At 36.8% G+C, this 72,089-nt stretch overlaps 2 protein-coding genes and 1 non-coding gene across 3 annotated transcripts; all 3 read left to right on the top strand.

Annotated features, from left to right (window-relative positions):
• The first annotated feature begins 18,122 nt into the window (after positions 1-18,122).
• On the top strand, positions 18,123-32,542 carry AADAC (arylacetamide deacetylase). The gene is made up of 5 exons (XM_026665132.2): positions 18,123-18,709; positions 27,168-27,390; positions 28,536-28,605; positions 29,571-29,742; positions 31,679-32,542. Exons 1-5 carry the CDS (start codon positions 18,572-18,574, stop codon positions 32,285-32,287), a joined length of 1,212 nt encoding a protein of 403 aa, XP_026520917.1. The 5' UTR covers positions 18,123-18,571; the 3' UTR covers positions 32,288-32,542.
• On the top strand, positions 19,799-19,926 carry LOC113414088 (U6atac minor spliceosomal RNA). The gene has a single exon (XR_003371136.1). It is a non-coding gene; the product is annotated as a U6atac minor spliceosomal RNA (small nuclear RNA).
• Positions 32,543-61,424: 28,882 nt separating the features above from the next.
• SUCNR1 (succinate receptor 1) lies at positions 61,425-66,001 on the top strand. Its single transcript, XM_026668155.2, has 2 exons — positions 61,425-61,661; positions 63,822-66,001. Exons 1-2 carry the CDS (start codon positions 61,659-61,661, stop codon positions 64,767-64,769), a joined length of 951 nt encoding a protein of 316 aa, XP_026523940.1. The 5' UTR covers positions 61,425-61,658; the 3' UTR covers positions 64,770-66,001.
• Positions 66,002-72,089: the final 6,088 nt, after the last annotated feature.

The raw sequence follows: 72,089 nt of genomic DNA on the forward strand, positions 1-72,089 counted from the left end.
GAATATTTGCTCATTTGATGAATATTTGTAATTCATTCATATTGTAATTAATATTGAAATAATCTCCTTGTAGGCAATGGCAGATCCTCCCTTTGCAGCCTGATATAATATTGTTTGTACTGTTCTTGACATTCTTTATTCTTCTGATGTCTGATGTCTCAATCCTAAACACAGTTATCAGATGTACCAAAGTTGGAATCACAGCATGAAATGCAGACACATACTGTATATAATAACATGTAATCAGCACATAACATGAATATTATTCAAAAGAATTATATAAGACACAAGTATTACAATATCTTCTAAAAGCACAAGCCAGAATTTCCAAACAAATAGCAAAAATCTTCGACTACAACTTTTGTAACATGGAAAAGCAGATGAAAGCATACTGTTAATTTTCACTTTCTATGCAGGAGACATATGTAAATGTGGACTGGATATATTCATTCTTTAGGAACACCAATTTTAGCTAGAATACTAAACATAAGTTGCATATAATTTTTGTCAGACTTTTTCAATATCCCAAGATATAACTGCAACATTATCATCTTTCTTGTGATTTGCAGTTATTGTGTTGTGGTCATTTTGTTTTGTACCCTGTCTTGGCAAAAAGATTATAATCTCTGACATTATCATTATCATAGCCATCATCGTTGCAGCTAAGTTGGCTGAAGAACTGCTTTTATCCACTGGGATTCTACATTCTCTTTAATATGTAAAATGGATGCTCTTATTTCCTCTGAGAAAACCTGTATTGGTGATTGTTAGATAGACTTCTCTTTACTTTCTAGAGTTGTAGCAATGCATCTCGGTAAATCCAATGTAAATATGTCAAGATATTTTCCCCTGCAGTCTATGTACAGTTTTACTGCATTAGATATATAATTTTTGATATTTTAGGGCAGAATGCTTATTTTATCACTGCAACTGATTTTTATTAATCCTGGTGTTTAATGTGAAATGCTTTTATTCTATGAACCACTTAAAAGGAACTTTATTTCCTAAAAGGCTGCATAAAGATACCTAGATATTAATAAATCTCTCATTGCATTTCTATTGTCTATTTATACCCTCAAGTTAGCCTGAATGTTCATTATAATGCAACAATTTTTGAATCAATGTATCTAAACTCCACTAATTTAAAGGGTTTGTAAAATATCCAGGACCCATTATTCCTGTGCAATTGAAGTTTTCACAATATTTAGACCACTTTTATTTGCAAAGTTGTAGTATCCCCATGGTAATGTGATAGTGATTTCCAATGTTCCCTCATAGATTTTTACAAGCAAAGTCAATGGGAAAGTTTGCAGGAAGTTTATTTATTTATTTATTATTAAATTTATTTGTCACCTGTCTCACTGCAAGGGAGAGTTAGAAGTCATTCTCACTCTCGCTCCTCTTTTATCTGGCCATGGTGTTTCTTTTTATTTTTTTAGTAAATAAATGTTGAACTTTTTTTGATACTACAATTATTTTACTATTTATGATATTCATTCTTCTTAGATGATCGTTGGACTGTCTAATTAGGATAAAAAATATGGTCAGCCTAAAATTTAATATTTATTTTGGTCACATCAGAGTGAACCTTTTTCTCAAATGATGACCCAATGGGTCACAGGGTTTCTTGATTTTAAATGAAAATGACTCCTTGTGTAATGTATGAGCTAAGCTGCATTATCTGACACACTATCTGCCAAAGATAACACAGTTTTAATAAAAAGCAAATAAACCAAGATGTTTGGGACTATCCTAGTCATTATAAATAATGATAATGCACTCCATGTGGCTTTTTCTGGACCTTTCATCATGCAGTTCTTGCACTTTCCTTAAAATAGCTTGAACATCCTTAAAAATCAATCCACTCATCAGTGGATTGTACAAGAAAAGTGTTGATGGCTTTAAGTCGTTTTATTTGAATCATTTTCTACTTCTGAATCATGTGGCAATTGAAGTTATTTATCATTGTAAGAATTAATAATTCCATAACTTTCCACATATTGCTGGGAAATGTATAGGCGGACAAATCATAGAAGCAAAAAAATTCTCATGAAATTAAGCACTAAGTTCACCTTAGAGTTATTTCCCAATAAAATGAAATAAGTCATTTCAAATGTATGGAAAGATCATATAGGGTCACTAAAGGTTCTGTATTAATATAATCTGTATGCAACATACACAAACATGTTCTTTTTGATCCTTAAGAATTGCAAAGTTAGCAGATGTTTATAATTTAAAGGGAATGTGACATTCCTTTATATTATATGAGTTGCATAATTATGGCTTATACCTAAAAACAAGGCATACTTTCATTGCCTTTTGGAATAATGATGCTCAGTTCTTTTAAAGGCCAGTGCACAAATGAGTTAAGAGGAGTACATAGACTGTAGTGGATCTATATACATAAATTCTGCTTTTTATTGTGGTAGGAAGAGAGGTGATTAGCACACTAGGCTATAAGTCTACATACAGGCTCCCTTTTTACAACCCTGTGTAATCACTTAATTTGGGGTAAAATCAGGGTGACGGGATGAAGCTGAAGGTTTACTGGCTGGGTGCCCTTCCTGATGCCATGCAGAGTTCACAGCAGATTTTTTTTTCTTTGCGTCCTAGGGAAAAAACATCTGCCACCACGTAGGATTGAATTCTTGACCTACATTTACATTTTATTTCCACAAATATGATGACTTTTTTTTAAAAAAAAGAAATTAAGTTTGAGAAAAAGAAAATGATAGGTTTACTCATTCCTACCAAACAGAACCTGCGAATAATGCTGTATGTATTATTTTACTACTATAAAAGTAAAAATCAGGCTACCTGCATGCTTATTGGCAATCAAAATACTGTATTATTGTGAAGAAGGGCGTAGGCAGTAATTGCTTTTTCTGTTATACATTTTCCCATCACACTGAAACATCCTTGATTGCCCATATTTCCTTGTGTGGAAAGCATGGTGGTAGTAGTTCTTCCCTGGGGATTTAACATAGAATGCCATGGAGAATGCCAGCAGAGTCTCGCTTTTTTTTTTTCTTGGACCTCTTAGAACTTAGAATTTCAATATCACTTCTTGATAGTTTAATTGAAGAAAGTGACAGGATTGGCAAAGAGCTTCATAGTCTCACTCCATAAATGATTATGATGTTTCCAAACCATTCAGGCTTCTTTTCTTTTTTCCATTTCTGTGTTCTTCAAAGGGTGAGAATTTGCTGATACTATTGATCATCTATTCCATTCTTTGAAATATAAGCTGATAAACAATAACTAGTCCTCCACACAGATGTCACAGTTGCCTTTAAACCATGAAGACTTCTTGCTAAAATGTGTTATTGGGAAAAAAAGAAAGAAGTTATTTAGATCAACCAAGGACAAATATTCCTTTCTGGATTTTTTACAAGCAATGTGCAGATGAGTAATAGGCTCAATGCCACCAGGGTCCCTTGGCGTATTCAGTATATATTTCTTTTGGATACTGTTTTATCAGAAATATTGCCTCAGATGGATTCCAAAAATCAAGCTCTGACACCAGGATGAATCATTTCAGGGGAAGATAAATTTTCTTCATACAAATTAGGTTTCTCAGTGGAGAAATCTTTTCTTGTATTCTGGTGAAAAGAACTGCATCAGAGACAAACAAGAAATTTAATTTTTTTAAACGTCAATTTAGCTGTACAGTCTGAATAAAAACATACATGATAAAATTCAAAATAAATTCACCATTTAAATTAGACAACAGCATGGTAGTCACTCAAAAAACTAAAAATTGAAAAAAAGGACAATTAAAAAAAACAGTTCAAGGCAAAAAACCCAAAAAGCATCAAAATGATGCTAATGGGGGCGGTAAGTGTAGAAAAAAATATTTTATATAGTCCACCTCACTCCTTTGATGAGGTGATCTGAAAGAGGCCCCCATTAGGTCTTCACTTAAGAAATTCCCATGTAAGACACATTGAATGGAAGGAAGGATGGAAGGGCAGAAAGAAGGATATTAAATACTACATGAGTTTTGTCTGTTGAATTTACCCAACTAGTAAGTTTGTGATAGATTCAGATATTTAGATAATGAGTTAAATAATTTCTGTATAAAATCTTGTGTTTTAAGAATCATAACCTGAAGTCTATAATAGGGTGGTACCATCTAGTTTGAGATAATATTCTTTACTAACATAACATATCAACACAGCATCTTCACCAAATTCTCTGTAGCAGGATGAAATACAACAAAGGAGTTGATTTGTTTTTCTGGTTTCTGTCTGTATAGCAAAAATTCAGTTCTGGAATCATAAACTTGTTTTGCTAATTACAAGCTTCATTCAACCTTTTACATTTTTAAAAATAGTTCCACAATTCAATATTTGGATTCAATCAAAGTTCCTAAGTCTTTGAGAAATTGTTAGAATAGAAACAGGAATTTCTACATGATCCAAATTCATCTTAATTTAATTGAGCAGATTTGCTCACATTAAGAAGAATATAATCAACCCTTACATAACATTCCCTGGACAACATCAGCAACCTGAAACAGTTGGAGCAAAAATATCCACACTGATCTACAAGTGTGTAGTATAGAGAGAGAAAAAATGGTTCTTGGTTAAATTTCAGTGGTTCTTTGCAAATAATTATTCTGTTAAAAGTAATATCTCTTCCTCACATCCTACTATGTAAAGAGAAATAACTATTTAAAAAACAGCATCAGAAAGAGAGAGAACATAAAGGAAAAATAATGTGTTCCCATTCATTTTTGGAGCTGAACCTATCAACTTGAACTAAGTCTAACATATAGGGTTCATGTAGTAATAGCTTCTATATGGTATTCGATGTGAATTATATGTTTATGAGAAAAGTTTGTTTATAATAGTCTTTTTTGTTCTACCTAGATCAATTAAGAATTTTTGATAGTTTACTGCTATTCAATCAATGTGATTAAGATTAGGTAGACAAGATTAGATTATCTCAAAACCATTACGACAAACAAAGTTAATTTTGTTCATACAGAGTTTCAGTGAATAGCATGTGTTTGAGGAAGAAGTTTATTATGTTTAGCTAAAGTAATTTGCTACATACATTTAAAGAGTTGTCGCTTCTTAGATTTGAAATGTATCTTTAGTGAAAGGTGCATATAATGATTACATTCACTGTTCCAAACAAGTTAGCTGTCACTAAATACTACTGAATGATAATAACTTTAGTAGGTTTCAGGTTTTGCATCACCCAAAGTCACCAGAAATGGAGCAACACATAAATTAAATAAATTATTATATACACAGCAATGTGAAAGTAAGCCTTCATAGTATATTCACATCACTTTCACTGTCCTTCAGATATTCTTCCAATACTATTTTTTCATCTTCAAATGTCTGTTAAACTTTCAACATTCCATGCTCACTTATATTCATTGGTATGTATAGTTTGTCAACATCACTGTATAGATGAAGAACTTGTTTTCAACTGTAGTCAATTAACTGTTGGACTAACATCAGCTACCATGCTGGTTAGAATTTGAAAGTTGTTACTAAGCAAGTAATTAGCATTTAGTTGCCTAGTGTTTTTCTTGGGTCTTTCCTTATCAGGTAGGTTTGGTCAGATTTTAACCAATCTTCAGTTTCTCATCCCTGCAGTATGTTCTTAAACTTCTTTCCAATGAATGCCAGCCTATTCCATCTCCTTTAATCAGGTATTCTTTGGTCTTCTTCTTTAGCTTATTTTCTTCCACCTGATCTAGCTTTCTTGCATCTAATCTTAGCGTGCAGATTTTATTTTCCTTACAGCATACAAGCCCTATAAGATAATGCCTCACTGGGGGTCAAAATATTGCTACTATCTATTTACAACAACCACAGCTGCCAGCCCTTTAATTGGTGTTGGCTTTTATACACAGTTTTTCCAAGAACCGAGGATGTCATAATATATATCATAGTATATGTGTGGATCCAAGGAGTGTGGTCTTCTACAATTTGGCAGCTGAACATTTTATTAATATGCAGATTTGCTGTTTAAGAAGTTTTGGTATGGCACACAGTTGCAATTAACTTGTTAACATGTTTCAGTGGGAGACAATTGCAAGGTCTGTGACTAATATCAGTTGTAGTAGAGTTGACATTTCAGCAAACAATAAATTGTACTTCTCTGATCTTGTTCATATTTCCTATCTGTATTTTGCTTGTTTGTTCCCTTTACAGAAAAATGATTACAATTAAAAAATATTTGCTTAAATCATCCACTGATTTTTTTCCTCTTGAGGATTACAGTATATCATATGAAATACCCTTCCTAGTCCAAGAATAAGTATATTGTAGAATTCCTTGTGTGTTGATATGAATGGGATGGGAGCTGGAAGAAATCAGTAAAACCAATTATGGGTAATTAATGATTTCACGAGAAATATGTTTGCATAAGAGCCGATAATAATAGTGAAAGCAAGACTTTTGAAAGTAACCCAAGACCAGATATAGCAAGAGTTCGCTTTCTTATTCTTTCTCTTTCATTCTCTTGTTCTTTCCCATTTCACCAATGTCAAAATTTGTATAGGTGTATACAAATCTACCTGAAAATCTGGTTAAGGATTTGATTTGGCCATATGGGGAAAATCTCCTGGGAAAGGCCTCCTTTCATGGTTAAAGAATTCATAAGGGATACATTTAAGCAGCTACCATATGGGAGGATCCTGCTAAATTCTCTGCAAAAATTCTTCACAGACAATACTGCTACTCTTCAAAAAGATCTTGACTATGTATCAGAATGGTCAAACAAATGGCAACTTCAAATCTCAACAAATAAATGCTCTGTCTTACATATTGGCAAAAAAAAAATCAGAAAATAAAATAAAATAAAATAGTCAAGACCTTGTTGATGATCCAAACTCTGTCAAGGATCTTGGAGTACTCATCTCTAATGACCTAAGTGCTAGAGCCCACTGTAACTACAGCCAAAAAGGCGTTAAGAGTTGTTAACCTAACCTTACGTAGCTTTTTCTCTGGTAATATTACACTAATAACTAGAGCATACAAAACATTCACTAGACCAATACTTGAATACAGCTCATCAGTCTGGAACCCACATTACGTATCTGATATTAACACAGTTGAGAAAGTCCAGAAATATTTCACAAGAAGAATTCTCCACTCCTCTACTCGTTGTAGAATACCTTATGCCACCAGACTTGAAATTCTAGACCTAGAAAACCTAGAATTATGCCACCTTCGGTCCAATCTAAGTATAGCATATAAAATCATACATTGCAATGTCCTACCTGTCAATGAATACTTCAGCTTCAACCATAACAACACAAGAGCACACAATAGATACAAACTCAAGGTAAACTGCACCAAACTTGATTACAGGAAATATGATTTCAGCAACAGAGTGGTCAATGTCTGGAATACTCTCCCTGACTCTGTGGTTTCTTCCCCAAACCCCAAAAACTTTAACCTTAGACTTTCTACTATTGACCTCACCCCTTTCCTGAGAGGTCTGTAGGGAGTGTGCATAAGCACATCAACATACCTACTGTCCCTGTCCTATTGTTTCTTTTTCTTATATGTATCCATGTATTCATAACTATGTTTTTACTTATACCTATTATCTTGTAAGCAATTGAAAAAATAAAAAAATAAAAAATAAAAAAAATTCAGGAAGAGTTAGGATTGGTTGAAGTTATGATGGATCATCATCAGCATATGATATTTGGTTTGCTAGCTTAGTGGAATATAAATCATTATTAGATACTGATGATATTTTATGCCTTATTCATCAGTAACAATGTTATTTATTTTAAAAAATTGGACATGTACACCACCAACAAATTTCCAGAACTTTCTATTCATTGGAATAAGTAATATAATATATTTCCTGTGGGTTCCAAAGTTTCCATGGATATTTTTAAAGAATAGATTTTATATGGATTCACCCACACCCACACAGACACTTGAAAAGATTTCTTTATTGACAGAGGTTAATGTATGTAATTTTAAAATCTCAGATTAATATTGATATGATTGGATGTGACTAGTTGGTTAAAAATCTACTTGAGAGAATCCAGTAGAATAGAACAGAACAGAACAGAATATAATAGAATAGAATAGAATTCTTTATTGGCCAAGTGTGATTGAACACACAAGGAATTTGTCTTGGTGAAAATGCTCTCAGTATACATAAAAGAAAAGATACATTCACCAAGAGTCAAGAATCATAAGGTACAACACTTAATAATAGTCACAGGGTACAATAAGCAATCAAATCATACTAGGAAGCAGTCAATATAGATCATAAGGATACAAGCGACAAAGTTACAGTCATACAGTCACAAATGGGAGGGGATGGGTGATAAGGAGTGATGAGAAGGTTAATAGTAATAGTAGTGCAGGATTTGTAAATAGTTGGACAGTGTTGAGGGAATTATTTGTGTAACAGAGTGATGGCATTTGGGGAAAAATTGTTCTTGTGTCTAGTTGTTCTGATGTGCAGAGCTCTATAGCGTAGTTTTGAGGGTAGGAGTTGAAACACTTTATGTCCGGAATGTGAGGGGTCTGTAAATATTTTCACAGCCCTCTTTTTGACTCGTGCAGTATACAGTTCCTCGATGGAAGGCAGGTTGGTAGTAATTGTTTTTTCTGAAGTCCTAATTATCCTTTGGAATCTGTGTCTGTCCTGTTGGGTTGCAGAACCAAACCAGACAGTTATAGAGGTGCAGATGACAGACTCAATAATTCCTTTGTAGAACTGTATCAGCAACTCCTTGGGCAGTTAGAGCTTTCTGAGTTGGCACAGAAAGAACATTCTTTGTTGTGCTTTTTTGATGATGTTTTTGATGTTAGGTGTCCATTTTAGGCCATGTGATGTAAAAGAACCTAGAAATTTGAAAGTCTCTACTGTTGATACTGTGTTGTCTAGTATTGTAAGAGGTGGTAGTAGGGTTTCTTCTAAAGTTTACCACCATTTCTACTTGAAAGAGTAAATGTTACTTCAAGTCTCATCTGTCAGAAGAGGGGAAGCTATTTTTTTTGTATTAGCTGTACATTGTGACCTGTTTCTATGTCCATCCTTTCAGGGGCATGCAATCCAGATTGTAATAGTCAAAATGCGCATGATAAGGTTATGAGTATCTATTAGAGTCTTCCACTCAAATAAAGGCTGCCACTACACCTCAACTGAATCTGAACAAAGAGTTTCCTAGCCTTAATTTCTGTCTGCTGATCCATTCCAAACCACAAATTCAAGAGAAAATAAAGTGAGTGGGATCTGTACAATGACATACTTACAGGCTTCTGTTGAAGAAACTGCTTGCTTCACCTGCCTTACAGTATCTCATGAACCTACACTGAAATAATCATTCCTTATTGGGGGGTAGGGGGAATATGTCAGAATAGGGAATCTATTCTTCATCCCTAATGTGGTTTGTAATTGTTCATGTTTTCATATTTCATTTATTTTTTTCATAGTGCAGGTTGTAGTGATGGAAGAAATAATATTTACCATGGCAAGTTTCATCTATTATTTAGACATATTTTTCTCCCTTAGATAAAACATGGTAATGGAAAATTTGAAGTCTACTAAAAATAAATTAAATTCTGCACCCTGTATGCAAATATTTTATTGAAAAATACACTTTAAAAGAAAAATGTGCATTTTGGTAAGTCTATTTTTTAAAATATTTTATTACTTTATTCAATCAGTGAAACTATTCCTGCCTGAAGAAGATCCTATGGTATCGATCTGCTATGTAGTTGTTAATTATGATAAGCCTGTCAAAGAACAAAATGCTGAATGCCTCATTCGAATCTGAATTATTTCTGGCTGGGAATTTAAGGAAATTATAGATTTAAAGTGTATACGTCATTTGGAATGTGAATCCCAGAAATGTCAGGCCATTTGATAGAATACATTTATTTTACCTGCCACTTCTCCAATTCCCATAATGTCCTATGTAGTTGGAAGCTATTCTTCTTGGAAACAATATGACTATATGCATACTTTATCCTTAAATTTCATTGTAGCAAATTAGTTATATTTCATTAAGCCTCGTTTCTTCAAATATGACTCGCTCAGACTTAACAGATATATCAGAACAAAGCTTTCACAGATCATAAATGCAAAAAAAGTGCCAAGTACTTAGAAAAGTCTTTTTAAAAGGGCCTTTTGAAACTAGCTAATCTTAGTGTTTGTACATCGATTATAATTTATTACACTGGTTTCCCTATTTCATGAATTGGGCTGAAGATGCATCTTTTTTTTCACAAATGACTTTAGCCAGGTTTGAAAAATGTTCTTAAGGTTTCCTTTATATTTCATTTTATATTTTATTTTCAACACTGGGTGTACAACAACAGTAACACTTCAAACAAATTGAAACTTCACACTTAAAACACAAATAAATAAATATAGAGGATATGTGTTAGCTGAGTGAGAAATTAGCTAAGCTATTTTTCCTGACTTGACCGCGCAGGACTTATTCATATTTGAGAAATATATTTGGAAGGAGGAGGAAGCAAGGAAAATGGCTTACTGAAATAAAAAAAGACTCTCAATGATAGCATTGAATACTAGTTTATTTAACCTAGTTCTTAAAAACCTTTGAATTACCCCGAGGCCTTTGTGCTCATACTTCAGCATGCACAAACAACTTACATAATCTTGTAGGCTTTACATGAAGAAATGTCACATGCTAACTGAATGCTTATTTATCTTTAGTTCTGCAACATATTACCGTTTGCAGATAGAAACTGAGGGCAGCACCGGGGAGGACATTTGTTTCCATTTATATAGCTCATAATTCAATAATGAAAAACAGATGGAGGACCAGGATCCAGAATGGCTTTATAACAGAAACTCTTGTGAAAGCCACCTCTTTTTATTTGATTGAAATTAGAGTAATACACTGACCCATGACAAAGAAGTAGCATAATTTGTTCCAAGTTTGTGTAGAGATAGATAACTATCTATCTTTAAGAATGGTCTATACTTTAACTTAATAGAACTCTATTAGGGTTCTTAAACTGAAACAGAAATTGCATGTTTGCTTTTGTTGTCGGTTCTTTACTTGAGTGTGTGTGTGTGTGTGTGTGTGTGTGTGTGTTTTCTTAAGTTTTTGCGGGTACTTACATGTATGGTATTCAGCTGTTCCATAGGTCTGTTCATCTTCTAGGTCTCCATTATGTCTCAGTGTGTTTTTGTGGATCAAGCCGGTGATATTTTGTGGATCACCGGCTTCATCAACAAAAACACACTAAGACAAAATGGAGACCTAGAAGATGAACAGACCTATGGAACAGCTGTCTTGCCCTACATAAGAGGTACTACAGACAAAATCAGTAAGATACTACACAGGCATCACATCAAGACTGCCTTCAAAACAGACAGCCATCCTTAGAAACCCCAAAGATAAAATTGACCTGGAAAACCAAGGCCTATATGAAGTCCCCTGTGCATCATGCCCGGCCACATACATTGGACAGACCAATAGAAGAATAAGTACCCACCTGGATGAACACAAAAATGCAGTAAAAAAGCTGGAACACACTTCCTTACTAGTCCAACACATGAAAGCCACAGGTCATAGCATCAACTTCAATGGCACCAAAACCCTAGCCACTGTAGAAAACCCCAGCCACAGAATTATCAGAGAAGCCATAGAGATTGAAAAAGACCTGAAACCATGAATAGAAGAGATGATTCCACCAATTCACAATTAAAGAAGCCATAGATAAAAGACCTGAAACCATGAATAGAAGAGATGATTCCACCAGACTGTCAATTATTTGGAAGCCTGCACTCACAAACAAAAAAATCTCTACACCACAATCCAGGCAAACACCTGGGCACAAACAGATCCCCACTGATACCTCCAGCTCAAACACACCCCAACCAGGCACCCAGATGAAACCTAGCTTCCTAACTAATGATAGCCGTACATTTACTCGGAGCCAAGCTGCACTAAAAGCCTCCAATACAGGAACACAATGTTGCCAGCCAATCAAGATACAAAAAGAGCCACAAAACAGACAGAAGATATTAGAAACACCAATCAAGCAGAACACAGCAAACTCCAAGACCAATAAACACAGACCAAGACTCCCAACCAATCAGGATGAAGAAAAAAAACCATTCTGGCACAGCAGTAGGCTAGCCCCAAATTTAAAACTGAAACAACTGTAAAAGTCTGACTCACAGACGAACACAATACAGAAGCCTGATGATGGCAGATGAGATTCTGCCGAAACATTGCTACAACTTTAAAAGCACAACTATAATGACGTGGGAAAATACCCGAACAAAGCTGAATACCATACAAACACACACACACACACACACACACACACACACGGTATTCAACTTTGTTCGGGTATTTTCCCATGTCTTTATCATTGTGCTTTTAAAATTGTAGATATATATATAAAATGTAATAATGTGAATTATCACCTTTTCATTTCCCCTTTTCCCACTCTGTTCATTGAAAAATAACTGTGTAGGGATATAGAACATTCAGATATCTATCAAATTTGTATTTGTTTTGTTATATAAAATACAAAGAACAGAAAATAAAATAGGAAATTAAGAGAAGGAAAAGGGGGTGTGATTTACCAGCAGGGAAAAGAAAGAAAGGGGCATTTTTTCAGGTATCTAAAGTATCATAGAAGGTCAAGATAACTTGTCTATCATCTCAGAACACAGGCCATAGTATAATTTGGAGAAACTCAAATTCTGATTAAATGTTAGAGAAAAAAAATTCTTAATATAAAAGCAGTTCAGCAATGGAACCAACTGCAATGCAAAGTGTGGATTGTCTTTCATTGGGTATGTTCAGGAAGAAGTCATAATGCTCTCTCTTGAGAATGCCTTAATTTGAACTCCTGCACTCAGCGGTAGACTCAGTTCTATAACCTAAGTATTCTTCTACAACTCTATGCTTGTATGATGAATGAATATAAGCACAAATATTTAATTGTACTCTATCCTGCTCAGTGAAATTCAGCCCCTGGGCTCCAACACTCCACATACTTCTTCCCTGTCCGTGTATTGCCAATCCTGGCACACTTTATTAATTTACAAATGAGATAACTATCAAATATGATAGATTGTACTAGCTTTATCCCTGGAAAATTAGTTTTTCCATATGCATATATTCTGTAGAAAATTCAAATGCTCATCATCATCTATTGTCTGTTCTAGAACATGGAATTTGGGTATGTGCTGCAGACCAATGTTCACAAAGAGTTTGGCTTGGCAAACACTCTGCATTTATCATCATTTATATTTTATAGCATCCCAGGCTGCATGATCATGATTTACAATGTTTTATTTTTGCTGACAATTGGTGTTTATTTCAAAAACAAAAACTACCCATTCCCGGCAAAGGCTTTGCTTAATAACCATAGCATTCACTTAAAAACCATGGTGATTTGCTTAATGACCACATCAAAAAATATCATAAAATCAGGTCAGGCGTGTGATGACCCTCTTAATGACTGGCATGAATTGCAACCATAATACTGGTCTTAATTATGATTGTAAGTTGAAAACTATCTGTATGGAGATGGGTTTGTGGGTCATCTTAGATATCTGAATTAAATGATTAAATGAGATCCAGAATGAACTATTTTAATGCCAGCTACTGTAATGGGTAGTGAGAATAATATTGGGGAGCAGGAGGAACAGCCAAAACCAAGACCAAGAAATCTAAGTTTGAAGCAAAAAGGTAATTTGCAGACTTGACCCTCCCAAGTTCTCATATAAAGGAAGACAATGAGGGGGCAGGTACTTGCAGACTTGCATGATTGATGTCAATATTTTAAGACAGAACCAATCTGGAAACCAAAGTGATGAATGCTAAAACTACTCTTCGTATAGGGTTATAATAACAGAATCTTGTCTTTATTGCTGGTAGTATAAGGTAATGGAATTTTGAAAGCTTGCCAAAGTTAATCCAGCTCAATCAATCCCTATTGTAACTAATGTGTGGGATTATTCCAAGTTTCTTTTTCAGCTTTTCCCCTCTTCCCTGGTGTCAGGGAAACTTTTCTGTAACAGTCCTGCTTCCTTCTGAAATGGTCATGCTTTGGTGTCCATGTTCACAGAATCTGTTAGACATCCTATCACAACCTTCTCTGGATTATCCTGTTCCTTAGAAAGACTCTGCTATTCCTCTGCTATTCCACCTACCAGAAGGAAATCCTCTGAACTGGAGGTGGTGTGTGCTGTCTTGGACATGAAAGGGAATGGAATATTGTAGACTTTTCTGGACGTTTAATGTAGTGGTTAAGGTGCTGGACTAGAAACTGTGAGTTCTAATCTCACTTTAGGCATGAAAGCTGAAATTACTTATACAATATTAAAGGTGAGATAAATCAAATAAACACTCCACTCCTGAATCAGTGAGCTTTCATATTCTTGAGAGCAAGATCAAAAGAAGGTTAAAAGCCTTTGCCTTTTTTTGGGTGAGAAACACAGGAATGCCTGCCAGTCAATCTAGAGATCTAGGCATTTTAATGTGTTATCAGAGTTCAAGTGCCAAGACATAGGGGGAACAGCTATGGGAGTCCCTCATAACTGGGGACAGCTGCTGCTTAGCATGGCAGAGTGCAGGTGAGTTATTGGCTTTGCCTGTAGGAAGATAGCAGGAAAGTTGCAAATGGCGATTGTCACCATGGGACTGCTGGAACAGTCAGAACTTTAGGACCAGTCATAAGTAGCACTCGTTCAACACTGTTGCAACTTCAAACTGTTGTTGAAGAAGTGGTCATTAAATGACGATTATCTATAATTTTAGACTTCATTAAGAACTAACATATAATAGCATAGAATAAAATGGATGGACACTAGACTGAAAAGAAAAGAAGTGCAATAAAGGAACAATAGGTATGCCATCTAAAATTGAGAGTGAAGCCAGTTTGCTACCAAAGCAAGATTTCTTTGCTTCCAAAGTAAGGGAAAACCTTGCTTTGGAAGAAAACTGGGCAATAAAATAAAATCAAAAACTCTTCCTCTTTCCCTCTTAAGTCTCCCTCTGTGTTTGATTGCTTCCTGCTTCCTTAAAGATTTCCTATTACAACTTGGGGGCAGATGTTCATATTTCATTCTTTTCTTCTCCACAGCCACTGCTGTTCAAAGGTAGCTTCAAAATATATGCTCAGGGATTTAGCCAGCTATCTAAAACAATCAAGGTTGTTGACAGGTTTTTTTAATGAAATATTAATACACTTTAAAAATGCCTTTACTTCAGTTAAGGGCAACTGGTTATTTCTGATATTATGCTGCCTCTTGGTGGTTGAGAGAGAATTTTTATTAAATTAGGGACAATAAGTTTTTAGAATTTTTTGAGCATGAAGGAAGCATTTCCCATTATAAATTCTTCCAACACCTACAGATATGTGTTTGTGTCTTAGTGCATTTCAACAGCTTGGGTGTATCTATTTTTTTAAAAAAAGTAGAGTATTAAAAAAAACCCTTTTTTGCATAGAAATAGCAACCAGGGCAACAGCATCAACACAAGGCAAATATCAGTAAGATTAATGTTTTATTTATTATCTGGCCGGCTGTACAGCAAATGTACTCTTTTTGAAATCAATGGCTTTCATCCAAAAACTCACTGGAAGAGCACCAAATCCTTTTGATCCTGTGTGAGTTTGGGAAATGTTAATGTTATCTGCATATTTAATTTTAATATTTTCATTTATGATTCATTGCCAAGAAGAAATGATCTTGCTAACATTATTTCATTTCTCACCAATGAATCTACCCTTGCCTTAAAAAAAACCCTTTCATTTAACTATTACTCCCACAATTCATGGGATCATTATGAGCAGGTATTCTTACTATATTGATTATAAGATCTCTTATGAATGTCTGTGGAGTTTGCTTGGAAGAAATTCCTCCCATTTGCCAATTTAAGGCAATCTTTTAATTTTAATCTACAAAGGTACAATTAAAAATGAAATACAGAAATGTCAATGGCTCAAAATTTTCTTTAGGAAATGGGCATATCAATATTGTATACTGACACCTTATTTAATTAAGGAATTTGCAGAATGACTCATTAGGAATGACATTGTGAAAATCCAAGCTTAAATCCAAGTGGTTAAGTTTTGAAGTGTTGTGCAAATGCAGGAAATTGCATTCATTGCATATAATCAATAACTGTCAGCATACCATACAATCTTCCTCTTCAAAAAAGGCTCTGGATTGGGCAAGTTGTCAATAATTTTTTTCTGTTTTAGTTATCAGTCACAAGCTAATAGTCCTTTCCAATGGAATTTGTCCTTTTATAAATAATACAGGATGTCTTAGCTAAACTGAAAATTGGGTTAACTGAGTAAAGTTCACTATAGCTAAATGTTTTCTGCTAATATAGCTGGCATGAATAAGCAACCAAATAATGTCACTATCAAGGTGGGAAGCTACTTTATAACTATTTGCAAAGCATCAAAATTGCTGTCAGCAAAGACCTCTCCCACAAAAATCTGCTTTAATTTGTCTGTATTTTATGTTTTCTCATTATGCTTTTATTAAAACTCATAGTGTAATAAGATTGGGACTGGGTTAGGGACTTCTGTCTTCACTGTGAGTTGTTTTGGGGAGGGATGCATGAAAGGACGCTCAGCCAATCTCATTGTACACATGTTGTACTCTGACAATAAAGGTAGTAATAAATTAAAAAGCTTTTTATCAGAGAAGAACAAAACATTCTGGCCTATGTTTAAATTCTTCTTTGTTAAATTATTTGAAATACATGAGGAAAAATTACACAATTTTTACTTTTGTATATGTGTGCATGTGTGTGTGTTTGGTTGCAGTTGTGTTTTTAATAGGTGAGGGAAAAGAGAAATCAGATAACCCATCCAAGGTGTGCAATTTCAGGATCTCCCTGGAATCAAAGCTTCTGCTTAAGGAGCAGATGCCAGGAGTGGTTAAATTAATTTCAACAGAATAGTGGCCAATAATGAAAAAATACAGAAAGTCAATCTAGAAATACAAGTTACAATAATTTTGACAAAGATAGGAACTGAATGAAATTATTAATATAGCATTGAATTGTCCCATGATGAGTTGCCCCACGGTGAGTTGGCCAGGATGAGTTGTCCTAGACTTGGCCAGAAAAGCCTTTGTAGACTTCATTTGGTGTGCTAGTTTCTTTCCTAGATTAAGCAATACCTCATACAATCACTCATATCCTTTCTGGTTTGACTGCTTCAATGTGGCTGCCCTTGAAGACTACTTACAAGATTCAACTGGTCCAGAATGCAGTAGCATAGACATGCCTCAGTATGCCCATATAACGCCCCTGCTTTGTGAGCTTCACTAATTATCAGCTTGCTTCCTAGTGTGACTCAAAGCCCTACATGTCATAGAAGTACTACTTGCCTCCCATAGAAACTGCCCAATCCTGTCTGGCAGGTTTGGTACACTCCAGGTTCCTTTGACTAAACAATACCATATTTCCAGAATCCAGAATTCTGCCTTCTCTGTTGCAATGACTAGAGTTCACATTCATCCTGAGGTTTGAACACCTCCCATTCTACTGGGGTTTCAAAGGTCTTTGAGGATTTGGCTCTTTGGGAAAGCTGACTGAATCCCCTTTAGAGTTTTCTTTGTTTTCATTGGATTTTGTTATTCTTGGCATCTTTTAACATTTTTTAAAAATTTGTAAACCACTCAGAGTAACGGAATTGGGCAAACTAATAATAATGTTAATCAAGATTCAATCAAATCAAAGTTTATCAATATGTGGATTTTTTAAAGTGCCATACCAGAAAGCCATGGGTGGCACTTAGAAAATCTATACAGTTACAAAATTTATGTCAATCACAAAGAGCACTTTACTTAAATTGATGTATATACTATGCCAATATATATTGACATCCTAGGTTCTTGGGAAGAATTCAATATGAATAAAGATCAACTCCAGCTAAAGAACTATTAGTGGTGATTTCACATAATTTTGAATCATCATCATCATTCAACCAAAGTAAATTTGCTCTTAACTAGTTCTGCTTAGCTAGCAGAATGCAAAGGATATCCGAAAACATATTATTAAATATATTTGAATAACTAATTTATTTTAATGATATGTTTTCATTAAATATTACACATTATTTATTAAAAACAAGAGAACAGCCAGTAGAAGGCAGTAACTAATCATTATAACCAAGAAAACTGCTAAGTGTGATGGCATCTTTATTTTATTAATCTGAATCATATGATTTTTCTATTGATTTCTTCTCTGTAAATCCAGCAATTCTATTTTCTCTCCAGCAACTTTGCAACTTATAATTTCAGTTATGCAATTCAAAGGCAATTTCCAGAGTAAAGTGAAGAAAGTGTGTTGGAATCCTTAAATTTAATATAGAAACAGTTACCCTAAAAAATGAAGATTTTTAATAATCAAGAACTGTCTCATCCTGGAATCACCAAAGCAAAATGTTTTTATCAACTGAAGATTGGTAAATATTTATTGAAGTGCCACTGGCACTAACTTTACTATTCAGATCAAGTGAAATACTTGATCAGCTGACTTGTCAGTATTGCAATCCTTCTGAGATTAGTCAGTGAGAGCGAGGGTTGAATAAAGTAGACGGGGTAAAAGATGAGAGGAAAATTCTTCTACCTTCTAGTAGCTTCAACTTTGATAGCCTACTACATCTACACACCTTTACCAGAGAATGTGGAAGAACCCTGGAAGGTGTTGCTTTTGGATGCCGCCATTAGAAGCCTAAGGCATGTGGTAAGTCGAGACATTTATTTCCTGTGCTTATGCCTGAGAATGCCTGAAGATAAAAGTTGTGCTTCTAGGGAAATAAGATAATGCCGGAGAAAACAACAAGCAAGAATGAAGAACATGTAAAAGAAGTATAGAATGAAGTATATGTAAAATGAAGACTTATCATATTGAAAGCAGATACTGAATATTATTGGGGCGGGGGAGAGAGAAGGGGAAAATAGACATGGAATGTATGCATTTTTCTACTCCTTTTCTGGATATAATTATCTCATATATTAATAGTATAATAAAAACAGGAGCAACTTCTTTTCTATATTTTAGAAACTTATCCTTTTACAAAACATTTTCTTCTAGAACATTAGACTCTGAGCAGGATGCCTTTTTTATATTGGAGATATTGTATATTTCAGACACTCAAGAAAGCCAGTTTGGTCTAATGGTTAAGACACTAGGCTAAAAACCTGGAGACTGAATTGTAGACCAGTCTTAGACATGAAAGTCAGCTGTGTGATCAATTCCTGCTGTAACTAAATGGAGCAATTCTTGGATGATCAGGAATAAATCAGACAGTGCACTTGGGGGAAAATGCTAGGGGAAAAAAGAAAGAAAAATACTTCTTTCACTGCTTATCTTATGGAACTGTTTGCTGAACTGAGTAAATTCTTGCACTTTTTTTTTACCATCTCATTATTTCCAGATTGCAATGCTTAATTGGTAATGCATGAAATGTATTTTGTCTATTTTATTTTGTGCCTGCATACAGAATGGGAAGCCCTTACTTTCATTTCATTGGCCTCCACAAGTCATCTCAAATGGAGAAATGTCCCCTCCCTCATTTTTTAATTTTTTTTTATAACATATAAAAATTCAATTTCCATTAAACAGTCTGGGTACAATTGTTTTTAGGCAACCATAATCAAAGTGTTTACAATAGTGTTCATCACAATAATATTAATACTATAATAACAATAATATTTAACTCTATTTTAACTTACCCTTTTAACATTTATCCTTTTTATGTCCCCACATTTCTAACTTCTGTTTCTTTTATCTAACCATTGGTAAAATAGATGCCATATCAACAAATATTCAGTGTTGTATGAAAGGAGAGAAGGTTAGCACTCCCCTTGATAAGGATGGAAGAGGCCCTTGTGGTCTTTGCAACACGCATATGGTTAAGGCGCTGCCACTTACGTCATGGCATCTAACCAGTTTTTCCTGGCAAACAGACAACCCTGGCAAACAGACAACAAATGGTCAAAATTGGGAGCGTCCTATCAAATTCTGTACCTGTCAATAGTGGTGTCCCCCAAGGCAGTGTTCTAGGACCAACTCTCTTCATACTCTACATAAATGACCTCTGTGATCATATTAAGAGCAATTGCATTCTTTTCGCTGATGATGTAAAGCTGTTCAATACCACAGACAATACTGCTACCCTACAAAAAGATCTTGACTATGTATCAGAATGGTCAATCAAATGGCAACTTCAAATCTCAACAAATAAATGCTCTGTCTTACATATTGGCAAAAAAAATCAGAAAATAAAATACAAGCTGAATAGTCAAGATCTTGTTGATGACCCAAGCTCTGTAAAGGACCTTGGAATACTCACCTCTAATGATCTAAGTGCTAGAGCCCACTGCAACTACATAGCCAAAAAGGCATTAAGAGTTGTTAACCTAATCCTACGTAGCTTTTTCTCTGGTAATATCACACTACTAACCAGAGCATACAAAACATTTGCTAGACCAATACTCGAATACAGTTCATCAGTCTGGAACCCACATTACGTATCTGATATTAGCACAATTGAGAAAGTCCAGAAATATTTCACAAGAAGAGTTCTCCACTCCTCTACTTGTTGTAGAATACCTTATGCCACCAGACTTGAAATTCTAGAACTAGAAAACCTTGAATTACGCCGTCTTCGGTCTGATTTAAGCATGGTATATAAAATCATACATTGCAATGTCCTACCTGTCAATGAATACTTCACCTTCAACCATAACAACACAAGAGCACACAATAGATACAAACTCAAAGTTAACCGCAGCAAACTTGATTGCAGGAAATACGACTTCAGCAATAGAGTGATCAATGTCTGGAATACTCTACCCGACTCTGTAGTTTCTTCCCCAAACCCCAAAAACTTTAACCTTAGACTGTCTACTATTGACCTCACCCCTTTCCTAAGAGGTCTGTAGGGGGCGTGCATAAGCGCACCAACGTGCCTACCGTCCCTGTCCTATTGTTTCTCTTATTCTTCTTTTATTTTTCTTATATGTACCCATTTTATGTATTCACAACTATGTATACACTTATACTTATTATCTTGTAAACAATTGGCAAATAAATAAATAAATAAATAAATAAATAAATAAATAAATAAATAAATAAATAAATAAATAAAAATAAGTTTCTTCTTTGTCCTTCATAGTAAGCGTTAGCCTATCCATTTCTGCACATTCTAATATTTTCTTAATTACACTCTTATCTGTAGGGAAATCTTAACAGTCATTGCTTAATATACATTGTTTCTGCATTTCAGCTGTTCATGTCCACCAATACTGAAACGGATTAGTGTTTTTGCATGCTGCGGCATGAGCAGCCTTATTTATTTATTTATTTATTTATTTGATTTGCCAATTGTTTACAAGATAATAAGTATAAGCGTATACATAGTTGTGAATACATGAAATGGGTACATATAAGAAAAATAAAAGAATAAGAGAAACAATAGGACAGGGACGGTAGGCACGTTGGTGCGCTTTATGCACGCCCCTACAGACCTCTTAGGTAGGGGTGAGGTCAATAGTAGACAATCTAAGGTTAAAGTTTTTGGGGTTTGGGGAAGAGACTACAGAGTCGGTTAGAGTATTCCAGATGTTGACCACTCTGTTGCTGAAGTCGTATTTCCTGCAATCAAGTTTGGTGCGGTTTACTTTGAGTTTGTATCTATTGTGTGCTCTTGTGTTGTTATGGTTGAAGCTGAAGTATTCATTGACAGGTAGGACATTGCAATGTATGATTTTATATACCATGCTTAAGTCAGACCAAAGACGGCGTAATTCAAGGTTTTCTAGTTCTAGAATTTCAAGTCTGGTGGCATAAGGTATTCTACAACGAGTAGAAGAGTGGAGAACTCTTCTTGTGAAATATTTCTGGACTTTCTCAATTGTGCTAATATCAGATACGTAATAAGGGTTCCAGACTGATGAACTGTATTCGAGTATTGGTCTAGCAAATGTTTTGTATGCTCTGGTTAGTAGTGTGATATTACCAGAGAAAAAGCTACGTAGGTTTCTGTTGAGGTGTGCAAAAACCTTTGCTGGGATTGCATCTGCAGCATATCAGTTTTCAGCTGCTGGTAGGTGCCTGCAAAGGGAAAGAAAACAAATACCTTACCCTTTTCAGGAAGTGGAGTTTATTCTGACTGCTTGAGGGACAACACACAATTCTACCTGTTTGGCAAGTGCAGTTTGTAGAGTAATGTTACAAGTGTAGTCAAATAACTATTGTCGTTTCCGTCGCAGGGAAAGAAGACTCGGGAGCCAGTGACTTAGTTCAACTCTTTATTAAGTCCCGAGATCGGCTCGGGCTCCAGTAGAAAAGCGGCGGCTTTTATTCCCAGGCCGCGGCGGCCGCGGCCAATGGCACCGCTTCGAATCTCCCGCGATTAGTTTCCACCAATCGTGGGGATTCGTGGTGGGCCAATCAGTGCGGCTCGCTCAGCCAATCAAGTCGCCGTGCGCTCTGGCCAATCACGGTGCGGTGTTTGCAAGTATGTTAATGGATCGTACAGAACAACTATGTCCCATAGCAACAATACCCTCCCCTTGGTCGTACCTAGAATACTATTTGCCTTATCTAATAGTAGCAAATATAGTAATCATTAGTCCTGAAGGGCTTCTTCCACATTTCACAATTTTTCTTAGATTTCATTTCTGCTTTATGTAACTGCAAAACCTTTTCCTACATTTGTGCTTTTTTCAGACCAGGTCAGTGTTTTTTAAGTACAAGCTGAAGCCATTTTACTAGGCCAAACTACCTCTCAGGTCACCTGAAATACCTGTCATGTTTCAGGAGGTCATGATAATAAGGCATAAAAGGAAGCCAGGATAAAAACTAGAATAGAGTCATTTGGCAGACCAGGGAAGAAAAATACAATTCAAAGTAAGACTAAGTGGGAATAGAGTTAAGTAAAGCAGTTTGTGTCAAGAAATTTACACAAAGGCTTGATCTGCATCCATGGGCCAGTTTTTTGAGCAGTGTGTGTGTGTGTGTGTGTGTGTGTGTTCCAGATTTTTGACTGCATTTTTCCTCACTTCCTCACTAGTCCAACACATGAAAGCCACAGGTCATAGCATCAACTTCAATGGCACCAAAACCCTAGCCACTATAGAAAACCCCAGCCACAGAATTATCAGAGAAGCCATAGAGATTGAAAAAAGACCTGAAAGCATGAATAGAAGAGATGATTCCACCAGACTGTCAATAATTTGGAAGCCTGCACTCACAAACAAAAAAATCTCCACATCACTAGCCAGGCAAACACCTGGACACAAACAGATCCCCCCTGATACTTCCAGATCAAACACACCCCAACCAGGCACCCAGGTGAAACCTAGCTTCCTAACAAATGATATCCATCCATTTACCTGGAGCCAAGCTGCACAAAAGGCCTCCAATAAAGGAACACACTGTTGCCAGCCAATCAAGATACAAAAAGAGCCACAAAACAGACAGAAGATATTAGAAACACCAATCAAGCAGAACACAGCAAACTCCAAGACCAATAAACACAGACCAAGATTCCCAACCAATCAGGATGAAGAAAAAACCATTCTGGCACAGCAGTAGGCTAGCCCCAAATTTAAAACTGAAACAACTGTAAAAGTCTGACTCACAGACGAACACAATACAGAAGCCTGATGATGGCAGATGAGATTCTGCTGAAACGTTGCTACAACTTTAAAAGCACAACTACAATGACGTGGGAAAATACCCGAACAAAGCTGAATGCTATATATATATATATATATGTGTGTGTGTGTGTGTGTGTGTGTGTGTGTGTGTGTGTGTGTGTGTATGTATGTATGTATGTATGTATGTATGTATGTATGTATGTTGTGACTGGAAGGATTGACCCTGCTGGGAGTTTTGACTCTGATACCTCTGAAGGTTTGAGCTTGCTGTGAATGTGGAGTCTGAATTATCAGAGGACACAGATGTGAGCCAGGAGGATGAGAGATTGTCAGAGAGACAATCCTCTCCAGAACCTTCGACTTCGTTCATGCAAACAGCTGATCCACAAAATGAGCCAGAGGCTTCTAGCGAGGAGGAGGACACTGACCGATGTTGGCTTGACGCTAGAACTAGGAGAAGATTGAAACGTCAATCACAATCTGAAAGGAGGTGTCAAGCCAGACATTGATTAGAGAGACTGACACGCCCATCCAGGTGATTTAAGGAGGCGTGCTGACTCTCAATCTTTGCTTGGAAGCAAAGTGCTTCGTGGGTTCGAAAGGATACGTTTGAAGCGGCCGTTGTGATTTATGAACAATTCTGAATTGCCAGACAGATTCGGGAAGACTGCCAAGGAAAGGAAAACAGTACTGTTAACCCTTTTGAGTCTGGTTTTGTTCTTGTTTGAATATTTTGAACTCTGGAACTTTGTAGTCTCATCTCAGGTGAGACATAACATATACACACACACACACACACTGCTCAAAAAAATAAAGGGAACACAAAAATAAGACATCCTAGATCTGAATGAATTGAATATTCTTATTAAGTACTTTGTTCATTACATAGTTGAATGTGCTGACAACAAAATCACACAAAAATTATCAATGAAAATCAAATTTAGCAACCCATGGAGATCTGGATTTGGAGTTACACTCAAAATTAAAGTGGAAAAAAAAAACACTGATCCAACTTTGATGTAATGTCCTTAAAAGAAGTCAAAATGAGGCTCAGTAGTGTGTGTGGCCTCCACATGCCTGTATGACCTCCCTACAACGCCTGAGCATGCTCCTGATGAGGTGGCGGATGGTCTCCTGAGGGATCTCCTCCCACACTGGACTAAAGCATCCCCCAACTCATGGACAGTCTGTGGTGCAATGTGGTGTTGGTGGATGGAGCGAGACATGATGTCCCAGATGTGCTCAATTGGATTCAGGTCTGGGGAATGGGTGGGCCAGTCCATAGCATCAATGCCTTCGTCTTGCAGGAATTGCTGACACACTCCAGCCACATGAGGTCCCAGGGCCAATCGCACCAGCATATGGTCTCACAAGGGGTCTGAGGATCTCATCTCAGTACCTAATGGCAGTCAGGTTACCTCTGGCGAGCACATGGAGGGCTGTGCAGCCCCCAAAAGAAATGCCACCCCACACCATTACCGACCCACTGCCAAACCGGTCATGCTGGAGGATATTGCAGGCAGCAGAACGTTCTCCACGGTGTCTCCAGACCCTGTCACGTCTGTCACATGTTCTCAGTGTGAATGTGCTTTCATCTGTGAAGAGCATGGGGCGCCAGTGGCAAATTTGGCAATCTTGGTGTTCTCTGGCAAATGCCAAACATCCTGCATGGTTTTGGGCTGTAAGCACAACCCCCACCTGTGGACATCGGGCCCTCATACCACCCTCATGGAGTCTGTTTCTGACCGTTTGAGCAGCCACAGGCACATTTGTGGCCCGCTGGAGGTCATTTTGCAGGGCTCTGGCAGTGCTCCTCCTGTCTCTTCTTGCACAAAGGCGGAGGTAGTGGTTCTGATGCTGGGTTGTTGCCCTCCTACAGCCTCCTCCACGTCTCCTGATGTACTGGCCTGTCTCCTGGTAGCGCCTCCATGCTCTGGACACTATGCTGACAGACACAGCAAACCTTCTTGCCACAGCTCGCATTGATGTGCCATCCTGGATGAACTGCACTACCTGAGCCACTTGTGTGTGTGGTAGACTCCGTCTCATGCTACCACTAGAGTGAAAGCACCACCAGCATTCAAAAGTGACCAAACCATCAGCCAGAAAGCATAGGGACTGAGAAGTGGTCTGTGGTCACCACCTGCAGAACTACTCCTTTATTGGGGATGTCTTGCTAACTGCCTATGCTTTCCATCTGTTGTCTATTACATTTGCACAACAGCATGTGAAATTGATTGTCAATCAGTGTTGCTACCTAAGTGGACAGTTTGATTTCACAGAAGTGTGATTGACTTGGAGTTACATTGTGTTGTTTAAGTGTTCCCTTTATTTTTTTGAGCAGCATATATGGTATTCAGCTTTGTTCGGGTATTTTCCCACGTCATTATAGTTGTGCTTTTAAAGTTGTAGCAACGTTTCAGCAGAATCTTATCTACCATCATCAGGCTTCTGTATAGTGTTTGTCTGTGAGTCAGACTTTCACAGCCGTTTCTGTTTTAAATTTGGTGCTAGCCTACTGCTGTGCCAGAATGGTTCTTTCTTCATCCTGATTGGTTGGGAGTCTTGGTCTGTGTTTATTGGTCTTGGAGTTTGCTGTGTTCTGCTTGATTGGTGTTTCTAATATCTGTTTTGTAATGTCTGTTTTGTAGCTTTTTTTTTTTTTTTTTGTCTTGATTGGCTGGCAACATTGTGTTTCCTGTATTGGAGGTTTTTAGTGCGGCTTGGCTCCGAGTAAACAGATGGTTATCATTTATTAGGAAGCTAGGTTTCATCTGGGTGCCTGGTTGGGGTTTGTTTGAGCTGGAGGTATCGGGGGTCTGTTTGTGCCCAGGTGTTTGCCTGGCTTGTGGTGTGGAGATTTGTTTGTTTGTGAGTGTAGGCTTTATTATTTTATTACTTCCCTGTTTTCTCTCTCTCTTGCTTGCTATTTCTAGTATCTGCAGGTACCTGAAATGATGGGCTCCATTGCCATGAATTCCCTTCAAAATCTCCTTGGAGTATCTCATGGTGTCCTTTCCAGGCCAACAGATACTGTTCTTTCTTTGAAGCAAAAATAATTCTTTTTCTTGCATGATACTTTTCTCCAAAGCTTTTGTGGATATTTTCTTCCGTCACATCTGGTGTCTGGTGCATCAGTGGTGAGATTCAGCAAATTCTGCACCAGTTCAGGAGAATCAGTTGGTAACTTCCTGAGAAGTTTGGTGAACTGGTTGTTGGAAGAAATCATGAGGGCAGAGAACCAGTTGTTAAATTATTTGAATCCCACCACTGTGGTGTATATCAGTCTTTTTCAGTATATTTACTGAATGGGTGCTAGATTATCTCATGAACTGTCTTCTGGTCCTTGTTGATTCCAATCAGGTGCTTTCTTGTTGTTCCCTGAGCCCCTTCTGATGGATCGCCTGTTTGGCTCCTAGCAATTGCTGGCCAGATGATGGCCAAACACTGGTTTATGGAAAAAGAAATGGAGTTTATAGTATTATGAAGCCCTTGCTTACCACAAGGATGTTAACATTTCTTTCGCTTTGCAGGCCACAATTGTTGAGAAGTTGGATCTTGCACACTATATGGATGTTATAAATCTGCACACAATTGCTGAATATACGGCACCTACATCTGATGAAAAAGTTATTGTAACAGAAACAAACTTTAGCCATGTTCCAGTACGTCTTTACATTCCTATAAAGAAGTCAAATGTCTTGAAAAGAGCAGTGATTTTTATCCATGGAGGTGGATGGTGTATAGGATCAGCAAGTAAGCATAAGTATTTTATTCCACTAATGTGGAATATTTGACTAATGTCTAAAATAAAAAATGTATCTATTTATTCTGATGTCCCAGGGACATCAGTGTTCATTGAGGTATAATAGAAATATCCAACCTTCTTGAGTCAGTGGTTAATTAATTAATTTTTAAAAAAAACATCCTGATGATTCTTCCAAAATGAATCACATAGAAGGTACAAGATTTACAATTGTCAAAAGGTAAATTGAAGAGGTTGGTCCTCCCAACCTCTCTAGCTCTTGCCAGTTTATCTGCTTGCCAATTTTAATTTACAATGTAATTTGAGAGAAGGGGGAAATAAAGTACTAACTTGCTGCCATCCCATTATTTTAATTTCCTAGAGATATTTATGGGATGTAACAACAAGCAGCATTCTCAAACATAAAGGAGGCTGTTACCTTGTTGTAGCATGTTAATTTTTCCATTAGAAAAAAACAAAAAAATCCCACTCCTTTCAAATCAGATAGAACACTGAGCTTCACAAAGATAAAGGAAGATATCCCCAGGCACACTAAAACTGTGCTTAATCAATGAAAAAGTATTCCTACTCCAATGTAAAGATGGGAATGTTAAAAACCCATTTAAAAAGATCTTCACATCCTGTTGACTACTTGCTTCTTTACTTTGATAGTTTTTCTTGGCAGCCTCAGCAGGAGGAGTGTCATTCCAAGGAATCACTGAATGTTAAAAGATTAGAACCATTTATCTCTGCCATGCAATTTTATGGTGCTCCCAAAATTAATTTCCACTCCCAGAATTGCTCAGCCAGTAGAATTTGGGGAATTGGCACCCACAAATCTTGAAGTTGCCAAGATTGGGAAACATTGGATTAGAGGTTCATGGAAAACTTTCAGAAAGTCCCTTCCAAAAGAAACACAAAACAGCTCCTTAGAACTGTGTAGGCTTAGGACTTCAGATCTCCCATGAACATGAGGCAGGAATATTTTTGCTATTCATAAAAGGAGCTTGATGTTTCTTAGTTTTCTAGGGTGACATGCTAGGCTCACTTTTCTGCTAGTCTACTAAAGCCCTTGTTCCATATTGGTTTTGAAGCATGTACTGTGTATTGGTATTGCAAGAGTAATAAAACATGCTTTGCCACTTATTTTTCACAGCCATGAAATCCTATGACCTTTTATCAAGATGGACGTCAGAAAGACTAAGTGCTGTTGTGGTGTCAGTTGAGTAAGAATAGTGTTTGAAGTATACATTTTTGTTCATTAATATTTTCCTAATCTTTTTCTACAAACAAAAAAAATAATGATTAGTAATAGCACAAACTGGCATGAAGCCCCATTTATATTGTTATTGATTTCTAAATTATACTTCCTTGGATATGCTTTGCTCTAAGTATTGTTTCATATTTATAAAGGATAATTAATGTAGTTTTACATTTACTGTCTTTTATCTTTTTACAAAGAGTAAACAAACAGAATATGATTGGAAGATGGTACAAAATACTTAAATACATAAAGTGAAATGCACAAATAATTTCAACAGACTAAAATCACCATTTCACCATATAAAAATATAACTATCCCAATTGTCAGCCTTTTGTGGTAATTCAACAAGAAACCAACACTATGAGTAGTAACACTACCTTTATTGCAAGGTTATAGTAGCATAAACTTGCATTTTGCCCATTGTTGCCTTTACTTTCAAAGGAACCAGGATGGTCCTTTCTGAGATGCTTTCCACATCCCATCCCTTCTCTCTTATCTCTTATCTGTGGGCTGTGGTTCTTCTTTCTCTTTCTTAAGGGTATTTCCACAGATTATTACATCAATCTTGCTTAGCAGCTCCTTTAAAAAAAAGCTAATGGTATTTTTCAAAGTTAAAGATTATTCTCTCAGATTATTCCATATAATTTATAGCTTCCATTAAGCATAACTTCCTATGAAGCTATTGATAAAACAGACCAGATTAGAGTTAGTCAGTAAAAGGGAAAGAAATTTTATTGATCATTTAGCACACAAATAAGTCAGGAGTTCAAAAAAAAATAAAAATGAAGCGATTTCTATATTGAAGGAAATCACCTTTTAAAAACTAATATCAATAGTATAAATCTAGTGATAAATTAATTTTGTTTTACCAACACAGGAAATTTATCTATTTTTTGTCATTGTCTTTTTTTAATCAATTCCAAAAAGTTATAGACTAGCTCCAAAATATCGATTCCCAGTTGCATTTGAAGATGTGTACTCGGTAGCAAAATACTTTCTACAAAGCAGCATTCTGGAGAAATATACTGTAGACCCAAGCCGTATCGGCATTGCAGGAGACAGTGCAGGAGGTAACTTAGCTGCAGCTGTAACCCAGCAGGTAAGAATTACCCATTTGAAAGTAATAAATCCAAAATGGAATTATACATGTCATTAACCTCTGTTATCTGAAGCTATCCAGATACTAGGTACCTTGGGGCTTTTCACGCTGGATACCTAAGATTAGGAAGCCACAATTTTCAGTTACCCCAAAAGATTCAGGGTCTTCTAAGGAGTCCAAAATGGAGGATCATAGAATTATGCATGTTAATTTAACCCCAACTGTCTGAAATTATCATGTAACCTAATACCTTGGGATATAAATAAGAACTAACTGCAGCAATTAACAATCAGGGCAACTGCTGGGACTTTTCACATTAGAAGGGTAAAGAAAGTCCTAGATTTTTAGTTTGTTGATTGCCCCAGAGCAAGAAATGGCATGCAGGCCATCTACCATGGCTGCAACGAAGCCCAATAAGAAAACTGATTCAGGAGGAAATCCACTAGATAGCACCTTGTCAATGGTTATTTCATTGTGAAAAATGTAACTTCAGCCCCATTTCAAGAATAAAGCAAGCTCAACAACACCATCAAAGTAAATTTAACATGTTCATGTGAGCTGTGAATGACATGACAAACAAACAATTCCGATTCTTACATTTTATTTGATATAGTTGCTCATTACGTGTTTGATTTATTACATTTATTCAAGCATTAAAAAGATGAAATTTCAATAAGAATTGAAATGGAAGTGACTTTGTACTTATAAAGAAGTAGGATCTGACATATATTTTATAAATTAATGCTGAGCAAAAATTTCATCTGCATATTTTTGAATTTTCTTAGGGGGAAAAAGGAGAAATTGTTATCTGCTGTTCTTTTGTTCTTTTATGTACCTTAATTATGAAGTGATTTGAGGGAGGTTGTGTCCAGGAGATTGAAATCTGGGTTTGTCTCCAGTCTTAAATCTCAAGAGAAGTACGGGTAGTCCTCAACTTACGATCACAGTTGAGCCCAAAATTTCTATTCCTAAGCAAGACAATTGTTAAATGAATTTTGCCCCATTTTATAACTTTTCTTGCCACAGTTGTCAAGTGAATCACTTCAGTTGTTAAATTAGTAACACAGTTATTAAGTGAATCTGGCTTCCCCATTGACTTTGCTTGTCAGAAGGTTGCAAAAAGTGATCACATTATCCTGACACAACAGTCATATGTGTAAAAAACAGTTATAAGTCACTTTTTTCAGTGCCATTGTAACTTTTAGCAGTCACTAAACAAACTGTTGTAAGTTGAGGACTGCCAGTATACTTTACCATGGAGCATTTCCATATTAAGAAGCTATAGAGGCCTAAATATAAAGGAAAGATGTAACTTCAGTCCCATTGTAAGAATAAAGCAAGTTCAACAACACCATCAAAGTAAATTTAACATGTTCATATAAGCAGTGAGTGACATAAGACAAACCAACAAAAATTTATCAAGAGGAAATAATTTTGGGGGAATAAGAAGACACTTTTTGGGACAATATTTGTATACCGAGTCGGACATGACTTGTACTTTACAAGGATGAGAGTTTTAATTGATTGCTAAATTACCCAGCCTATTTTGACTATGAAAAAGAACTGAAAAAGAATCAGATAACTCCTAAAACATCTAAACTCCACAGAGTAATAATAAAGAATATTTAAATTATAGTCATTGATGAATAATATTGGAACATACTGAAGTTCTCAAGATATGTTTGAATAGCAAGTGTAATAAAATATCTTCTAGTATTTTATTTGCAATTTTATTGCAAAGTCATTGCTGTAGAAAATTGGCAGATTACAAATACTGTGAAAAACATATCAGTAATGGTTTTGAATAAAAGAGATAGAAAATGTATAAGCTTTGACATTTTAATGACTGCTTTGCTTACGTTATGAAATATGAAACATATTAAGTAGTCCATCTTTCATAGGAAAAATATTTCTAATAAATACTTTTCTTTTCTAGCTTCTAGATGACCCTGACGTCAACGCTAAATTCAAGGTTCAAGCTTTATTATACCCTGGTCTTCAAATTATTGATGTGGAATTGCCATCCTATCAAGATAATAAAAACATGCCAATTCTGCCAAAAGCCTTAATAATCAGATTCTTCAGTGAATATATTAAAACAGATGACTCTTTTCTCAAAGCTTTAGAGACCAACCAACATGTTCCTGTAGAGTACAACCATTTGTTTACATTTGTAAACTGGAGTAACTGGCTACCTGAAAGATTTAAAAAAGGTCATGTTTATACTGACCCATCACATAGAAATTCCAAAATTGGGCTCAAATATCAAGATTTTGTGGATCCAAGGGTAGCACCACTTTTAGTTGAGGACATCAAGCTTCGGGGCTTACCACTTACATATATCCTCACTTGTCAATATGATATCTTGAGGGATGATGGAATCATTTATGCTTCCCGTCTTAGGGAAGCAGGAGTTCAAGTAGCACATGAACATGCTGACAATGCTTTTCACGGTAGCATGACATTTCTTTCAGGTCCTTTTGCCTTAAATACAGGACACAGAATGGCTAACAACTACATTGAGTGGCTAAATAAGAATCTCTGAAAACACACATATACCACCAGAAAATGTTGCCTTGGATTCATTCAATTTATAATATTTTTTTCAGGGTCATTATCCTTTTGGTCTATAAATTTGACACTGTAATTCTGCAGTTATTATACTTAATATAGAATCACTTGATTCCTGCTGTTTGAATAAGCATGAGAAGCTTGGTAGAATATGTGGTGAACTTGTATAACCATTAAATGATTCATAATTTAAAATGAAAATAAAGCTTTTGACAATTTCATGTGTGAAATTATAGGCTTGTGTCTTGATGTTATTCAGGATTGCTTTAAAAGTCATGATTTATTTCTATAGTCTTTTGGCATCAGCAAAATGTGTTCCACTGGGCTTTTTAAGATAACCAGTGTGAACATCTGGCTCAGAGATGGTATTCAGCAGCTTCTGACCAATTCTGGAGAACCAGTAGCAGAAATTTTGAGTAGTTCAGAGAACCAGCAAATACCACCTCTGACTAGAGATTTTACAGCATCCTTCCCCTGTCACGCCCAGCAAGCCATACCACAGAATCGTTAGTAAAAAAAATTGAATCCCACCACTGATTTGGTTGTACCACAATTGTAAGCTCTTGTGTAGCATTTTATGAATAAAACCTCTTTTTGATTGGATTTTGTTGGATGGTGTCAAAGGAAATGGGTGTGATAGTGCCCATAAATTTATCTGGGATTCAAGTTGGCTTGTTGATTCTGAAAAAATGACAAAAATGTTCTATGAGATATATTATGCCACCAATGTATGTATTCTATACTAGTCCCTATGGTGAGCTGTTGGATCAGTTAGGTAGATGTATTCCTGAGGAGCCTTCCTTAAATCCAGCTTATTTAATAATCTCCAATTTTCTCTTTTTAGGGGAGACAATCTGTTTCTGACTTGGGAAAGTGATGCATTTTTTTTAAACCATATCCAATTAGATTGACCCAGACTCAAGAGAGACACAACAGCTCTGGTCTTTGGATGTGTAAGACTTACAAATATATGTGTAATTGCTTCCTATTACCTCTATTCCATATTCTTATCTACTGCTATTGTTTCTATATTATTACCATGTATTATTCTATATTATTACAATTATATCTATACAGTTTCTACTTCTATTACCTCTATACTATTACTATTACAATTGTCTCTGCACTTTATTACTATTACTTCTGTACTATTCACTGTTACTAATGCATAGCAATGTTTTCCTCTTACAGAACCTGTTCTCTGTCTTAATTTCTCTGTGGTTTTTTCTTCTTCTCTGTTGTTACTGCTAACAAGTATGTTGTTACTGCTGGCACCTTGCCAAGTTGTGCTTTTTCTTGCTGGATCTCTATACTTTTGTTTGTTTGCTCCACTCCCTCTGAAGGAAAATTTCACGTCTTTTTGCTGCTGCACTTCTCTGTTCAATGATGTCTTTAGAAATTCAAAAAGTTGCACAGCATCTCATCTTTTCTCCTCCTACACCTTTCAAGGTTGTTGTTTAATCAGCAACTCTGTTGTGCTGACAATAGGCAAAAAAACTCAAATGGGAAGGAAAGGTGTCACAAATGCTTTCAGTTTTCTTAAGTATGCTCTTCCACAGCATGAAATGGAAATTACATTGGTTGTCCTATTAGATGACTTTTATGAGACCTGGACCTGGAACAGTTCATGTCTCCCAATGCATTGGGGCTTCTTAGTAGCTTTTGATACTATCAAGCTCCATATTGTTTTGAAATGCCATTGAAGGTTAGGAATGAAATTTCATAATACAGTGGTTCTGCTTATTACTAAGTGAGTGAAAAACAACTATAATAATAGGAAAAAGAGCCATCTATAGCCATGATGGTGAACCTATGGCATGCGTGCCATAGGTGGCACACAGAGCCATTTGTGATCCCCAGCCAAACTTCTCTGCACTGCACATGTGTGCACCTCCCAACTGACTTTGGCCCATTTGAGGCTGTTTTCGCCCTCCCGGAGGCTCGAGGAAAGCCTCTGCAGTCTCAGAAAGCTGAAAAACAGGCCTTCCAGAAATACCAGAAGTGCTGAAATGCGCCCATTTTCAACCTCCTGAGGCTCCTGAGGCTTGAGCCTCCAGGAGGACAAAAAGGGCCTACTGCGGGCTCCAGAGACCCCCCAGAGGCTGAAAACAGGCACTTCTGGTATTTCCAGAAGGCCCATTTTTTGGCCTCCTGAGGCTACAGAAGCTTCCCTCAAGCTTCCGGGAGGGTGAAAAAATGGCCTCAAACGGGCTGTAAATCAATTGGGAGACCCGCGCATGCACAGTGCAGATAACTGGACAGGGCAAGGTTGTTGGGCACGCATGTATGGGGGGGCAGGGCGCATTGCATTGTGGATGCTGGCATGCACACACTTTTAGCACACACACACACACACACACACACACACACACACACACACACACAAAGGTTCACCATCACTGATCTATAGTAATTTCCTTATAAAGGTCTTCAGGGATTATGTCCCTGGTTTTTAATATCTATCTTACTTTACATCACAGCCTATTGGATATCAACAAAGCTTATTTTAATATTTCAGGTGTGATTTTCAAAACATGGAATCATTTCTATCACCCTAACAGGTCTACATCTATATGATTTTTAGCTTACAAGAAAACCCTGGATGAATATCAGACCAAATGATATTATCCAACCTATTTGACATTCTACACAAATCTATATTAAGATTTTTTTTCAATCTCTTTGTAATATTTTCTTTTTGCAACTGATTCCTGGTATGTAAGCACTAATGTATGGAATTTGAACATGATAGAAAACCAACACTGGATGTTATAATGATACAGTTTTGCTTCTATGCTATGATTAGTTTTATTAAAGCTTTTCATATTTTTCATATTACTTAGAGGATTGGTGAACGTTTGTAATGAGTAAGCTTAAACATATTTAAAAAGAAAATATTCAGTCACATCCCACTACCACCATCATCATATTCCCCCATACACCCATTTTATTGTTTATATCACAGTAGTGAATCTGTTCCAGAATAAGGGCCATACTCCTCCACCAAGACCATATTCTAATAATTACAAAAGTTTCTTTATTTTCTTAGTCTCTTCATATTTTTTTTCTCTTTACATACATATATTTTCCTGCCTCTTTTTAAATTAATAGTAGTAAAACAGTTATATCAGAGGTGGCATTCAACAGGTTCTGACCAGTACTGGAAAACCGGTAGTGGAAATTTTTGAGTAGTTCAGAGAACCGGCAAATAGCACCTCTGACTGGCCCTGCCCCCATCTATTCTCTCCCTCCCAAGTCTCAGCTGATTGGCTGGGTCTTCTTTTGTTGACCTGCACAAGAGAATGGAGCTGGAAAGCAGGTTAGTGGGATAAGCATTTTTGCAGTTTATTTCCCCTGGAGTGGGGTGGGAATGGAGATTTTACAATATCTTTCCCCTGCATGTCCACTAAGTCACACCCACCAAGCCAAGCCACACCCACCAAGCCATACCTACAGAACCGGTAGTAAAAAAAAATTGAATCCCACCACTGAGTTACATCAGAAAGAAAAGGAGAACAGGATGAGAAAAGACATTTAACAATTTGCAAGCAGAGTTGCTTAGTCCCTTAAACTGACTTCAGTGCAAATAACTCATAATCAGACATGATGGGAAAGTGCCACAAGAAGAAACAGAGTGATGTATTCACAGCCAGACACAGTGACCCAACTCTGAACGAGTGACTTGTGAGAAAAGTAATGCTTTTTCTCTTCTGCTTCAGGGTGTGACAAGTTTCAGCATGAGCTCTATTTCATATCCATTAAAGGTGCTGCAGTATCAGGTGTCATAGTGAAGTAGGCAATATCACTGAATTACATGGCTTATCATGTCTGACTATCATTTGACACCACTGACAGACATCAAGATAGTGGAGCAAGCACACAATCCATCAATTTGGAAAAGAAAAAGAACAAGGCAAACAAATAAAAGCCTATTTTCATATGCCCCCATATGGCTAAAACCCAGGAAAATGTTTTAGCATTGATTTTTTTTTCCTACTCAGTTAAGCAATACTTTTTTCAAGAAATAATTCGCCGTAGTGGCATCCGAAAGATTTCTTTAGGAAATTATCTCAAAGGATAATGTTTCTGCAGAGAGAAAAATCTTGTTTGCTCAAGAATTGTTTGCCCAAAAGGAATACTGTATAATTTCTTTTGAGAAAAGGAAATTATAATGTGCAATGGGGGAAGGATTTTTTTAAAAAATGATGTACCTATAGGACACTGTTTGTGTGTTTGGCAATATGATTATAATTAAGACATATAGTGCAGTTGCAAAATGGCTTGTTCTAATTGTTTGTATTCCCTAATGTTTGTATTCTCTGAGATTACATATATTGTGTAACATCTGTCCAATTAAGTCAGGATACCATTGTAACAATACACACAATAAACACAGATCCATAGAGAACAACTGCAAGGTGTATTAGGAATAGTCAAGAAGTATGGTATTATCATGTAAAGAATAAAAATAAAAGTAAATATTGACAGTGAAGTTAACATGCCTTCAAATAAAGCTCAGCTCGTCTTAGTTATATTCATGCAGTTTGCCTGAGAATGTAAACAGCAGATCATTGGTGTGAATGATCTGTTGTCCCATTTTAGTAAAGTCTGCAGGGGAGAATTGAAGAAAGGGGTACCAACTGTACCACTTTGGATCCCTATAAATCTAGTGCAATCAATCATTTTTATGAAGCTAACAAGGCAGTCTGCATTAGAAATGCTACTGAAAATGGAACTGTCAAAAGATGAAGGTGATTGTACATCATATGCTGCCTCCTGAGAATGTTCACTGTAGAGATAACTCTCATAATGAATCAAATACTCATCCATGACCCTTCTGTGTATTCTAAGGAATTTCTTTCCTTTAATCTTTTTCTGTGTGACTGTCCTTCAATATTTCAACTGTATGATTATATATCTTCTTCTTTTTAAATACTAAATACATTCAATTCCAGAACTCTGGAACGAAGAATCGGAACATCTCTTATTAAATTTATTCATTTTATTTATTTTATTTGGTTTGTCAATTGCTTACAAGATAATAGGTATAAGTAAAAACATAGTTATGAATACATGGATATATATAAGAAAAATAAAAGAAACAATAGGACACGCCCCCTACAGGCCTCTTAGGAAAGGGGTGAGGTCAATAGTAGACAGTCTAAGGTTAAAGTTTTTGGGGTTTGGGGAAGAAACCACAGAGTCAGGTAGAGTATTCCAGACATTGACCACTCTGTTGCTGAAGTCGTATTTCCTGCAAACAAGTTTGGTGCGATTAACCTTGAGTTTGTATCTATTGTGTGCTCTTGTATTGTTATGAAGCTGAAATATTCATTGACAGGTATGACATTGCAATGTATGATTTTATACACTATACTTAGATCGGACCGAAGGCAGCGTAGTTCTAGGTTTTCTACGTCTAGAATTTCAAGTCTGGTGGAATAGGGTATTCTGCAATGAGTAGAGGAGTGGAGAACTCTTCTTGTGAAATATTTCTGGACTTTCTCAACTGTGTTAATATCAGATACGTAATGTGGGTTCCAGACTGATGAGCTGTATTCGAGTATTGGTCTAGCAAATGTTTTGCATGCTCTAGTTATTAGTGTCATATTACCAGAGAAAAAGCTAGATAAGATTAGGTTAACAACTCTTATTGCCTTTTTGGCTATGTAGTTACAGTGGGCTCTAGCACTTAGATCAGGGGTGTCAAACACAAGGCCCGCGGGCCAAATCCGGCCCGCCAGACCTCGTCTGATGGCCCGCGGTGCCGCCGCCAGCCTTGCAGCCTCCCCCTTTTTTTTTCAATGAATTTACTCCGTGCCTGCACGGAGTAAATTCATTTTAAAAATGGCTCAAGTTAAAAAAAAAAAAATTTACTTACCTTCCGGGACCTGGCCCGACTTCTTCCTGCCCCGCACTGCTCCCTGGGTGTCGGACGTGACGTCATCACGTGACGTCCGCCCGACATCTCCAGGGATCAGAGGAGCGCGCGGACGCCGCGGAGAGGAGCAAGAAGAAAGAAGTAAAAGAAAGAAAGAAGTAAAAGGTAAGTAAAGTAAATGGAGGGGGCAGATGGCTGGGCACTATAAAAGGGGGCAGTCCAACAGCAGCCTGAAAGCGAAGTTCCAGGATGCGACAGTCGACGACTTTTACCGTCTCCTCCCCCCTGCTTTGATGCCACAGCTCCGACTTCAAGCTGCACGTGTTATGTCCATGTTTGGGAGCACTTATCTATGTGAACAGATGTTTTCAGTCATGAATCTGAACAAGACCAAGCTCAGATCACGCATCACTGATGATAACCTCCATGCTGTTTTGCGGATTGCTACAGCACAAGACCTAACGCCAAACATCGATGGACTGACCTTAGGAAAAGCGATGTCAGCCATCTAGTCAGTAAAGTTAAAAAAAGGTAATGCCTTGTGTTTTCCATATGTTTAATAAACAGTGTTTGGCAATATTTGTATGTTTAAAAAAAAATTAATGTTTGTTACCAAAAAACATTTTTCAATACATTGTACAATAATTGTACATTTGAATATCTACTTGTCATTATTCTGACTATGTTTCTGCTTTCAGAGCTAGTTATTACTTACATTATTACAAAAAACAGTAATAATTGAATGCAGTGACATTAATTTATGATAATAAAGAGTGGACACATAGACCTACAGATACAACCGGCCCTTTGATGGGGACCAAACTGCTGATGCGGCCCCCGATGAATTTGAGTTTGACACCCCTGACTTAGATCATTAGAGATGAGTACTCCAAGGTCCTTTACAGCTTGTATTTTATTTTCTGATCATCAACAAGGTCTTGACTATTCAGCTTGTATTTTTATTTTCTGATATTTTTTTTTGCCAATATGTAAGACAGAGCATTTATTTGTTGAGATTTGAAGTTGCCATTTGTTTGACCAATCTGATACATAGTCGAGGTCTTTTTGAAGGGTATCAGTATTGCCTATGGTGTTGAATAGCTTTACATCGTCAGCGAAGAGAATGCAATTGCTCTTAATAAAATTAACAACTGGAGACCTTAAAGAATATTAAGTAAGTTATTGATGATCCTTAAAACTTTGTAAACATGTGGATATAAAGCAAAAATAATTTAACATCTAATAAATAGTGTGACAAGCCCAAATCATATGAACAAGTATCCCTGCGCTGTAATGTCAGCAAAATAATACTTTTTACATTTGCTGCACATCCCAAATGTTTAAAGGGTTTTCAGTCTATGTCATTTGGTTGGAAGTGTAAAATGATTGAGGACACATTTATAGCATATGGGCTGTCCTCACTATTGAATGATTTGAGTTTAATGTCCATAAGGTGATAAAAAACTCAATACATATTTCAAAAATAATGTAATTTAAACTTTTGAATTATATGCACCAAGCTTGGAACTTCCCACTTTATGAAGAATTATGGATTTATCGCCTTCCGGTTTGAAGTCTCTGTGGCGACAGACAGAAATCTGCAATCGTGTGCGGTTTCAGTCTGGGCTCGCCGCTGGAGCACCCCGAGCCGTCTGGTTTCAGGGCTAAGCCACCCCGTAGAGGTGGTGAAGAGGGGGGAGACCACCAGCAGGGTTGAGGAGAGCTGCATTTTCCCTTTCCCGAAGGCGGTTGCAGCAGTGGTCAGAAATGGCCACCACAAAGAAGAACTTGGCCGGAAAAGAATGTGCAGGGGGAAGATAAGAAGTGAAAGTTTTGGCTGACCAGGTTAAATTGTGAAAGCAACAAAGGTACCCTGGAATTTAAACTTACAAAAAAAATAACATCGCTCCCAAAGAAGAGTCAGAAGCAGCAAAGGAAAGTGAAAAGGGAAAGGTTTGGCTTTTTTTCCCTTCTCTCTCCTTCCCTATACTGACAACTAAGAGACTTAAATAAGAAATCGGAAAAATCCGCTTCGACATCAATAGGCAATTAAGCTGAAAATAAAATAAAATGCCAAAGGGATAATAAAGATTTCTGGACACTATTTTTTTTTTCATAAGCAGGAAGGGAGAGAAAAAAATAAGGGCAGGATCTGGAAGAGGGAGGAGACTGCCTGGAATTAAAAAGAATCTACAGTAAAACTTCAACAAGACTTCTAAAAGATACATTTTAACTGAAACTTTGTAACTAAGCAGTAACTCCAAGAAGAGAAAGTGAAAAAAAAAGAGCAAAAAGAAACAGCTTGCGTGTATTTGGATTATTTGGTGAGTTTTGGATTCTTAAAAAAGAGAGAAGAGGGGAGAAAATGTAAAATAGTAATAAGATATGGAATAGAATATAAAAATGAGCATGAACTTGAATTTGTGTCTGTACGAAGAAATGTAACCCGGGATTACGCTACTTTCAAAAAAGATGTTTTATTTATATTTTTGTTCTTTTTGTGGAAACTCAAATAAAATTTACAAAAAAAGAAAGAATTATGGATTTATCAAGCATGGGGTGCAGTAAAAAGATTGCTGTTCCTTGTTAAAAAAATAGTACAATCTCAGATTGGTACGTTGAATTACAGCTATATTGCATATGTTTGCTTTGTGTTTTTGAACTGGCTCTCTACCAGTGTAATGGACAAGTCAATATCATTCCAGTTGATGTGCTTAAAAATTATGCTGAATGATTTCCTATACTGTATGTAACATAATCTGTTTTTGTTCTTTCTTGTTTTACCTGTTTTTCTGCTTCCCCAATTTTTCCCCTTTTCCCTCTTCCTTTCCCTCCCACACTTTGTATATTAAAGCAAAAGATTTTTTTGTAAATAAACAAGTTTATTTAGTTTTCTTTTCAACCCTAATCTAATCAGGCCCCGGGTAAACTAACAAAGGAAACGTTTCTAGATGTCAACTACCTATGCCTCCTTAAGCTGGAGACAACTAAGATATAAGAAATAAACTGCACACACACACACATACACACATATATATACAGTATATATACATACACACACACACACATGCTTCTATTCAGATTGTTCATAGACAAGGCATGAATGTTGTGCAATTATTATTTGTCCTTTTAGATGCTGGAGGTCAAGATTGTAAAAAAACAAAACAACCTCTCAAGTTCATTTGAGTTATGGGAATGTCCATTAGCCTGAATTTAAATTAGCCTGCTGGATTCTGTAGAATACAATACGAACATTTTGGATCTCACCACATGGGGGAGTAATGGAACAAATATTCAGATGCTAAATAACAGATAAAAGTCACCTTGGTTTGATGTCATCATGTCACTCGTTAGCATGAACATCTGGGCTAAATTTGAAAAATAGGTTTTGCCTTATTGTTGTTACTCTGTTGTTTTTACTGATATCACACTACTGTTGAGGAAGCAAGTTTGCAATAATTAATGTGTCTCTAATTTTTGTTGCGGATGCAGAACATATGGTCTGGCCTTATTGGAAATAGCAGGTCATTTTTCAGGGACATACAGAATTTTCTACTGATTTATTTCAATTATACTGCAATCCTTTATGTTAATATAGGTAACTCAGAGAGAGAAAAAGAAGATGCCAATGGCAAATCACCTCCATAATATGATCAAGAAAACTACATGGAGGTAATTACTAAAAATCAGACAAATATCCCCCATCAACAAATTGAATCTTTTCATATGATCAGAAACACAAATAGTTCAATAAACCAGGCAACAATGCTTTACCATTTGCAACAAGTCTGCTCTGGTCAATGGGGACTGAAACCCTGATTTCGTATGCAAACATGAATGGCTTTGCTGAAAGTAACATCTCTATGGAAACCAGATTGCTCTTTTGTTTCAAAAGAAAGGGAAAAAGGAAATCACATAAAAATAAATCACATAACTTAATGATTTGATTTGGATCTTTGCCAAGTGGGATTTCACATTTTTCATACAACTCATACATTTGATGGGATTCAGATTCACCCAATTTTTTTTAGTAACAGATGAAAAATTCCAAGTGAGATTAATCTAGTTATAAATTTGCAATTGATCACAATCACTATTCAGTTTTCCTAGACATGGAATTTGATTAAAATCCAATGTCGTGGTGAAAGTGAAAAAGTCCCCTGCTTCATCATTTTTTTTAAAAAATGGGATTAATGGTTTCTTGTAATCATTTCGCCAATACTTTGACTCATTAAAGGGAATAATGGATGATAGTTTGATACCCCACCTTAAGAATTATAAATCGAAAAGATTGCAAATTGGCCAAAAAACCACATAAATCATGTCTCCCCAAACATGACATTCAAATTAAGACCGGTATGACAAAATGTATCCTCAAAGAATTAGATTTTCACAGTTAGCCTCTGAATGTCTTCCTGCTCAATTATAATGGCAAACGATAAACACTGGTGAAGGTAATCTACTCTCTGCAAATAGAGCAGTGGAGAAATGCAGAGTTCTGTTGGGTCTCATTTCATATTTGATCTCATATATTCCAGATTTTCCTCAAATACTGCTTAATTTATTACTCCTGAGTTTTAGTGCCTGAGGACCAAAGGAGTATTCTGAATCTACTGAAATGAGGGTCATAATAATTGATATTATTTAAAGTAAATTCCAGGTATCAGCCAGAGCTACAACAGTATGTTTTGGGAAGGGGTGTTTTAATTTAGAGCATTTTAAAAATATATATGGCATCCTCAGACAATCAGATTCTATTTCCATATTGTCTGTTAGCAAAGCCAAAACAAAGCCACTGTTTTGAAAGAATCTTAGAAGTGTTTTTGAAGCATCTCTGTCTATAACTACACTGATGCTATCCTCAACAATCAACATTTCTTCCTATTGACCAATAAGGAAACATAGACATTGATATACCACCTTCTTTTGTCCTCAGTTTCTAGAGATACAAAAAAAAAAAAAAATCCAAGCTGATCCTTTGAAGATAACCTTGAAAGCTGCCATTCTGCCCCTTTTAAAATAGTGGAGAAACTACTATGATACCACAATGCTTAAATATTGGCAGGAAGAGTCAAAAACCAAAAAATAAAAGTTTCCATCAATTGGAATTGACCTGTTCTGAAGTACTAGCATTATTTTTTCTAAATTGTTCTGTAAACTATTCATTCTGAAATACATATAAACCAATGGTGGAATTCATTTTTTTTACTAGTGGTTCTGTGGGCGTGGCTTGATGGGCATGGCAGGCGAAGGATACTGTAAAATTTCCAGTCAGAAGTGGTATTTGCTGGTTCTCTGAACTCCTCAAAATTCCACTACCGGTTCTGCAGAATTGGTCAGAACCTGCTGAATACCACTTCTGATCTAAACTGGAAGATATTCAATTTAAGATTCTCTGGAAGTCAATGTCCGCACATCTTGTGGTTGAGAAACACTAATGTGTTGCAAATTACGTGGCCACATAATCAACTGAATCAAGTTGAGAGAGGTTGTCACAGCAAACATGAAGTTTTTAGTTATTTCTAGTGAAATCAGCAAGAGAATTAAAACCAGACGAATAAGAAAGAAAATGCCAGTTTAGAAGGATTGCTGGGTTTGCTTTTGTGTATTGACTCAAAAATGTAAAAGTCAACCAGATCATTGCAAAGAAAAATGCAACTCCCTGCTCACAATCCTGCCAGAACCAATGATCAAATCCTTCCATCGTCTCCACTATCCTGCCAGAACCAATGAAGCTTCTTGAATGAAAAGCAAAATGTCTTCCTGAGGAAGGAAAAAACAAACAGTCCAGTTACCTTTTGAAAAAGCACCTTGGGGACAGCTATAACCTGGATGACTGAGAATCTCCACAGACATAAAAATCGACACGCCAGCATGAAAAATTCTACCCGATAATTTATTTACTTATTTTATTTCTACAGTCATCCATCTCAACAAGAATTTGAGGGAAGGAGGGAGGGAGGCATGGAGAAAGGCAGTCAGTCCATCAGTCCATCACTCCAACAGTCCATCAATCAGGCAGGAAAGGAAGGAAGGAAAGTTTCTGATGCTTCCTTCCAGCTTCCCACATGGAAGCTCAATGGGTAGGAAATCAGAAGTTGCTTCAGCAATGATTGGATTATTAGATAAAAATCCCCTCAACTGGAATATTTGTTTACTTAATATAGTATTTGTGTTAAATAGGGATAGGAAATCTTATAATGATTTGTAGACCTGTTACATAAAAGTGAGGAGAATTTATAGTTTTTTTCTTTTTTAAAGCATCCAGCTGGGGTGTATTTTATATGTTTAATGTTAATTTTATTTGATACTTGGATAATTTTTTCTCATTTTTTGTACAGTATTTTTTTTTTGTTGGTGTTAGTATTGGATTTTTTTTGTATTTTATTTTTTATGATAAACCAAAATAAATATATTTAAAAAAGAAGAAGTTGCTTCAGTTCACACTGCTTTTTTACTATCTATAGTCATTTGGGTTCACTGTTTAGGTAAGATAGTATCTCTAATGTAATTACTATTGCAGCACAGATTATCTACCAATTTATATAAATTAGACTCAGTAAATGATAAGTCATTCCCAAATATTTCTCTGTGAATTAGTCCTATTAATTTCTAATAAAAATCTTTTCTCATCCTGGTGGAACCACCGAAATAAATTTGATTAAATGTACTTATACATGAATGTAAGTTAACAAGTGCTCCCAAACTTGTTTACAAAAGTAAACCCAGCAACTTCACATAGGAAACAATGACCCTGAAAACAAGTCCACTCTGTATGAGTGTTGTATGCTATTTAGAAAATACCTATATCTTTTCATCAATTAAAAACAATCCCCAAAGTGGGTAAAGCAAAAAAATGTATCAAAAAGAATAAAAATTATAACATGTGATAGAATCTAAATCACTTGGCAAACTTTCAAACGATTGATTTAATTTGTATGTAGTTGGTCCTGGCTAGGTGTGCTTTTTTGAGAACTGAAAAAAAAATCTTAAAGCAAATCCCTTGAAAACCTTTGGAATATATTTTATAACTAAGGTTATTTTTCATTGAAATGAAAAAATACGAAAAAAGAGTATGTTCACTGTTGCATACAAAACAAAGACAAGCATGTCAGGACCTATGGTAAATATCTTATCTTTGTAAGCAGCACTGAAGTTTTCAGAGGCCTTCAACCATTATTAATGGCCCTGCTACATATTCCAATTCAACTTTCTTTTGACAAAAGCAATAGCTATTTCAATGACTATGAATGTTCTAAAAATAATTTCCATCATAAGATATGTTTTAGCTGCTCTTTGGTGTTCCTGAAGTATTCTTTGTGCTTTGAATTGCCTAGACAACAGTATCAGCTTTTCACCACTGTAATGATTTGTTTAAATTTTTCAAGTATACTTTTCTTGGGTCAAAATCTGGGCTTGCTTCTCCTTACTTCAAAGAAGGTCAGCCACTCTAATTTACTGCATGCTACATCAAGATAATTATGCATTTAATTATAACCCTAACTCCTCATGAAATTGTGGCAGCTCCACTATATGGACAAGACCAGACCAGATTTCAGTTTCATGGGAAGACTAAAACTATTTTTATTGAAACTGGCTGTAATAACATAAGTGCAAGTTTGGTGTAGTGGTTAAAACATAAAGCTAGAAACCAAGAGATTGTGAATTCTACTTCCACCTTAGGGACAAAGCTACATGGATGATTTTTGGGCAGGTATACTTTCCTTGCCCTAGAAAGAAGGCAATGTTACACATTTTCTTTTGAAATCTTGCCAAGAAAAATACAAGGACTTGTTCAAGTACAGTAGTTGCCACGAATCAAAAACTGACTACAAACAGTGGCATGCCAAAGTAGCAATCAATGGTATATTGGAAGATCTGCAAGAAATATCATTTGCCTGCAAGAAAGAACTGGTGGCACCATAAAATAGAAAAAGTCATAGAAAATAAAGAAGTTAAATTTCTCTGGGACTTCAGAATTCAGACAGACAGGCACCTGCCACATAATACCCTGGACTTAACAATTGTCAATAAGACAGACAAAAAAGTCTGGATGTGGTGGTGCTTGGAGACAGCAGAAGAGAAGAGAAAGAATGGAGAAGATAACAAAATACAGAGACATAGAAATAGAATTTCTATGGCAAAGGCAAGCAAGGGTAGTACCAATTGTAATAGGCGCCTTGGGTACAATCCCAAAACAATCACTTGAACACCATAGGCATTGACAAATTTGCCATCAGTCAATTACAGAACGCAGTTTTACTTGGAACAGCTTCCATCCTGCGGCAATATCTGTAACACCATCAAACATTCAGATTTACCTATCCTTGGTAAAGACTCGATAGGTAGACAAAAATGCCAAACCCTGTCTGAACATCCAGTTGATTGTGCGATGATTAATAATAACAATAATACTAACAATAACAAGGCTTAAATGACTACAAAAAAGCAAGAGCCTCTGCTGAAGGAGCTGAACAAGGGAAACATTTTGAAAACATGAGATTGAAAGCAGAATATCGAAAGGAAGCAATCAAAAATCGAGTTTCTAACTGGAAAAAGAAGCTTATGCACTGTCAATACCTGAGAGACATTGATGGAAAGGTAGATACAAAGCTAACATAGACATGGTTGACATCAGGGGTATGGAAGAAAGAAACTGAAACATTTTGTCTGCCCAAGAACAACCTCTGCAGATCAATTCCATAAAAGTAAAAATTCAACATGTCAGTAACAACAGCAAATCTCGCTTATGCAACAAGAAAGATAAAACAATGGATCACCTCCTCAGTGGCTGCTGCAAAATCTCACAAACTGATGATCTATAATGTCATGACAGAATCATTCATTGGAAGCTTTGCCAGAAATTTGGGTTCGAAAGCAGCAAAAATTACTGAGAACACCAAATTGACAAAATTATTGAAAATGAACAGGTCAAGATCTTTTGAGACTTTTGAATCCAAACAGACATCTGGCCCACAACATGTTGGACATCACTGTTATGGAAAAGAAAAATATCTGGGTTCATTGATATTACAATGCTGGTGATGCACAAATTGAACAGAAACAAATAGAAAAAATATCAAAATACTGTAATCTGCAAATTGAAGTTGAGATATTGTGGAGGAAGAAATCAGTGGTTGTACCAATAGTAATAGGAGCCCTTGAAGCAATACCCAAAGTGTTGTTTAAATACATGGAAAATTTGAACTGATCAAACCTGAATATTCTGACTTTAGAAAAAAAACAAACCACCTTACTCAAAGCTGCCTATATCATCAGACAGCTCTCAGGTTCTAGGTTAGGACTTGAACTTTAAGCTTTGATCAGTCTCAGACTGTGAATTGAATTGAAGATTAAATTTTAAATGACAACAACAACAACAACAACATAATCAAGTCCATGTTGTAGCACCTCCCCCTCTTACATGGCTTCCTGAGCCATATCCAAATATTATCATCGTTCTTATAAAATGCTTCAGCTTTTTTGCCCAGATAATGGTTTCTATATATTTTTGCAAGTCACTTTCATTATTCTCTACAGTTATCATAGGTTTGAATATATTTTCACTTCTTTTTCCTTTGTGTCACATTATGCACAACATTAGGAGTGCATGTGAGATAATGATCTGAGATCTTTCTGTTTACAACTACATTCTCATCAAGTTTGTTTATATATTTAGAAGGCTTTTTGCCTTTTTAAACAACACCATTAATCCAATCCTCTACTTCCTAATGGGTGATCATTGCAGAAAGATGCTACTGAGTAAAGTCTCTTTACAAGAACCACACCTGCCATAATGAAGTAATAATGAATGTGGGGATTTTCCTTATAAAAAGCAAACCACTCTGTTATGTTTTACAATGTTTGAGATTATATTCTTAGCAGGCACACATGCCAGATCAGTCTACATAGAAGGCAAGGATAATGATGTTCTGAAAATAGCCCTGAAGGACATTTTCAATGGACACCTACCATTTATCTTCATGGTACGAGATATTTCCATGACAACTGTCACAGCATTAAAAAAGGAAGCCAATATAGGCAGAAGATAAAAGCTGTGCTACCAACTTTATATTAGTAGAAGAAATATATCTACTATGGACAAAGACTGTACTGGTTGAATTAACTGAAATTGTGAACATTGCTATATTAGATTAACAGAGTTGAAAGGAACCTTGTAAATGATCTAGTCCAATCCCCCACCCAAGCAGGAGACCCTATACTATTTCTGACAAATGGCAGTCCAATCTCTTTTTTAAAGCCTCCAATGATAGTGTTCATACAACTTCTGAGGGAAAGCTGTTCCATTGGTTAATTGTTCTCACTGTCAGAAAATTTCTCCTTATTTCTAGGTTGAATTTTTCTTTGATCAGTTTCCATCCATTATTCCTTGTCTGACCTTCAGGTGCCTTGGAAAATAGCTTGACCCCTTCCTCTCTGTGGCAGCCTCTCAAACATTGGAACACTGCTATCATGGCTCCCCTGGTCCTTCTCTTCACTGGACTAGCCATGCCCAGTTCCTGTAACCGTTCTTCATATGTTTAGTCTCCAGTTCCCTAATAATTATTGGTAAAAACACAAATTCAGATTGATTACTTTTTTAATTGATCCACATGGATGATTTTTTATGTTGCATATTTGTTGGTCAACTAATATCCTATAACAGAATATCTATGTAAGATTGTTATTTACAAAGTCATGGCAATCAGCAAGAGATAGAGCACTCTTCCTTTTTGTTAAAGTAAAATCTCCTTCATGCTGAGATAAAATGTTGATTTCATGGACATGCCCAGGCAACTTTGTGGGAAAAATGTGTAAGCTTTCTTTCAGGATGGTTGCTCAATTTCCTAGTCTAGTTAATTAAATTAGAATTCCCAGGAGAACTCTAGCTGTAAGTCCATCCATAAACATCATTATTTGTATCAGCACGGATAGAACAACCAGAGTTGGAAAGGACCTTGAAGGTTTTCTAGTTCAATCCTCTGCTGAGGCAGGAAACCCATACCAGTGATGGCTAACCTTTTTGTCATCGCCTGCCAAAAGTGTGCACATGCACATGCACACATGTGCACGTGTGCCTGCACCCATAATGCAATGCATGCATGACACTCCCCAGCCCCCTGTGCATGCACGCACAACCCCCCACACATGTGTATATGTGCCCCTCAGCACATGTGTTCACATCTCCCCACACGCACCCCACCCCCTCGTCCATGTGTAGCAGATACCTGACAATCAGCTGGCTGGTGGGAGGTATGGGTGCATGTGCAGTGGACCTGAACTGGGGTGATGGCTCACGTGCCAGCAGAGATGGCTCTGCGGGCCACTTCCAGCATGTGTGCCATTAGGTTCGCCATCACGGCCCTATACCATTTCAGACAAATATCCAATCTCTTCTTAAAAACTTACAGTGTTGGAACACCTATACTTCTAGAGGCAAGTCGTTCCAGTGATTAATTGTTCTAGCTGTCATTAAAGTACCATAAGAGGTCAAGTGACAAAACACTATAATTTATGGCAAAAATGCTACCTACAATAAGCTACAAATCAGGTCCTAATTTTTATTAATTCCTCATATTTGATTCTTCCACATGCTAAAATAAAATGCTAAAATGGATGGAGTGTATGTGTAGCTTGGCAGTATCTTAAGCGTTTTCCTAGCTGTGACATTGGCTTGGAGCTATCACTAAACATAACAATCTAATGCTGATTTTTTTTTCTACTATTTGTGCAGATTAATTTTCCCCTTTACAATAGAATTAGAGAACTTGAGGTCATTTAGATGTTGGATCCATAGGTCATTAAACCCCAGCGAAGATGATCAGCATTCAGGGCTACAAGACTCTAACCCAGTAACTGCCAGAAAAACAGCAATCCATCATATAGTTAGCCACAATTATTCTGAAAGCACTTAACTGTTTTAACAACCCTTTGATTTGTTTTTCAACTTTGCATGTTTTGCATGTTTATTACATGATTGCAATTGTGTCTCTAGTAATGAATACCGTGTTTCTCATATAATAAGGCTGGGTCTTATTTTTTTTTGAGCCCCGAAAAAACAGCCAGGCTACCGCCTACCAAGTGAAAGAGCCCGAAGCCGCCCATCCTTTCCATCCCTCGCCCAGGCCGCCCCTGTCCCCATGCATCTCCAAATGTGCCAGCAGCTCCAAATGCTGCAGCGGCATGGGCATCGGGCAGAGGCACTCACTCGGCAGGGCTCAGCTTGGAGGAGGACGCGGCGCGAGCTGTCGCCTTGCCTCCTTGTCTACAGATGGGTGGGCACTATCACTGCCTCAGGCAGCCTCTCCTGGTGGCCCCTTCAGGGTCAGGCTGGAGGGACTTGGGAAGCCAAGCCCGGGTCGGCCCGGCTCTTTCACTTGGTAGGCGGGCACGCACCCATGGCTCACTTTCCCGGCTCTGCCCAGACCACCCAGCTCCAGTGTGGTCCTGGTGGGATGAGTGGAGGCCCCAGCGTGGAGGCGCTCACTGCCTTGGCCAGAGCTCCACCACCGGGCAGGAAGGCCTGCCTGTCAGCTCCGCTGGGTGCCCCAGGTGAAGCTCTTCATGCTCTGCCCTGCGCCAGGCAGGGATGGTGGCTGGGCACTTCTCCTGGGGTGGGCCGAGTGTCTCTACCGGGCTCCGGTTGCAGGGAGGAGCCCTGGCTGGCCATGCATGGCTGCACCAAATGCCTCATGGCTGTGCCAAATGCCGTGGTGTTGCTCCAAACGCCGCGGCAGCACGGGGAGAAGGGAAAGCAACAGTGGCGGAAGGTCTCCTGATACGAAGTGCCCCACCAACACTGAGGTCAATGTAGGCAGCACCATATCCGGGTGTGCAACAAAAGTACTTTCTAAAGGCAGGCCCCCCACCATTCTCCCCCATTTTGCATGTTTTAATATAGGCCTTAATTTGGGGGGGAGGGGCTTAATTTCATTTCATGCCTATAAAGCATGCTGGGACTTCCTATTGGGGGAGGCTGTATTGTTGGAGAAACATGGTAGCTTGATCATCTATATTTTGTTAGTCAAATGGTGAGAGGCATATCCATAACAACCACCACAAAATAAACTGTGCTGGCTGACATATACACTGTATTGTAGAATGACCTTAAAAAACATAATAGTAGATCTTTATCCTTGACCTTTTTTATCCTTGACCTTTTTTTTCATAATTGTATGATTCACCTTGTACCTGTTAGAGACCAAGACTTAAAACCGTAAAACTGATAGTTAAAACAATGAAGTCTTGGACTGAGGAGTCAACATTTAAGCTACAGGCTTGCTTCAATGGCACAGACTGGAGTGTTTTTGAAGCTGCCTTGGGAGACTTGGATGAACTTACTGTTACTGTGACATCATACATCAGTTTTTGTGAGGACTATTGTGTGTCAACCAAGAGCCTATGCATGTACCGTAACATTAAACTTTGGTTCACAGTTAAGCTCAAGTACATTGTGCCAAAGAGGAAGCCTCCAGGAACTGAGATACGATACTGTACAATCAAGCCAGGAAGGTATTAACAAGGAAAATCAGGGCTGCAAGGAGAAGCTATTTTGAAAAGCTGATGAATCAGTTCAGAAAAGCCTGAAAAATATAACTGGCTACAACAGATCTCCTTCCCTTACTGAAGGGAATTGGAAACTGGCAGATAACCTGAATGTGTACTACTGTAGGTTTGAGAGGAGGCAGGGGTGAGATTCTACTGGTTGGGCCCAGTTCACTGTTGGGCCTGCCCATCCACCCTGGCTCTAGTCTGTGCTTTATTTCCAGGTTTTCCGGCTGAGCTGATTTGTGTGGCACAGTGGATTGCCACGCATCAGCTGTTTTACACAGAGCTTGCAGCAGAAGGTAAGTTGTAAACAATCCCCGCGTGTACAATGCACGTACTCACTGAATCAGTTGTTACACTGGTTGAATCCCACCCCTCTTTCAACAATTGCTACCCTCCCCATCTCAGATACACTAGCAACACTCAAGTCTTCTACACCTGACTCCATCTCTCTGGGTCCCACACCTGTGATGATCCTAGAAAAAGAGTTCTGATGTCTATTTCACAGACAAAACACTGGAATAGCACCAGCCCCTTGTTTAAGAGTCTGTGCTGATCAATTGGCCCCCATCGTTACCCGCATCTTTAATAAATTACTGGAGATGAGTTATATTCCTTCTTGCTTCAAATGCTACTATCATCCCAGTGCCCAAGAAACCCTCCATGAAGGAGCTGAATGACTACAGACTGGTTACTTTGACATTTGTAATTATGAAAACCTTCGAAAAGTTAGTGGTGGCCCATCTGAAAATCATCACAAACACTCCAGTCTGTGCCATCGAAGCAAGCCTGTAGCTTAAATGTTGACTCCTCAGTCCAAGACTTCATTGTTTTAACTATCAGTTTTACGGTTTTAAGTCTTGGTCTCTAACAGGTACAAAGTGAATCATACAATTATGAAAAAAAAGGTCAAGGATAAAAAAGGTCAAGGGTAAAGATCTACTATTATGTTTTTTAAGGTCATTCTACAATACAATGTATATGTCAGCCAGCACAGTTTATTTTGTGGTGGTTGTTATGGATATGCCTCTCACCATTTGACTAACAAAATATAGATGATCAAGCTACCCTGTTTCTCCACTGCTAAACACCCTTGCAATTTGTCTACCATGCAAATAGGTTGTCAAGTGATAGTTCCCCCCATCACTCTGATAAACAACTAATTACCACAGCACTGTCTTATGCCTAAGGATATCTAACCATGTAGTAGGGCTGAATTAGCATTATACTTCTCATCTTTCCTATAACCTACTCCTGTGGTATCTTATGACTTTCATTTTTTTGATTGTATCTTACAATTTATGATTATATCTTATGATTTATCACTCTGTTGCTTGTATGCACCGAGAGCACAAGAGACAAATTCCTTGTGTGTCCAATCACACTTAGCCAATAAAGAATTGTTCTGTTCTGTCCTATTCTACTGATATAGGTGTAAAATTTCAAAGTTAATTTCATCAGCAATATATGCTGAAACCCAAATTAAAAAATAGGATATTGCCAGGGGTGGGATGCTACCAGTTCTGCCCGGTTCTAAAGAACTGGTAACTCTGAAGAGCAGCAGACACCGAACTGGTTCTGTGTTTGCTGCTGTTTGGCCCACCTGCCTGCCCGGGCTCTTACCTGTCCTTTATTTCCTGCTTTTTCAACCTCGGCTGCTTTGCGTGGCACAGCTGACGTTGAAAAAGCAGGAAAAAGGAGGCTTTTCAAACACAGCACAGCTTAAGGTTTTTTTTTACATGCACGTGCAGCGTGTAAACATAGTCACCAAACTGGTAGTAACACCAGTTGAATCCCACCCCTGGATATTGCATAAAATAAAAATGTTTTGAGATCATTATGAATGTTCTCTGAATACTTTGAAATATTTGAGAAGGCAAGTTAATCTACACAAGGAGTTCCCAGCTTACAACCAAAATAGAGACCAAAATTTTTGTTGTTAAGTGAGATGGTTAAGTGAGTTTTGACCTTTCTTGCCATAGTTGTTAAGTGAATCATTGCAGGTTTTAAGCTAGTAACACAGCTATTTAGTGAATCTAGCTTCCCCATTGATTTTGCTTGCCAGAAGGTTGCAAAAGGTGATCACATGACCAGGGGTGGGATCCGACAGGGTTAACTACCAGTTCGGTCATTTACGAGGTTCGGTGATCTAGGATGTGCTTCCCTGCATGCTGCACTCGTGCGCCTGTAAATCATCATCAGCATGCTGCATGCCGAGAAGCAGCCTTTCAAAAAGCTCTTTTTTCCTGCTTTTTTAACTGCAGCTGTGCCTCTCAGGGGAGTTGAAGTTGAAAAAAATCAAGAAATAAAAGTCAGGTGGGAGGATGGGCAAAAACATCAGCAGACATAGAACCGGTTCTATGTCTGTTGCTCTTCAGAGCTACCGGTTCTACAGAGGTGGACAGAACCGGTAGAAACCCACCCCTGCACATGACCCTGGGATAGTGCAGCAGTCATAAATATGAATCAGTTGCATGGGAATGCTGTAACAGTGTGAAAAATAATCGCAAGTCACTTTTTTCAGTGCCATTGTAACTTCAGACGGTCACTAAATGAACTGTTGTAAGTTGAGGACTACCTGTATTGTAAAATAAACCTATTTCAGGTGCATAGAATAGAGAGGTTCATAAAAGAGAATACTTTATGAATAAGTACCATATGTCTTGGATTCCTTTTAATTGCTTCACCAAACAAAGTTACTGGACAACAATTCAGCAGTGGAGTGTGTTACTCTCTGGGAAGCTTCCAGTAACTTTGTTTGGTGAAGCAATTTTGGAAAAGAACTACTGGTGCTTAAGAAAACTCCTGAAATACCATAGGTAACCAAGCAAAAACAAAGATATCATTGAGCAATTCAATCCAAAGGTCTCATTTGATGCACAAAATACTAAATGTAAATGATTTTATACTGGATCTATTTAGTTATCTTATAAAGCTTGTAATGCTGGGAAAGGCAGAAGGAAAAAAGAAGAGAATGACCAGCAACAAAGGAGATGGATTCAGTTACAGTGGCAATGCATACTTTGTTAGAAATCTGCAGGACTGCTGATGGATTTATGTGGTTGCTAAGAGTCAACAAACTTCTTGCTGTCACATAACCCATCTGTATCCTATCCACATACCTGTATTTAGGTAAGCCTACACCAGTTTTCCAGCAGTAGTATTATATTTGTGGACAATTTCTATTTGTCTATAGATATGCCATTAGCAAACATGATAAGAGTAAGGCAACTATTTATTGCATCATTGGGGGAAAACATTAAGACGTTCATTAGCAGTGCTGTATAATTATAGCAAATGAGGCACACCATTTTAATGGTTTAAATTGTTATATACTGAACTAGAAGGCTTTCTAAAGAACTGGGAACATGAGATCTCCTGATTAGGTTACATAATCCTATGCTTCATAAGTGACAAATCCAGTTTCTGAGGCGTGTGCTTATTTGAGAGAAAGGGTAAAGTATGAAGAATTTATGAGAATTGTAAGAGCTGTTTCATTTCCAGTAGTCTTTCTTTGTTAACCTCTGTTTCTTTCATCACTGAAAAGAATCTTAAAAATTAAAAGTATGTTCCCGGTCAATTTTTCAGACAATTAATATGCACTTGTATTCTCTTTATTGCTTGACAATAACATCCCTCTTTATAAAGGAGATTTGTGTTTCAGTCTGTCAGATACTATTTTGAGTTAAATGTACATTTAAAACCACAATCCTGGACTTCTTCATATGGATGAGCAAGATTGATTAACCATTCTTGTAAAGTGTCTATTCACACACATGGAAAAATGAAGAGTAAGACATTTTCTATGAAATGGCAAAATTCACACACTACATGAAGGCGATGAAGCCAAAAGTAGCCTTGTATTAGGCACAATTAGGCAGGTGCTTCAAGTTGGATGAGAGCTCTGGGTGAGACCTGAAAGCTAGATTCTTGGAAGCTTGAAGAGTTGGCAGTTTGGAGTTGCTTGCTGGGGAATTCTGAGAGTTAAAGTCCACACATCTCCAAATTGCCAAGGTTGAGAAATACTGGATTAAATTGAGAACTGAGGTGGGGGGACCTCAAACCTGGAATCAGATAGTGGCAAATCATTTTCACATTTTTGCCCAAACCCCTTAATGGGATAGAAGAACTGGGCAAGATAACAAAATAGAAAAACTTGCGAGTAGAAGTAGAATGACTGTGGCAAAAGAAAACAAAAGTAGTATCAAAAATAATAGGTGTCTTGGGTCTAATTCCAAAACAACTGGCTCACCACTTGAACACCACCGGCACTGACAAAATCACCATCAATCAATTGCAAAAGACAGCTTTACTTAGAATAGCTTATATCCTACACCAGGTCCTTGGAATACATGGATAAAAATGTCAAATCCAGTCTCTAGACATCTGGATATCTGTGTAATAAACTATGGATAAGTTAATAATAAACTGTTACAGCTACTACCAAGAATCATTTCTGCACCTCATGTATGAAGGTTTTCAAAGAATCTGCCCATCCTACCTAGCTACCCCAGTCTTGTCAACCTTGGAATGGATCCCTCCAGATGAGTAGGATAACACTCAGAATATCCTTCGCAGCATGGACAGCGCTAAGGATTCTAGGAATTGAAGTTTACTGAGTGAATCCATATAGGGAACGATAGAGCTCTCTCTGAGAGAGCATGGAGAATTTCTGATTCATCAAATATTTATTATGTATCCTGCCTGTATGGGAGTTGGCCATCTGAGGATAGTTGGAAGTTCTAGGAGGGTGTTTCTCAACGTTAGATACTTTAAAAACTGTGGACTTCAACTCCCAGAATTCCTCAACCAGCATTAGCCATCTTATCTTAGTAGGGCCTCTTGTGCCATTCCATAAAGAACTTTTTCTGATAAAATGGTAAATACATTTGAGGCTGACTTCAAATCAATCCATAAGTGATACATGTAGGGTTTTTTTTATGATGGGGGGAGGGAGTGTGACATTACGATAATAATTTGTAAATGCCTGTTCTAGTTTTTTTGGGTGGGGAGTTATTTTAGTTTGTAGTTTGATTATCTTTGTTTATAGCTTTGGCAAGTAACTGTCTTCATACACATTTTCAGGCTTGTGCTTCTTAACTCATTTAAAGATTGATCAGGCTGAACTTGTGACGTGTTTCTGCAAAGCTGCCTTCAATATTATGAACAAATAACTACTTAAAAATAATGTCTACAGAATAAATATTTTTGAAGTTTAGTTTTTTTTTTAAAAAAAAACCTAAAGGCTCTTTAGTTTCAAAATCAGTTCAGAGATGTTTGAAATGATTAATTTGATTTTACTCTCTCTGGTATTGTTTGGCATTTTTTGCCTTCCCCATTTACAATTAGGATAAAGGTATGAATAATCTTGTGCTAACTTTGACAACTGTCACCCATTATTCATGTAAATAGTTTACCCAGAAGAGAAACACAGTGCATTTTCAACAGCTGTTTGCTCCATGCATTTTTTTAAAAAAAACAAAACTGTCCAAAGACTATTTGTTTCATTTTTTCACAAAAGTACGCAGCTCATATAATTTATCATCTTAAGTCAGCAACAGTATGAGCCTCCACCAACTTCTCAAATCTCATGTTTGAAAACTGCACTGGTCATGATCAAATAGAGACAGAAGAGAATAATGTTTAAATACACCACTGGATGAAAATGTAATTTGATTTAAGTTAATTCAATTATAAAATGTTAGAACTAAATTTAACTTTTGTCCTTTTACTTTTCAAAGATTGTCCCCAGCATACCTAAAAATCTAGGTATGATTTTGTGCTTTGGTTTATGTGAATATATACAGATCATCATCATCATCATCATCATCATCATCATCATCATCAGGCTAAAACCAAAAGAAATGGAACAATAGGAGGAAGATTACAATGTATAGATGATATTTGAACATGTTGGTATCAGATATAGATTAACAGAGTTGGAAGGGACCTTGTAGGTCATCTAGACCAATCCCCCACCCAAGCACACCCTATATCATTTCTTACAGATCCAGTCTCTTCTTGAAAGCTCCCACAATTTCCGAGGGCAAGCTGTTCCATTGGTTCATTGTTCTCACTGTCAGAAAATTTCTCCTTATTTCCAGGTTAAATCTCTCCTTGTTCAGTTTCCATCCATTATTTCTTGTCTGGCCTACAGGTGCCTTGGAAAATAGCTTGATCCCCTCCTCTCTGTGGCAGCCCCTCAAATATTGGAAGACTGCTATCATGTCTCCCCTGGTCTTTTTCTTCCCTGGACTAGCCATGCCCAGTTCCTGTAACCGTTCTTCATATATTTAGTCTCCAGTTCCCTAATAATCATTGGTAAAAACACAAATTCAGATTGATTACTTTTTTAATTGGTCCACATGGATGATTTTTAATGTTGCATAAAAGTTCCTGCAGTTTCTGCAATCGTTCATCAGGTGTTTTAGTCCCCTAATCATCTCAGTTGCTCTTCTCTGCACTCTTTCTAGAGTCTCAACATCTTTTTTATAGTGTAGTGACCAAAACTTTATTTATTTATTTATTTATTTAGAGCATCCTATCAAATTCTGTACCTGTCAACAGTGGTGTCCCCCAAGGCAGTGGTGTCCCCCAAGGCAGAACCAACTCTCTTCATACTCTACATAAATGACCTCTGTGATCATATTAAGAGCAATTGCATTCTCTTCGCTGATGATGTAAAGCTATTCAACACCACAGACAATACTACTACCCTTCAAAAAGACCTTGACTATGTATCAGAATGGTCAATCAAATGGCAACTTCAAATCTCAACAAATAAATGCTCTGTCTTACATATTGGCAGAAAAAAAATCAGAAAATAAAATACAAGCTAAATAGTCAAGACCTTGTTGAGGATCCAAACTTTGTCAAGGACCCTGGAGTACTCATCTCAAATGATCTAAGTGCTAGAGCCCACTGTAACTACATAGCCAAAAAGGCATTAAGAGTTGTTAATCTAATCCTACGTAGCTTCTTCTCTGGTAATATCACACTATTAACTAGAGCATACAAAATATTTGCTAGACCTATACTTGAATACAGCTGATCAGTCTGGAACCCATATCATGTATCTGATATTAACACAATTGAAAAAGTCCAGAAATATTTCACAAGAAGAGTTCTCCGCTCCTCTACTCATTGCAGAATACCTTATGCGACTAGACTTGAAATTCTAGACCTAGAAAACCTAGAACTATACCACCTCTGGGCCGATCTAAATATAGTATATAAAATCATACATTGCAATGTCCTACCTGCAAATGAATACTTCAGTTTTAATCATAACAATACAAGAGCACACAATAGATATAAATTCAAGGTTAACTGCACCAAACTTGACTGCAGAAAATACGACTTCAGCAACAGAGTGGTCAGTGTTTGGAATACTCTACCTGACTCTGTGGTTTCTTCACCAAACCCCAAAAACTTTAACCTTAGACTGTCTACTATTGACCTCACCTCCTTCGCTAAGAGGCCTGTAGGGGGCGTGCATAAGTGCACCAATCGTGCCTACTGTCCCTGTCCTATTGTTTTTTTATTTTTCTTATAAGTATCTATCTCATGTATTCAAAACTATATTTATTCTTATACCTGTATCTTGTAAGCAATTGACAAATCAAATACTAAAATAATAAATACTAAAACTGGATCAAGTATTATAGGTATGGTCTTACTAAAGCTTTATAGAGTGGTATTAGTACCTCACTTGATCTTGATTGTATCCCTGTAGGATTGCATTGGCTTTATTAATTGCCACTGCACACGGTTGGCTCATATTTAATTAGTTTTCCACTATTGCCTATTATTTCTGAGAGATAAAGAGATGAAAAAAGACTCTGTTTCTCCATGGTGGTATAAAAATGGTCATAGTTTCTAGATAGAGTTCTTCTCCTTGTTGGCTTTCATAAAGATGTTAAAAATGGAATATTATATCTGCGCACAAATGCAGGTATATTTCTTTTAATTCTCTTTACTTTTCTGATATTTTATTTTTGATTATATTACATCTTTTAGTTTGGGTTCTTATACTTTCAGTCGTGTTGATTTTTTCTTATATATCATGTAAGCGAATCATTGGACTGGACGGTGATCAAAATGCATACAAAAGTAGGTACTGCATATAAAATTGTACACAGTAATGTTTGCCTGTAAATTATTCTTTTAGTTTCAATCGTAATATAATGCTTGCAAGCAAGCACTTCAATATAAACTGCTTTAAACTTAATTGTAAAACAACAACAACATTTTTTGTAACAGAGTTGTCGATGTCTGGAATATCTTACCAGATTCAGTTATTTCAGCTACTAACTTTCACAGTTTAATTCCAACTTCATTTCTGTAAACCTCATCCTATAATTCTTTAATTTAGTTCTTTAATTTTGTTTGAATTTGTCATTTTTGTTTGATGAATAAATAAAAATTGAGTAAATGGTGTCCATGTGAAGCAGCTCTTCCCCTTGAGAGAATTGCTCCTAGAAGTGGACCATTATTAATTTTTTTTTCTTTTAAACTTCTTATACTGTCTAGAGTTACAGACAGTAGCCAAATCCAACCCTGCAGTAATAAATTAATGCAATATAAGGTCTTTTCACCATTCCACAGCGGGAGAATAAAGTGGTGGAATTGATGAGGGTGAATATCATATTATGGATGAGCAACACTATCTTCATAACATCCTTCCATGTTATTTCCAGGCTCTCAAAATTATATCAGTAAAATTATGTAACTTTTAAAAGCAACATGCTGGATGCAGTGTGCTACTGGGGAATTCTGAGAGTTGAAATCCACACATCTTAAAGTTGCCAAGTTTGAAAAACACTAATGTAGAAGTTAACCTAGCTTTCCATAAGCTGATTATTTCCAGGTAGATTGTGACTTCATTTCCCAAATTCTGAGCCAAATAGCAGAGACAGGTGGAAGTTGTAGACTGGAAGGCAGAAGATTAGAAACAACCACATTATCTAGTGTAACTACCTGCTAGGCTCTAAAACTGCATCTGGGTATAGATAGAATCTGAGTATTCATGAGATTAAAGTATGGGCAAACATATTTTCATTAGGAACTGATGGTAGAACAGGGAAGATATTTGTACTTGCCAAAAGGACCCCCCCGCTTCAAACTTACAGTGTCAGAGGATATTTGCTGCTATGAAGTTGAATAAATGAGGACTTTGTCAGGGTGATTTGGAAAGAATTTTTCATACAAATATAAACATCAAGTTCAATAAATATTTTTGATGCAATATTTTTTTTTGCTTATCCAGTTCAATAAATATGAATCATAATGGAGACCGAACTATAATTCCTTAACTTTTAAGTTATTGAGATATCTAGGATTTCATGCTAGCAACTAGCTTAAGTTGATTAAATACTGGAATATAAGGTGTGGTAATTTCTAAAGGTTTATTAATGTAAATAAGGAAGTGGTAGTTAGTTTTAGGCATCGTAGCATCTCATTCTATGACTCAGTGACAGAAATAATTCTTATTCTAATTGCATAATGTTTGTTTAATTTAAAAAAGCATGCATGTTTTTTTTAAAGTTCCTTCTTACATTCTCTGGTTATTGAAAACCTTTTTTATGTGTGTAATCAGCTCAAGCAGAACTTTATAAATTCATTTTGTTCCTTTAACTATGGGACACTTGGCTAGTTTCTAGTGGCTCACTGAAGACAAATAATTATTTCATTATTTCAGTGTTCTCAGAATGAGTTTTGCAACACTTCTGCTACAGTGGAACTGCCTACCTAGCTCAGTCCAATAAACTTCCAGTAACTACTGAATCATTAACCACTTCCAATACAGTATGAAAATCAGGCAGAGTCTTGTCTGGGGCTCTTTTCATAATATCCTGGCTCATCCCACAGAACATGGTCAAGACATATCTTGTAAGGATAATACCCATTCTACAGAATGGTAAGTTGCCTTAAAGGAAAAGGAATCAAATCAAATAATTGATAGTTTATTATCTTGAATATTGTGAGAACTTTTCAGTGCTTTGTATTTATAACTGTGTTTAGATATGAATGTTTATATTCTTAAATTAATGGTATCAGTTAAAAACAACAATCTTATCCTGATTATTAAACAACTAAGTAAACAATTTTGCAAAATAAAATAAAATACTGCTTTTTATATTGATATTAAAGTCTGTTTCCTCAGTCATAATGATTATGCAGTTTGAAATTATTTTATTAATGAAATTATTTGATAATTTTATATTGAAACTATATCAATATATCCCTAATTTAAACACACACACACACACACACTATTTTAATCCATGCCTTTTCTGGAATTGCCTTCTTCTTTAAGAAGATTCATGTGTAATTTTCAAAAGTAAGGCATCGTCTATGGTGGCTTTTGTATGCAATTCATACCAACTTCTTTTCTCAGTTATCTCAGAATTGATAGTTTGTTCCTTTTCTTTGGTCTTGTTAAATTTAGACTGGATTGGCCACATTAATTCTGACTAAAATCATATACTACTGTTAGCTGATTCAAGTCTGATAGAGTTCAATGGAACTCATCTACATTTGACTGGTAGACAAATAATTCTGATGACATTTTCAATTGAGTTTATTGCAGAGTTTAAGGTTAAAATGCCTGACAGATTATCTTGATGGTACTTGAGGCCAGATGATTATGTTAGAGTTTACTGAATTATTGTGGGATTTCAATACACATTATCATGGTAATTTCTGGAATAACTGTAAAATACCTGCCGGTGTTGGCAATGAGTTGGATGAAGAATTTAAACTGAATCTGTGAAAGATAGATACTGTGGGTAATTACAATTTTTGAAAGATAGTAGGTCTACTATTCATTCTTTTACAATAAGCCTGAAGTCTGAAGGAATATCTGGATGTGAATCTCAATTTGCGCTGGCTGAGGAAACCCATAGAATCTCCTATTATCAGTGTCAGCTAAGACATGTTTTATCTTGGAAGGAAATAATCTTAAAAGTTCTAATCCGCAGGCATTACAGAGTTACTATGTAGTAGATTATAACAAAATTACAGTGTTGGAAAGGACCTTGGAGGTCTTTTAATCCAATCCTCTGCTCAGGCAGGAAACCTTAGACCATTTCAGACAAATGGTTATCCAATCTCTGCTTTAAAACGTCCAGTGTTGGAGCATTCACAACTTCTGGAGGCAAGTTTTTCCACTGATTAATTGTTCTAACTGTCAGGGAATTTCCCCTTAGTTATAGGTTGCTTCTCCCCTTGATTAGTTTCCATTAATTGCTTCTTGTTTTGCCTTCTGGTGCTTTGGAGAATAGCTTGACTTTCCCTTCTTTATGGCCACCTGTTAAATGTTGGAATACTGCTATCATGTCACCCCATGGTAGCATCATGGGCTGCCTTTGTATTTAGTCCCAAAATTTAATTGGTACAGAATCCAGCAGCCAGGGAGATATTATATTGCATCTTTCCTAAAAACATTGCTTTAGTTGTTTCTTTTTTTTTGCTCCACCAGAAGTTCAAGATGCAAGTTCCTAGCAGCCTTTAGTTCATCACAACGTTAGGTGACAGCAAATCATAAGTGTTTGTTAATTCTTAACATATCAGTCACTACATTTATTGGCTCTAGTCTTAGTCATAAGCAACGATTTTTCCCCCATAACTTTAATTTAAAAAGGACATTATCTGTTTACAAATATGCCATGGGAAACAAAAAGAAGATTCAGAGAAGCTGCAATATACAGCTGAAAAGATCTGAATGACACTAGGTGGCAACAAACAGAATTTTATATATCCATGCTATTAAATTGGCTTTTGGACTTTTGCAGACCAAATTTGGTAGTTTTATTTTAGACATTGAACCAAATAAATAAGAGAAATAGGAGGACCTCCTTTTTCTTGAGAACAGTTTATCATTTAAATGTGAGTAAAGACTATCTTGAGATCAAATATTCACAAGACAAAATAATAAAATAAATAATAAAGCCCAGTTGCCTCCAGAAAAAGCACCTTTGGAACAACCATGACCTGGATGAGTGAGAATCTCTATAGAATAATAAAAATATCTTTAAAAAAAAAAAAATCATTATTTATATCCATTTTATATTTTCAGGACACAAATGTCACCAGAGACTGCATGAAGCTACCTGACCATCTGGAAAAATATTATCTTACCACCATGTACTCTCTTGAATTCATCTTTGGCTTCATTGGAAATGTTGTTGTTGGTTTGGGTTCACTTTTCTACTGGAAGACCTGGAAAAGTGGCAACATCTACCTGATCAACTTAATCCTGTCAGATTTATCTTTCCTTTGCACGCTTCCACAGCTAGTGTCAAGTTATTCCAAAGGAACAGATGACAACATGTGGTGCCAATTTAACAGAATTATCCTCTTCTTTAATTTGTACACAAGCATCCTTTTCCTGACCTTTATAAGTATTGACAGGTATCTGCTCATAAAGTACCCCTTCAAAAATCACTTTCTGCAGAAGAGAGCCACGGCTATTGTTATCTCAGTAGCCATATGGATCTGGATTTTATTGGAACTATCTCCCATATACTACTTCATCACTGCTCAGAACAAAATCAACGGCAGCCAATGTTTAGATTATGCAAGTTCACAAGATGCCATCCCCAACCTCATCTATAGCCTGATCTTGACAGTCACTGGGTTTATAATCCCATTGTGCATCATGTGGTTTTTTTACATAAAGACTCGTGCTCTCCTTATAAGCCACAGTTTGCAGGTCACTACCACTCTGACACTTGAGAAGCCTCTCGTGTTAATCATTATGGCAGTGAGTATTTTCTCACTTCTATTTGCTCCCTATCACATCATGCGCAATGTTAGAATTGCCTCCCAAGAATCATCATTCTGGAACCCTTCTGAATGCACAAAGAACCAGATTAAAGCTGTTTACACAATAACAAGGCCTATTGCCTTCTTGAACAGTGTAATTAATCCCATCTTTTATTTCTTAATGGGGGATCACTTCAGAGAGACGCTTGTGATCAATGTAAGACATTTCTTAAAAAGAATTCTACCTTGCTATAAATGAAGTTTTGAGGAAGCTTTGAGCAAGATGGAACACATCAGATTGCTAGTTTATGGGGTACAAGCTACAAGTTTTACTAACAATCTGTCAATTGTCCATGAACTCAAGTGGATTCTAAATGTGGATCTCAAATTCTGTTGTTTTCTTCAAGTATTTCATCCCAGCTTGAAATATTATGGCGCGTGTTTGGATCTCATTAGGTGGATAAAAGGCCAGATATTATTACCATCTTAGTGACTTTCATCAGTTTTTGTGTGTTGCATCTGCAACTTCCTTTTTCAGAAAGACATACACTTGAAATGGTGTTCCATGCTAGCTGAATCCCATTCAAGCTGGATTACTGGGGTATGTTGTACTGCATGTGGACTGCCTCTGAAGAGAAAGTTAAACTCATGCCTAATATAACTGCCAGTGGTGGTGTATTAACTATTAAGCAGACTAAGCACATGCTTAGGGCACCAGGCCCAAAGGGGACACCTCAAAGTTGAGAATATAGCTTCTTTTGTACAGTATGTGAGTTTTGTCAGTGCTTAGGGCACCAGTGAGCCTTAATCCACCACTGACTGCCAGAGTTAATTAAAATAGTGGCATTTTAAAAATGACCCAAGGAGATTGGGTCATTAGTGGAAGATTACTGATTGCTAAAGAGAGGTTTGTATGGTGAAAAACAGGATACCCATTTCAAGTATTTAAATTATAAATGCAAGAGTATTAGATTATGGGAGAAGTTCTTCAAATTTCTTTGAAATAAGAGAATTAAAGCAAATTCTCTTTCATGCAATTGTATTTTGAACATTGACAGAAAAAAAAACCAGGAGGTTGTCTCTACTGTGTAGTAATTAGCCTTTAAAGGTCTAAATAAATTAGAACCAGTTATCTAAATAACTTTCATCATATACCTCTCAATCAGCTGACCTCCTGAGTGTTTTTTGAGGATTAGACAAACGATTACTAAAAAGAAGGATTTTTCTGCGATGCACAGAATTCAGGGAAACTTTATAGGCATTTTCCAGAATTGTCATTACTGTAATTTTTTGATGTTAAGCAAATCACTGTTTCATAATTTTAATAGAATCTGGGATCCTTGCCTTTTGGTTTGTCTGCATTTTTTTTATATGAGCTTGTTTCATACATATCAGGTGCCAGTGTTTGTTACTTTACCCTGAGCCTATGATTTTTCATGGATTGCATAGAAGAGCACTCTAAATGTGAAAAATAGGATATTTTATATATAACTTGGCATATTTGTACATTTGTTTTTTATCTATTTTCTTAAATAAATCTTGTTGAAAATAAGATTTCTTCAGTTCAGTGACACCATTTCAACAACTGTTCTTTGCTTTTGGTATCTGAAGATTGAAAATTAAGTTTTAACTCTGAATCTTTTTATAACTCTCTGTCCCTCTTACATCCAAATTTAAGAATCAGGGGTAGATCTAACCAGAGGTGGTATTCAGCAGGTTCTGACCACTTCTGGAGAACCAGTAGTGGAAATTTTGAGTAGTTCAGAAAACCGGTAGCGAAAATTTTGAGTAGTTCGGAATACCACCTCTGACTGGCCCCTCCTCCATCTATTCTCTGCCTCCCGAGTCCCAGCTGATCGTCTGGGTCTTCTTTTGTTGCCCTGCACAGGAGAACAGAGCTGGAAAGCAGGTTAGTGGGGTGGGGAAAGAATTGGATTTTGCAGTAACCTTCCCCAGGAGTGGGGAGAGAATGGAGATTTTGCAGTATCCTTCCTCTGGAGTGGGGTGGGAATGGAGATTTTACAGTATCCTTCCCCTGCCACGTCCAACAAGCCATGCCCACCAAGCCATGCCACGCCTACCAAGCCACGCCCACAGAACCGGTAGTAAAAAAAATTAGAATCCCACCACTGGAGCTAATGTACTGGTAATACCACTTTTTCTATCCAACCAAACTTCTTCCTTATCACTGAATTTCAATTTAAAAAAAAAAAATTAAATAATGAAAACTGACAGTTAATCTCTAAATGCTGCTAACACGCTCACTTTTTAAAACATATTTGTTTATCAAATGCATTGGCGTGCATTAGCATTCTTAGAAAATAAAAATGACTGCAAATTAGAACCTGCCTGAGGGAGATGGGGGGGGGGGAGAGTGTTTAAGAAGTGTGAAATCTAAAATAAATAAATAAATAATTGCTATATTAATAAGTATATGTATCGACCCTGAATAAAAAACAATCTGGAATGGTATTTTTTTTAAAGGAAGAAAGTCATTACTTTGCAGACCCACAATGAGCTTGAGATAAGATGGGTAGCCTATAAATTTTATAAATAAATAAATGAATAAATGGCAGTCACTCATAGTAGGTAACCCCACCCCCAATTTGACAAACATTTTGTGAGAGTGCCCACAGTCTGTTCTCAAAATTCTATAGGTATCAGTTGTTTTAAGTGCTTTGTTTGTCTCCCCTATCTTATAGCATAGAACTGAAGGTTCATTCCCCTAAATTAAGCTTTGTGATCTGAATTCCTTACCAGAGTGAATAAAAATATAGTATAGGTTAGAAATACCAAATGACAAATCTATTATTACTTAGAACACAAGCATTAAATGAAAGCAGGACCTATATTTTTAACACACCTTCAAACCTGGAAAGATGTTTATTTATCTGTATAGTTTAGCAGAGTGCATATAGAGCCTTTTTCGGCCTTGCGCCACCTGTCACATATACACCATGCTCCACACCCAAGTCCCTCACCCAAGTCCACTCCACCCCAGCCCTAAATCGGGTTGACAAATATTTAAACATAGCCCTACAAATGTTAATTCAATGCCGACAGGCTTAGGTAAACAAATTTTAAAAATACAAATTGCACTCAAGATACCTACTGCATTAACATTAGCTTATCTCTGCCCCTGCAATTCAAAGACATGGCAGGATTAATTTTTTTAAAAATAGCAAGGATTTATTTGCTGAAAATATGTGTTACAGATCCAACTGATGAACTGCTAAAACAAGCCCATTTAGGTACATCTAAATCATTTTGCTAGAACTATTTAATGTGACAATATTATTTATTTCCAATGCATGGGGTAACACCATAGATTGGGCAAACTGATTTTTCTTCCTTCAGCTACTTAAAAAGGCATTGCTTCTATTTACTTTAGCATGAAAGTTGACACAGTTGGATGCTCCCACCATAAAACCTGGAAGCCATGTGTCAGTGGTTCAAATGGAAGTTTTTAAAAAATACCTTTTGAAAGTGAATATTCACAGATACATTTATAAATAATTTCCTTTTATCTTTGGAACTCCTAATGCAGTACAGTAATTGCTGGTACAAGTCTTATAAATAGTGCAAACAAGTTAAGAAATATGCTGAAAGAGATGACTGAATGAATCATCTCTTTGTGGTACTAGGAATGAAAGCATAAGTATCACTTGAAGTATTCCATTTTTGTCTTCACAACATATTAAACTAATAACTCTATTAAAGTTGCAACTTTTTATGTTTTATTACTGGAAAGAAAGTGCACTATAGCCCATGACACTTTTTTATTTATTTTTAAAAAATTCTCTGCCATTCAATACAGATAATCCTTGATTTACCAGCAGTGTGCTGCCAAAAAAGCCAAAAAAGTTCTAGGTTGCATAAACAGAAGGACAGAATCAAGATCACGTGAAGTGTTAATACCACTTTATAATGCCTTGGTAAGGCCATATTTGAAATACTGCATCCAATTTTGGTCACCATGGTGTAGAAAAGATGTTGAGACTCTAGAAAGAATGCAGAGAAGAGCAACAAAGATGATTCAGGGACTGGAGGATAAAACATAAAGAACTAGGTATGTCTAGTCTGATGAAAAGAAGGACTAGAGGTGACATGAGTCATCCAATATCTCAGGGGCTGCCACAAAGAAGAGGGAGTCAAGCTATTCTCCAAAACACCTGAGGGAAGGACAAGAAGCAATGGATGGGAACTTAGCAAGGAGAGAAGCAACCTAGAACTAAGAAGAGATTTCTTGACATTTAGAACAATTAACCAGTGGAACAACTTTCCTTCAGAAGTTATAAATGCTCCAACACTGGAAGTTTTTAAGAAAAGATTGGCTAACCATTTGTCTGAAATGGTATAGGATTTCTTGCCTAAGTAGGGGGTTGGACTAGAAGACCTCCAAGGTCCCTTCCAAATCTGTTATTCTATTCTACAACCATTTGTTCAGGGATTGTTTGAAGTTACTGGGAAAAAGTGACTTAATGATTGGTACTCATGCTTATAACTGTCACAACACCCCCACATTCATGTGAACAAAATTGGTGGGTTTAACATCTGGCATTTATTTACCTTTCCAGTTGGCTTCCAACAAGCAAAGTCAGTGGAGAAAACTAGATTCACTTAGTAACTGCAGTGGTTCATTTAACTGCATCAAAAAGGTTGTAAAATTGAGCATGATTGCTTAGCAGTGGAAATTGCAGTCCTATTCTGGTTGTAAGTTGAGGACCACCTAAATCTTTTCAAAAAGTCCATTGATGCTAATCGGTTGTGTCTTTTTTTAAAGATTTGCATCAAAACAGAAGGGATAATGGAAATGATAGTGGGGTTTTCAGGACTGAGAGGAATAGGATAACCTCTTTCTGCAAACACTGTTCATAGCCAAGATCTTGTAGTTATACAATTTGGTGGAAAATGGAAGCAGAGTGTTTATTTTTATAGAACCATTGAAATACAAGTGTTTCTTTGTTTTCTTGTGAAATTGTTGGTACATATCCCACAGATTTTTGATAGAGTAGCCTTAGAGGCTCAGGAGACTGCCAGAAATTCAGGGTAGTGTAGATTAGGGCTACCTTATATTGGCTAAAACAAATGTAGATTATTTTAAGTTTATATTGCCCTGAAATTAAAAAAAAATGGTAAGTAAAACAAAATATTCAGCAGCCTTATTTATTTTGTCAAATTGATACAGCTGTTGTCACTGTTAGTTTCTTTCTGGAAAATAATTTTTAACTCTGGTAATGCATCTTTTTGTTCATGAGCTTTCTACAAATGTTACTTTATGAGCAATTATAACATGAAAATGAGAAATTTATAATATGAAAACTAAACTCTCCTCTCCAATCAGATACAATTTAACTATGGGAATTAAAGAGTAAAATTTGCTCCCTCAAAATGGCCAAAACTTTTTTTTATAAAAAAATAAGTGAACTATATGGGCAAAATAGGAATAGATAATGGAAAGAAATTATTTTCATCCAAAGGAAGTGCATAGATTTATATTCAACAAGTAAAAACCAAGAAGATTAATTCTATCAGTTTGAATGAACAATCACATTTGGCTACACTCTTATATCCAATTAGTGAACCTAAACTGTGCTGTAATCTATTTATACACAGAAAGATTCAGTGGAAACAACTTCTGTTGTATCACACTTTATTACTATATATAAATCTGTGAATCTATTTGAACTTGGATTGAAGTTCAACTATTCATTGAAGCGATGAATACCAAATTAAAAAGAGTAAAAAAAAGGACGGGGGAGATGAGGAATGTACGCTAGGCTAATTGACACTGATGCTAGGTATACTTCAGAATTCTACTTTGACAGGACTGACACATTGTGTTAAGCCACAGTTTGTTTAACCAAAGTTGATTGAGAAAGCCACAACTGGCTATATACACATTATTCTAACTTTTAATTCAGGGGTTGTCAACCTTTTGGACCTCAGGGATCATCAAACACATAATTTTAAATCCTGCAGACCACTAATGTGAATTTTGACTGATGTGGCTTGCTGACATTGGTTGGAAAGCTGGTGTACCCGGGTGGAGGAGCAGCTGCTCTGGGATGACCAAAGGGCCAGTCCTGTGACTACTGCAGCTTTGGAATATGGGACCGACTTTTCCACCAACATCAGCAAGCCACCCTGGGGCAGATTTTCCTCCCCTGTCATTGGTCTTACCTTCCAGTTCCAGCTCGTGTGGCTCTACTCAAGTTAAGGTTTGTGCTCGGCCAAAGGATGGAGGCCAGTGGGTGTGGGCAGGCCATGTGGGTGGCGCAGCCTTGTGTTCTCATGCAGCCTGGATTAATTGTTTGGGGGGAGTGCTTTGTGGGGGACATTTCTCTACAGACCACCAAAATTTTCTCTCAGACTACCAGTGGTCCCTGGCTCACCAGTTGGTGACCACTGTCTTAATTCACTGTTTGCTAACTATATGTAGTTGCATTTAAGATTCCCGTGCTACCTAAAAACCAAATTCCATCATGAAATCATGTGCTTCTGCTTGAACTGACAATTACTTTAAACACATACAAATTACTTTCATTTCACAGCTGATTTTTTTTTTTTTTAAAAAAAAAAATTCTTATAAGTTGACATTGAGGAAGAGATTCCCAGGGTAACAGATACAATTTAGAGTTACCTCATTTTAAAAATGCAGTTAGATTTAAATTTGTGATAGTCAAAAAGCTAAACAAAAAATAGCAGGAGCTGAGAAAAATCTAAAGTTCATAGAAAATAGATCAACATCTCTACGGTCTATAACATATGCATATTTTATATGGGAGTATGGATAAATAATTCTGATAAATCAGCTGCATGTCTTGATTTATGACCAGCCATTCTTTTCTTGTGGGTAATCAGATTGCCAGGGCATATAAGGACATTTGAAAAACCCAGCTGGCTTTCACCAAAGAGCTCCAAGCAATTCTAATTCAGTGTTTTCCTTCCAACAGTGAAATTCCAAAAGATTATACAATAGAAGGGAAGGAACTTTACAGATATTGTAATCCTCTCCAAGCTTAATATAGTAGTAGTATCCTTGGACAACAATGTTATACTGTATGGCACAGAGAAAGCAACAACAGGGCAGCAACAACAGGGCTGAAAGCTATCTCCATGCCATGGAAATGTGAATGCTCCATTGGGTATTGGACATTTCCCTTCTTGACCACATCACAAATGACAACATTTTGATGTGGCACCAATTATAGAGAAGGACGGCTCTGCTGGTATGGACATGTCCTGAGAGTATCACCTTCCATCGTTGCCAAGACTGCCTACCAACTAGAAGTCATTCGCCGGTGACCTTGCAGGCATCCAAAACAGAGATGGCAAGACACCATCAACAAAGATATGCAAACCTCAGGCCTGCGCCCTGGAGATACAGCTGACCATGCAAAGTGGCATTCAATGTGTTATGAATCAATAAAGTAACTAGCATAAAATGCAAAGTAGGATTTGAAGGCCTGCACACCTGATTGGTCCTCAAACAACGAACAGGGATTGGTCAGGATGAGGCCACTCCTTATTGGTTATTATTTGAACTTATCACAAAGGTTATTGGTTAATAGGGTAG

This window comes from Notechis scutatus, chromosome 4, assembly GCF_049901735.1.
Source record: "Notechis scutatus isolate UNSWTSFEM ecotype Mainland chromosome 4, rNotScu1.2, whole genome shotgun sequence".
Lineage (NCBI taxonomy): Eukaryota > Metazoa > Chordata > Lepidosauria > Squamata > Elapidae > Notechis > Notechis scutatus.

Excerpts from the sequence above, each read along its gene's own strand:
- AADAC (XM_026665132.2), top strand. The coding sequence starts at position 18,572 with ATGAGAGGAAAATTCTTCTACCTTCTAGTAGCTTCAACTTTGATAGCC. Across the intron at positions 28,606-29,570 it reads GCTGTTGTGGTGTCAGTTGA|TTATAGACTAGCTCCAAAAT; the intron begins GTAAGAATAGTG and ends AATTCCAAAAAG. Across the intron at positions 29,743-31,678 it reads CTGCAGCTGTAACCCAGCAG|CTTCTAGATGACCCTGACGT; the intron begins GTAAGAATTACC and ends TTTCTTTTCTAG.